The 64705-nt window shown below is 49.5% G+C and overlaps 1 protein-coding gene across 1 annotated transcript; it reads right to left on the bottom strand.

Moving 5' to 3' along the window:
- Positions 1-11811: 11811 nt before the first annotated feature.
- Positions 11812-34654, bottom strand: LOC123605077 (zinc finger protein 77-like). The gene is made up of 4 exons (XM_045491405.1): positions 34525-34654; positions 15899-16025; positions 14472-14652; positions 11812-14064 (listed from the first exon to the last, which is right to left on the bottom strand). Exons 1-4 carry the CDS (start codon positions 34525-34527, stop codon positions 12369-12371), a joined length of 2007 nt encoding a protein of 668 aa, XP_045347361.1. The 5' UTR covers positions 34528-34654; the 3' UTR covers positions 11812-12368.
- Between the last annotated feature and the right edge of the window lie 30051 nt (positions 34655-64705).

The following is a 64705-nucleotide window of genomic DNA, read 5'->3' on the forward strand; positions in this document are numbered from 1 at the left end:
TTGTTTGTATTTCTGCTGTGTTGGTTGTGATCTCTCCTCTTTTATTCGTGATTTTATTTCTTTGGGTCCTTTCTCTTTTCTTTTTAATCAATCTGACTAGGGGTTTATCAATTTTGTTAAGTCTTTCAAAGAACCAGCTCCTGGTTTCATTGATCTGTTCTACTGTTTTTTGTTTTGTTTGGTTTTGTTTTTATATGTATCATTGACTTCTGCTCTAATTTTTTATTATTTCCCTTTGTCTGCTGGTTTGGGGCTCTATTTGCTGTTCTTTTTCCAGCTCTTTTAGGTGTAAGGTTAGGTTGTGTATTTGAGACCTTTCTTCCTTGTTTAGGAAGGCCTGGGTTACTACAGACTTCCCTCTTACGACCGCCTTTGCTACATCCCAGAGGTTTTGGGCTGTTGTGTTTTCATTTTCATTGGCTTCCATGTACTTTTTAGTTTCTTCTTTAATTTCTTGATTAACCCATTCATTCTTCAGTATGATTTTTTTTTTTTTATCTCCAAGTATTCATGGTCTTTCCAAATTGTTTATCGTGGTTGATTTTGAGTTTCCTAGCACTGTGGTCTGAAAACATGCATGGTATGATCTCGATCTTTTTGTACTTGTTGAGGGCTGATTTGTGTCCCAGTATGGATCTATTCTGGAGAATGTTCCATGTGCACTTGAGAAGAATGTGAATTCTGCTGCTTTAGGATGAAATGTTCTGAATATATCCGTTAAGTCCATCTGATCCAGTGTGTCATTCAAAGCCGTTGGTTTTCTTCTTCGATACTCTGTCAATTGCTGTAACTGGGGTGTTGAAGTCCCCTACTATTATGGTATTATAATCAATGAGTTTCTTTGTGTTTGTGATTAATTGATTTATATATTTGGGTGCTTCACGTTGGGGGCATAAATATTTACAACTGTTAGATCATCTTGGTGGGTAGACCCCTTAATTATGATATGACACCTTTCTTCATCTTTTGTTACAGTCTTCATTTTAAAATCTAGTTTGTCTTATATAAGCATAGCTACCCCAGCTTTCTTTTGATGACCATTAGCATGATAGATGGTTCTCCATCCACTTACTTTTTATCTGCAGGTATCTTTAGGTCTAAAATGAGTCTCTTGTAAGCAGCATATAGATGAGTTTTGTTTTTTTGGAGGTCTGGTTTGGTGGTTATGAACTCCTTTAGTTTTTGTCTGGAAAACTCTTAATCTCTCCTTCTATTTTGAATCTCTCCTTCTTGCTGGATAAAGAATTCTTGGCTGCTTATTTTTCCAATTCAATATGTGGAATATATCTTATATATCTTGCCGCTCCTTTCTGGCCTGCCAAGTTTCTGTGGATAGGACTACTGTGAACCTGATCTGTCTTCCCTTATAAGTTAAGGACTTTTTCCCCCTTGCTGCTTTCATAATTCTTTCCTTGTCTGTGTATTTTGTGAGTTTGACTATGATATGCCTTGGTGATGGCCGGTTTTTGCTGAACCAAATGAGTTCTCTGTGCTTCTTGGATTTTAATATCTGTGTCCTTCCCCAGATTAGGAACTTTTTCTTACATAAACATTGCTCACATAAACCTTCTGCCCCTTTTTCTCTCTCTTCATCTTCTGGGACTCATATGATTCAGACATCATTCCTTTTTAATAAGTCACTGAGTTCTCTACGTCTTATATCATGATCTTTTGCCTTTGTTTCCCTCTTTTTTCTGCTTCATTATTTTCCATAACTTTATCTTCTAAATCATTGACCCTGCTCTGCTTTGCCCATCCTTACCACCATGGCATCTATTCAAGACTGCATCTCAGTTATAGCACTTTTAATTTCGTCCTGACTACATTTTCTTTCTTTTATCTCCACAGAAAGGGAGTCTATACTTTTTTCAACCCCAGCTAGTATTCTTATTAGCATGGTTCTAAATTCTAGTTCAGACTTTTTTTTTTTTTAATGTTTAAGCAGGCTCCTGAAGCAGGCTCCAGGCTCTGAGCTGTCAGCACAGAACCCGACATGGGGCTCGAACTCACAAACTGTGAGATCATGACCTGAGCTGAAGTCAGACGCTTAACTGAATGAGCCACCTGGGCACCCCGTTCAGACATCTTGATTATGTCTGTGTTGATTAAGCCCCAGGCTGTCATTTCTTCCTGTTTTTTCTTTTGGGGTGAATTTCTCCCTGTTTCTGATTTTGGAGGAAGAAAAATTAATGAAATAAAAAACTAAAATCAAAAAATTAAAAACAAAAGATCAAAGAAAGCTAGATCCTAGGTGTGTTTTGGTCTGCTTGTGGAAGGAAGCTTGGTAGAATAGAAGGGGGGAAAAAATAGAAGTAAAAAAAAATTTTTTTTAAATTAAAAATATATATACATAATAAAATAGAACAAAATGAAATGAGAACAAAAAAAAATTTAAAAAGTACAAAATATAAAAATAATACATTTTTCTTTCTGTATCCAAGAATGAGGCAGAAAGAAAGAAGGAAAAAACAATTTAAGCAAAAACAGAAGTAAAGAAAATGAACAAATGAAGGAACCAGCCCACAGAATGAAACCAGAATGAAGTTACATCTAGTTTTCCCTAGAACTTGAACTGTGAATCCTTCTGTAGTCCGTACACTAAGCAGGTGGAGGGGCTTGTGCTGGTCTTCTAGGGGATGAGCATGGAGGGCACAGCTGCCCGGGGCTTGGTGTCAGGACTCCATTCCCCAATTGGTGGCGCTGCTTAGCTCACTAGGGTGGATCAGTGTGGCACGCATGTGCGTGTGCGGGAGAGGCGGAAATGGCTTCACCCAGCTGCCTCCTCTCTGGCGCAGGAACTTCCTGCTCTCATGGACCGGCGATCAAGCACCCCTCCTTTGTCTCGGGCCGCTGTCCACTCCGCACCTCTACCTGTCCACGTCCAAGCTGTCCGCCTGCCAGGCGGCAACTCCCTCCAGAGTTTTATCTCGGATGGGGTTGTTTCAAAACCCCACGCTTCAGAGACCCTTGCAGCTTGGACCCGTGCAAACTCTCTGGAAGAGGGTCTCACTGAGCAAAGGTCGGTGCCCGGCAGGCCCCAGGAAACGTTCGTGCGATTGCGCGGCAGCAGAGGTTCAGACTACGGCAAACCACAACACACAGACGCCCCGTGTTTCACCGCACTCTGGCGTCTTTCTCCCAATACCACAAACGAGTCTGCCCTCCAGGGTCCACTGGGACCTTGCCCATGGGGAGGCTGTATGGCCTCTACCAAATGCACTCCAAGCTGGGGAACCGCTTCTCCCCGTGTCGCCCATGGACCCCTCAGACCCCACTGCCTGCTCCTGGGCATTCACCCCGCTTCCTCTCCAGAGCACCGTCAGGCACCGAATTCAGGAATTTCAGGCTCTACTTCACTGTTTATACAAGCCTGGTGGTATTGAAACCCACTCCTTTCTCCCCATCGGTGGTTTTGGGGAACGGGTTTCTTGTTGAGTCCCCTGCCAGTGTTTTTCACTCTTCCTCTCTCCTTCACCCCAGCTACTTTCAGAGGAGTACTTTTCTTGCATTGCCGATGCACCCCACTCTCCCCCTTTCTTTCTCTCTTTGTCCTCTCTCCACAAAAACCGCTGCCTACCTTCCGCAGCTTTTCTCTCCCCCAGTTCACCTCTCGGCACCACGTACTTGCCAAGTTTTGTGGCTCGGGTTCTGCAGATTGTTGTGTTAATCCTCTGGTCAACCTCCTAGGTGTCCAAAGTCTTTTGGTGCTGATCTAGCTGCATTTCAGGGACGAGACACGCTCGGGGTCTCCGGGCTGTTCTGCCATCTTAACCCCCCCTTCAAGATTCATTCATTTTACAGTACGTGTCCGTGCCTCACTCCTTTTTGGGGCGGAATCACCTGTGTCCTGTGTCTATGCCGCACCCGGTTCATCCATCCACACACCGGGGACACTTGGGACGTTTCCCTCTTTTGCGGGGAACCCACAGTTTTGCACCCGGCACTCGTGTGCACACATCTGAGTGTCTGTTCCCGTTTACGTAGACCTGGAACACTTGGGTCACACTGCCATTCCGTGTTTCACTTTTTGAGGAACCACCAAACTTTTTTCCACATCAGCTGCCCTGACACTCCCACCAGCCAAGCACAGGGTTCCACTTTTCTCCACATCCTGACTGCCGCTTGTTTTCTGGAATCTGGCTCCTAGCCGTTCTCGTGAATCGGAAGTGGTATTGTCTTGTGTTTTGTCTTGTGTTTCCCTTCAGTTAGTGACGTTGAGGATTTTTGCACATGTGTATTAGACATTCGTGTGTCATCCTAAATGAAATGTCTACGCAAGGTTTTGCTCACTTTCTAACTGGGTCGAGTTTTTGTTATTCAGATATAAGCATTCTTTGTGTATTCTGGACGATAAAAATCTCATCATACATTTGATTTACAAATATGATCTTCCATTTCACGGGAGGCATTTCAATCTCTTGATGTTGACCTTTGACGTACAAAAGATTGTGATTTTCCTGAAGCCTAATTTCCCACTCTTTCTTGTGTTCAACCCACAACCAAGCCAGGAAATTCTGATGGCTCTAACTTCAAATACTATCTGGGCTTCAACCTCCACATCATAGCCACTGCTACCAACCCAGTGTGACCCACCACCTTGGCCGACATCACCTTCCTAGTGCCTGTTGTCATGGTAACAGAGGGGTCCTGTGCTGGTGCCTGATCAGCTCATCTTGAGGGTCCACGCCACCCACCACCAAAGTCCATCTTCTTGGTCAGCCAGTGCATGTGACCCACCCTATCCTCTCACGTCTGCTGTTCCTCTCCCCCCTCACTCTGCTGGGGGCACAGTGGCCTCTGGTGTCCTTCGGACATCCAAGGCTCCCTCCCTCCTGCAGAATGCCTTCGTTATCTGGTGCAGCCATAACACAGAGACAGACATTTGTGGTGTCACAACTGAGGCTGATGGAAGCCTGAGATCAAGATGTCTTGCAAGGCTGGTTCCTTCTGGAGGCTCTGAAGAACAATCTGTCCCAGGCCTCCCTCCCAGCTTCTGGGGGTTGCCCACAACCCTTTGCATTCCTTGGCGGGTAGACACATCATGCCAATCCCTGCTGCTGTCTCACATGGTCAAGCCCTGTCTTCAGTGCAGGCCTCTGTGTCCCAATTTCCCAGTTTTATAAGGACACCCATCACTGGGTCAAGACCTACCCTGACCCAGTATGGCTTCATCTTCATTACATGTGCGAACACCTTATGTCTAGAGAAGGCTGTAGTCGGAAGTCCATTTGACATGAAACTTGGGGGGTACAAGTATGTACCCAGAGTATGTATATGCCTGCACTGCGTATATCTTATCATCAATTTCGGTATCAACTTGCAGTGTTATCTGAAATCCTTACTTTACTATTTTGGTTTCCTAGTCCTTCCAACCACATGCACAACATCTCTATGAAATATACATAAACATTCCAGATTATATACACATGTGTATTGCTGAGACACATTATATGAACTCCACATACATCTTCCTTCCATCCCTTCACTGTACTACAATACTACTATGCAAGGTCAATGAAATCTACATGTAGATAACTATGGTTCTGCTGAATTGTGTTATTTAATCGTGGGTAAGGCCAGCAGGCATATTTCCCAGAATCCCTGTCTTTATGATTCTAGGTGACAATTCACAATGGTCAAATTGCATGAGTACTGGAAGTAGAAATGAAGGGGTGCCTGGGTGGCTCAGTCGGTCAAGCATCCGACTTTGGTTCAGGTCATGATCTCAGTCTGTGAGTTCAAGCCCCACATCGGGTTCCCTGCTCTTAATGCAGAGCCTGCTTTGGGATCCTCTGTCCCCCTTTCTCTGCCCCTCCCCTACTCGCACTTTCCCTCAAAATAAACTTTAAAAAGGAACGCACAAATGAAGATGCCCTAGTCTAGAGTTGGGGTCACCATACTGACGGATCAATGCATAGGGGCTTGCGGCCCATCTTTCTGAGTACTAGCCTGTCCCTCAACCATGTACCCTAACCAAACACCAAACTTTTCTCTTCCATTTTCTTAGCAGTCCTGTGTTCCACTCATGATCTTCCCCATCATGGTATACAGATTCTAGGGTCAGAAATCCATAGCTTTGGGTTTTCCAGCCAGTCACACCTTGTCCCCCAGGCCCCTAATTTAGGTTGTCACGTTTGTTGATTTTCTTTGGTGCTTTGACTCCCCTCTTTTCTAGATCATACCGTATTTGTATAATAACATAGCATTTGTGGGTGCCAGCTGGCTTGGTCGGTGATCAGTCTTGATCTCCAGTTAATGAGTTTAAGCCCCACATTGGCTGAAGAGGTTACTTGAAAAAAAGGGGGGGGGGGATTTCATTTGTATAGCAAATATCCGTCATCTCAATAATTTTAGGAGATCAGGGATCTCGATGCCAGGACAACAGATATAACGGCACAGCTAAAAGGTACATGGAATTTTGACCCTCTGCTGCTTTGTTGAGTGTATATTCTATCCTTCCGTGTGAGAAATTAGCACCTTCCGCATATCTCAGGGTAAATGTACGAGTTCTCCATTTACACAGAGCTGAATCCAAGTCATTGGTAAATGCTGACTTACTCTATTTACGTGAGATTAAAACAGTGTGCATTTAATTTTTCTAATGTTTATTTACTTTTTGAGAGACAGAGACAGAGCATGAGTAGAGGAGGGGCAGAGAGAGAGGGAGACACAGAATCGGAAGCAGGCTCCAGGCTCTGAGCCATCAGCCCAGAGCCCGATGCGGGGCTGAAACTCACAGACCATGAGATCATGACCTGAGCCGAAGTTGGACGCTCAACCGACAGAGCCCCCCAGGTGCCCCCCCAATCTACATTTGTTTACTCAAACAGATGATTCTACTTGTTTCCCAGGAACTCCTAAGTTGTGTTTAACTATCACTTGTATACTAACAAATCTAACTCTCTTTACAAGAGACATTTTATCAAAATATCCCTTTGCACTTATGTAGTGTCAAGTCAGCCTTGCTATTTCTCATTTAGGACAATTCTTGGTTAATATTTTCATGCATTCTTAGTCATGGTACCAGCTGCACAGGATTTTAGGGATTTTTTTCTTTTGGGTCGATATTTTAAATTCTTATATACTTACGATCTTTGTCATTACCGTGATTGTAACACATTACTAAGACTAAGGCGATGACTTCATCAATGCCCTCCACTCAAAGACCACCAGGACCACACCTGTCGGCAGAGAGGATCACACTGCATCGGGACATTGGATGACCACAACTCATGAAGGTGGGCGGAGGTGTCGGTGTGAGGGACACACTGTGACATGTACCGCGTGAGGACGTGTTCTGACATGACGCATGCAGACGTGTGACAGATGATGGGGGCGTGTGGGAAGGGCTCCCTTATTCTGGACTGGATGCCGTCAGGAGGTACAGGTAAGTTTGTGATTGGAGATCTTCACACTTCTTGTCTAGAAAGCAGGCGGGATGCAGTGCAGCTCAAACTATGAATAAAGAGGCAGCGTGGGGCGCCTGGGTGGCTCAGTCGGTTAAGCGTCCTAGGTCATGATCTCCCAGTTTGTGAGTTCGAGCTCCGTGTCGGGAATCTGTGCTGACAGCTCAGAGCCTGGAGCCTGCTTCGGATTCTGTGTCTCCCTCCCTCTCTGCCCCTCCCCTGCTCACGCTCTGTCTCTCTCAAAAATAAAATAAACATTTTTTAAAAATTAAAAAAAAGAAAAGAGGCAGCAGGCACATCAGCTAGAAGCAGGGAATATGTGGGGAGCTGTACGGACTGGACTCAATTTTTTAGCCTCTTTACACACATGACCGTATCGTGGTCTTCATGTGCCTTGACGCATCACAGACAAGGGAGTGCGTCGTCCGAGGACAGGCGGGTGAGATGGCTTCTGCTCGGTGAATGTCACAGCCCAGTACCGAGCGCCGGGCCGGCTTCCGTGTCTGAGGCTGGGACTGCCATTGTCGCTGACTGTGTGAACACTTGACCTGCTGCTTACTCATATCCGGCGGTGTGTTAAACGTCCTCCTTAAGGGAACCCTGTCAGCGCATATAAATCTAGTTGCTGCTCAGCAAATTCTACAAGGTACATACTATTTTTATCTCCTTGTAGGAGGTAACTGCGGCCTGTAAGTGCAGGTGATTTTCCAAAAACCACAAGAAAGGATCCAACTCAGGATCAAGATTCGAATCCAGCCTTTCTTTCCCAGACTCTATAGTCAGCGTCAGGGGCTGATTACTGACCCTACTTCAGGTGCCACACACCTGGCTCAAAGCACATCATCACATTCCGTGCTGATCCAGGCACTGTAAGCACTTGCTCACATGGCCTCGGGCTCACGGCCGCCCACCCTCCTGCTCGTGCTCACTCCCATGGTGCTCCCCGGGGTCACCCCCTCATTACATGCACTGACCATCCCTCTCAGACCTGAGTGTAATAAACTGTTGTCCTGGGGCTTCCTGTGACCCTACGACACTGCCCAACCCCTAATGGCCACGGAACAGGTGCCCATTCACAGCCTCTAAACATGAACTCTGGGGTTGTCCCTGCAAAACTGCAGAGTCAGAATCAGAAAGGCACCAGAGAGAAAAGGAACACCACTTCACAAGGAAAACCTCACCTGGGTATTTGCAGACCATGTTTGAAATCAGGGATTTCACGGTTATGCTATGAACAAGGCAAGAGTCCCACGGGAAATGTCACATACAGACTACTTCCCACCGTCGGTGCTGAAATCGCAATGTTGTTGTGATCCACACCTTCCGTGTTGTTAGGTCAGTGTGTTGCCGGCCGGTGACAAGGTCGTATTGGGGGACTGAGGACAGCAGAGAGGAAAGCCCACTCCGACATTGGCTGGAATGACTACACATAAGGATTACTCTCTGAAGACACAGATATCTTTATTTTCCATTTACACTACCAACTTCCTGTACATTTCCTTTGCCATTTCCTTCCCCAAGTCCCCGTGGAACCGCTCCCCTTACACATCATCTCAGACGTGAAGCCCAACCAGCCCCACCCGAAACACAACCAGACTCCCACCACGCCAGATCGGTTGCTATCTCTGTGTCAACTGGGGCAGACCAACAAAAGCATGAGTGGACTATCCTTCCTCCACTAGGAATAATACAAGGAGACACCACTGGGTGAAGCATTACGAACCAATTACACATCCATCACAGTTAGAAGCGTCCTGTTCAGCACAATTCCCAGCAAGGAGTAAGGGAGGAAGGACACGTTTCCATTCTGGGGTCAGTTTTCCATTACACCTCTAAGGTATGTGGACAGCACACACTGGGAAGCAGCATTTCCAGAAACTGTTAGTTTCCTCAAGGCAGTTCTGCCTGGAGCTCCGTGTAATAACTGATTCCCAGCGCAACTAAGACTCACAACAGCAACAACGCTGTTTTTTCTAGTTGTTGACAGACAAGTAGGGAAGATGAATGTGTTTGGCTCCCCTCCCACACTCTTGAGCTAAAGACCATGACTCTGGGAGGAGGCGACTACATAAGCAAAATTTGGATTTTCACCCATTGGGAGTTAAGTCACTTAAAAAAATTTTTTTTAGGGGCGCCTGGGTGGCTCAGTCGGTTAAGCGTCCGACTTCAGCTCAGGTCACGATCTCGCGGTCCGTGAGTTCGAGCCCCGCATCGGGCTCTGGGCTGAGGGCTCAGAGCCTGGAGCCTGCTTCCGATTCTGTGTCTCCCTCTCTCTCTGCCCCTCCCCCGTTCATGCGCTGTCTCTCTCTGTCTCAAAAAATAAATAAACGTTAAAAAAAAATTAAAAAAAAATTTTTTTTAATGTTTATTTATTTTTTGAGACAGAGAGAAACAGAGAGAGAGACCGAGCAGAGGGGCAGAGAGAGAGGGAGACACAGATTCTGAAGCAGGTTCCAGGCTTTCAGCTGTCAACACAGAGCCTGGTGCAGGGCTCGAACCCAAAAACTGTGGGATCATGACCTGAGTCAAAGTCGGATGTTCAACTGACTGAGCCACCCAGGCACCCCATGAGTAAGTCATTTTACTGAGAAAATCATGACAGCTGTAGAGGAATTAAAGAAATACAAACCAGAAGGAAAATGTCATAATGTTTACATACTTAGTACTATCAACCAAGAATATACATTTCAAAAAACTAACACAAAAAGTTAATCTTCTAGAATGGGATATTTTAAAATAATTTCTCAGTTGTGAAACATAAAACATATAATCTTTTTTTAAAAATTTTTTTTAACGTTTATTTATTTTTGAGACAGAGAGAGACAGAGCATGAACAGGGGAGGGTCAGAGAGAGGGAGACACAGAATCTGAAACAGGCTCCAGGCTCTGAACCGTCAGCACAGAGCCCGACACGGGGCTCGAACTCACGGACTGCGAGATCATGACCTGAGCCGAAGTCGGCCGCTTAACCGACTGAGCCACCCAGGCGCCCCAAACATATAATCTTAAAGTGTGCAACAGATGTGGAATGCCGGGGTGGCTCAGTCGGTTAAGCATCCAAGTTCGGCTCAGGTCAAGATCTCGCAGTTTGTGAGTTCAAGCCCCATGTCAGGCTCTGTGCTGACAGCTCAGGGCCTGGAGCCTGCTTCAGATTCTGTGTCTCCCTCTCTCTCTGCCCCTTCTCCACTCACTCTTTCTCTCTCAAAAATGAATAAACATTAAAAAAAAATTATGCAACAGATTTGAAAACCTTGGTAATGAGACTTCTATGAAGCAATGTAGAAAACCATGTTTGACCAAAAAAAAAAAAAAAAAAACGCACATTGTTTTGAATCACATATTAAAAATGACAGAATTAAACAGTGGGAAATCACACATAACAACAGTCATTAAACATACTGGGTTTCTCTCTTAGCAGTCAGCTATAGGGGAAAACTCCCACAAACTGCCAAATACACTCACAGGTGCTAATTCCAATCATGGAAACATCCAGAAAGAAGAAATGCAAGGTCAGCACAGCCTCTCCACAATGCAACCAGGGACAGAGGTTTCCTGCATCTGTGGCTACAGCATTCGATCTGTCAGGGGGGAGGGAGGCAGGATACAGACCTACCCTGAGAGGGACAAGATGCTTACCACAGAAATCATGTAAAGAAAAAGTATAGAGATGAAGGGGTCACAGGATAAGAGAGCTTGCTAAGCACGACAGCCTGAAGAGACGGCCTCACGGACACAGAGAGTCACAGGGCAACACAAGGATCCGTGGGGACCGGGAAGCCAAGACGGTCTGTCACGGGACAGCTCGTGGAAGTCTCTGGAACGTGCTAACAAGAACTAATGTCAAACTTTTCTTACGTGGGGGCTGTTCCAGACGGCAGACCAGAAGCCAGGACAACACGCCGTGACGCGGGCCCACCTGGGTCCCCACGCGTCTGTCCCCTGGCGGCACGGAAGGATGGAGAATCACGCTTCCTCACTGCTGCTCTCCAAGCCCCACACAGCTTCTCTTCTCAGGGCCTTCCTCTCAGAGCCGCACAGAGGAGGACTCTGGGACATACGGCCTCCCGCCTCACAAGGCTCACAACGGAACCCAGCAGAACCAGCCGGACACTAGCTTTCCACTTCAAGCCACAAGGTTTCTCTTCTTTTTTAAGTGTATGTATTTATTTTGAGAGAGAGAGAGAGAGAGCTATCAGCGCAGAGCCTGACACGGGGCTCAATCCCACGAACCGCAAGCACATGACCTGAGCCGAAATCAAGAGTGGTGCGCTTAACCCACTGAGCCACCCAGGCACCCCCAACAGTTACTCTTCGTAACTCAACGGGTCATGACTGATAAACAACCGAGACCAAAGGCGATGAGCGAAGGTCAAACTACAAACACAATCAGAGGAGACTGTCCTCCTCCAGTATCCTTGCGCGTTTACTAACGTCCATGGGGAACACAGGTGGGCACACGGCAGCAACAGCACACGTGGAGACACAACTTTCGATAATAAAGACCGCAAGGAGGGGCAGGGCGGAGTCGGGGAATTCTAGTCTCTGCACCAGAGGACGAGATACACGTACGGACCACTGATCAGCCCTGGGTCCAGAAGACATCGTCGTGGAAATGAGACACATTTTATAGAACTGTACAGTCTTTTTATGTCTGAGATAGCAAAATATATTTCATACAGAAACTGGGGATGTTCAGGAATGTTTTATCTTGGGTGTTCATATCAGCAGCATGCAGTGGAAATAAATACAACAGAGATCCCTATTACAGACGAGGCACTTCTGAGGCACGAGAAAATTTATAACAAAAACTGCCGTCCAGCCCTGACGCTTTATGTACAAAATAAATGAGGTGCTATGCCTGAAGGTTCTCCAACATTCTTTACATTCGTACATCACGTTTCTTGCCCGTGTGTCCGACTGGACTTACAATGAGATATGAGGGAAAACAGCGTGATTGTGCATTCAGGGTTTCTCCCCAGTGTGCATCTTCACGTGCGCCCGCAGGTTTGTGGGGTACCTGAAGGCCTTCCCACAGTGCGGACATTCGTAGGGTCTCTCCCCCGTGTGCGTCCTCACGTGCGCCCGCAGGTTTGCGGGATACCTGAAGGCCTTCCCGCACTGCTGGCACTCGTAGGGTCTCTCCCCCGTGTGCGTCCTCACGTGGACCCGCAGGTTTGCGGGACACCTGTAGGCCTTCCCACACTGCTGGCACTCGTAAGGTCTCTCTCCCGTGTGCGTCCTCACATGAGCGCGCAGGTTCACGGGATACCAGAAGGCCTTCCCACACTCCTTACACTCGTAGGGTTTCACTCCGTTGTGCTTTCTCGCATGTACTTGCAGGGAGGAGTGACAACTGAAGGCTTTCCCACAGTGCGGACACTCATAAGGTCTCTCCTCCGTGTGGGTCTTGACGTGCGCCCGCAGGTTCGCGGGATACCAGAAGGCTTTGCCGCACTGCTGGCACTCGTAGGGCTTCTCTTCACGGTGCGTTCTCACGTGCTTCTGCAAGGACGAGGACCAACGGAAGGCCTTCCCGCACTGCGTACACTCGTAACGTTTCTCCAAACTGTGTGCTCTCACGTGACCTTGGAGGGAGGAGTGACGCGTGAAGGCTTTCCCACACTGCTGGCATTCAAAGGGTCTCTCCCCCGTGTGCGACCTCACGTGTTCCTGAAGCGACGTGGAGCTACTGTACGCTTTCCCACACTCCTTACACACATAGGGTTTCACCCCACTGTGCATCCTCACGTGCCTCTGGAAGTATCGGGGGTGTCTGAAAGCCTTCCCACACTCCTTACACTCATAGGGCCTCTCTTCGCTGTGCGTCCTCACGTGCTCCCGGAGGGATAAGGAACAACTATAGGCTTTCTCGCATAACGTACATTCATAGGGCTTCACCCCACTGTGCGTTCTCACGTGTCTTCGAAAGTATTTGGGACAACTGAAGGCTTTCCCACACTGCTGACACAGGTAAGGTCTCTCTCCAGTGTGCGTCATCAGGTGTCCCTGCAGGGATGCAGGGTACTTGAATGTCTTGCCACACTCCTTACATTCATAGCGTTTCTCTCCAGTGTGTGATCTCATGTGTTCTCGAAAATATGAGAGGCAACTGTAGGTTTTCCCACACTCCATACATTCATAGGGTCTCTCCCCCGTGTGAGTTCTCACATGACGTGTAAGGTAGGAGTGATACAAGAAGGTTTTCCCACACACGTCACACGCATGGACACTCTGTCCACAGGGACCTCGCACATGACCCTGAAAGGAAGACGTGCAAGTGAAAGCTTTTCCACATTTCTTGCACTCTAGAGATATTTTACTACTGAGACTCTTCGCGTATGTGTCAGATGCTCTCCCAGCGTCCTGACCTTCATAGGGTTTCTCTACAAGGTCTGCGTCCACATGAGTGCTGAGGCTCGAGACAGAGCTGCAGGCTGGGCCACACTCCTCACCAGGACTAGGTTTGAGTCCTGGGTGAGGTCTTCGCAGTTTCTCAAGGAAGGAACCATCTGCGAAGGCTTCTCTACACTTAGCGCATTCACAGGATTTGCCTCCAGTGGGATACCCCTCATGCACAGTAAGACTTGTAATCGGGTTCAGGGTTTCTCCACATGGATCTCCTTCAATACGTTCACAGACACTCTCCACCAAAGGACTTCTGTTCAAAATAGGAAGGCACACGGTTAGGGGATGACGCTTATAAGTGATCTCTTTATTAATGACCTATTGATGTTTGTTAATGATTATCGGATTACTAGTAGCCATTTTCAAGGAATGGGCATGTTGGTGGTACCGCCTATACTGCTGTAAAGTGGAAGAAATTACGTGCTCAGGAGAAGGGCCCAGAAATGCTGTCAGGATTTCTTACGTGTGGGTTCTCCCAATAAACGTTTTGAACTCAATTATGTTTCTGATGATCAATATCTACATCACATTTATGAAGATATTATATTGTATAATTCCAACTATACAATTACGGGGCTAGGTTTATACTTTTTCTTTAATTCCAAGTTAGTCGATCAATCTGGGAAGATCCCCCTTTCTCCTACGGGGAGAGGCACTCACCTCAAACGCCTCTCCTGGGATTGGGACTGATCATCAATGTTATGAAACACCGGGTTTTCTCGAAAAAGAGCCCAGGGATCATTTCTTGTAAATCTTACTATTTTCTCTTCACTGGATAGTTCATTCTCCAAAATATTCAGCTGAGTCCTTGATCCACAAGTTTTAACTTGAGTGCAACAATCTGCAAGAATTGGGAGCATAATTTAAATTCTTGGGAATGATCTGATGTGTAAAGGTAAGAAAACAGACCATATGCAGATTTCTATTTATATACTGATCCCAAATGTGAATGAAGTTCATCAGAATGAATGGACAGGTGACCAAAGGAAAATTCTCAGGACCCTAGTGATTTGGGGCTTTGGCAATAATGGGAAAAGTGTGTAAAATGGAAGCCCATTCACTTAGAAATACTTCAAAATAGATGGTGACTAACGTGGAAATAGGTATTATCAGAAAAGCAAAGTAGGGGGCGCCTGGGTGGCTCAGTCGGTTGAGTGTCCGACTCTTCATTTCGGCTGAGGTCATGATCTTGAGGTCCTGAGATTGAGCCCCGTATTGGACGCCTTGTTGAACCTGGAGCCTGCTGGGGATTCTCTCTCCCTCTGTCTCTCTGCCCCGCCCCCCCCCCACACTCATGTTCATGCTCTCTCTCTCAAAATAAATACATATTAAAAGGACAAAAAAGAAAAAAGAAAATTAAAGAAAAGAAGGAACTGGGCAAGATACACACATCCACACGCTACCTGTGTAAGAGGTTCACCACATGCATGAGGATGGATGAAAAGTCCAACAGGAAAGCCAGATAAATGACAACCATCCCCCTTCTCAAACAAAGACTGAGTCTTGTTTCTAATGGGTATCTCCAAATGCCATTCTTTTCTCCAGAACCTGGTCCAAACGAGGGTTGCTGGACTGTTCCGAAGGCACAGAGGCCCTCAGTGAAGCCCGCCTGCACTGTCCCAGCTGCCATTGGGAGGGTGGGTGGTGTGTGTGGCTGCTGGTCCTGCCCCTGGAGGACAGCTCGGCAGGAGGGAGGATGTGAAGAGCAACGAGCAATCTGGAAGACGGGCTGTTTAATTTGGTCTTCAAAGTCACCGAAGATGACGAAGTGTGAGTTTAACTGCAGGATGATTACCATGAGACAGGTGTATTAACCAGTGTATCTTCCACAGAGCAGCACTCTCTGCCCCAGAGCAACACTGGAGACCGTCCTCACAGATAAAATTAGAGAGTCTCAGACTTTGATTAAGAGCAACAAAACTTTGTGTTCCTGGAAAAGGTACGTGACTCCAGGTAGACTCCATGAAGGCTTGGACCGTGTCTGTCTCTTCTCCAACGTACTCCCATTCCTCGGCCCCAGCAAAATCGGACAATTGTAAGAAACATCTCTTCCCTAAAAGCTAGTGAAGGTATGGAGCCATCCTTACCCACTGCGGCCAGGTTCCTGCAGGTCTCCAGCATCACATCTCTGTAGAGCTTCCTCTGACCTCGATCCAACAAAGCCCACTCTTCCGGGGTGAAGTACACAGCCACATCCTCAAAGACCACAGAGGCCTGAAACATACCACACACTCTATTGCAGCAAAGCTCCATCATCACCCATGTGTGTGGGAGGATGAAGGGTGACAGGCGGGGAGCTGCACTCCATTCCTAGGACCCCTGAGTCACAACAGAGGGTGATGACAACAGCTGACATGGACTTACACACACCCAATTTACTGGGTTATTTCTACTGAGACACAGCTGAGCAGACCAGTACTGTAGAGACTGAAAAGTGAAATATTCACTCAGACAACACACAAATCAGAGGACACACGTTTGGCTTGCTCAAAGACGATTATGTGTCATCAGCTCCAAGAACTGGAACCAGAATGTCAGGATGCTGTGGACACTCAGATTCCAGGGCTGCTTGATGTGAGGAGCTCTCGCCTTGGAAGGAACAAGTCAAGAAGCCTGGTGGCGTCCCCTCTCTTCCGACAGAGGCAGACATGACCCTTTCCACGGATTAGGTGGACTGTGGGCATGGGCAAAGGCCAGGGCCCGGGTGCCTGGCACACCTAGTGTGCAAAACGAGTTCTGGATGCTGAAGAAACTTGGGCGTAAGCAGGGCCTCTGACCCAGTGCCCAGAATTCAAGGAAAAAGGGCACCAGAAGGAAGAGTCCCTGAAGGATTGATGGGGACAGATCCAGAGATAGCTTTAACAGAGAAAAAAAAACAAGGCTAATTCATAACTTTAGAGGAATAAGGGTTGACACCACGCTCGTGAAACACAGAGTAAAAAAATTATTTTGTAAAAAAAATCAGAGATTGCTTAAGCAAAAACTATGTTCTCAAAACTTAATGAGAGAAAAAAAAAAAAAAAAAAACCCAACCATATCACCTAGAAGAAAGGAAATTCTACTTCAACTGTAGTTGTAACCAGGGTTTGCATGTCACACACCTGTTAAGTCTTATATTTCAAACATTTCAAAAATGACAACCATAAAAAATAAGAGACAACAATATAAAGAAAAATATTATGATTAAATAACGGGTAAAGAAAGTGAGTGGACACTTCTCCAAAGATACACAAATGGAAAACAGGTCGATGAAAAGATGCTAGACATTCGTCACGCGGGACACGCACCTCGAACTACCAGCAGAGGCCCCTTCGCACCCACCACACTGGCTATAAAGACGCCCCAGGAAGCGCCGGCGAGGACGTGAGCAGGGCGCATTCTCCTTCATTTATCCTGCTGCGGATGTAAGCGGGGGCGGCCGCTTTGGAAGAGTCTGGTGGACCCCCAACATGAGCAACGTGGAGTTCCCACCCAACACGGCAGGTCCGCTCCTCGTAGCCACCTGCCCCAGACCCGGGAGGACGAGCGCCATCACACACACGCGTGCGCACGCGCTCTGCTCTCCGCCGCACGACTCCCGATCGCCCGCGATGAAAACCACCCAGAAGCCCGGCACCTCTTCCCGGCTGAGTAAAGGCGACACGACTGAAGTGGAGTCAGGAGTCCACAGGGGAAGCCCCCCAACCTGCCGCTCAGGGCCAAGGGCAGACACAACACGGAGAGACGCACCTGCACACCCATAATGCATCACTGTTCATGCAGGAGGAAGGAAGACTATTTCCTCGGGTGGCATCAGCCCAGCCAATGAGAGACAAGACAGTCACAACCCAGCCAATGTGAGACAACCACGGCTCAGCCAATGAGAGCGAGCCAGGGCTCAGCCAGTGAGAGAGTCACATCTCAGCCAATGAGAGACGACCACAGTCCAGCCAATGAGAAGCCACTACACATGGAAACCCCAGTTTGCTCAAAAGGACTTCGTGTTTGGGACAGCCCCTCCCAACGGCCCCCTCTCCTCTACAAAAGAGTGTTCCCCCTTTCTTTTCCAGATTTTCCTGTTCTTTTGCTAGGGCTTCACATGTCCCAAATCATAATTCTCTGCTATTCCCAGACAAGCCATTTTTGGGTTTATTTTTAAGGTCAACAGTGCATCACGATCAGCCTTGTTCATGACAATTAAAATCAACTCCAGTTCTCTTTAAAGAAAATTGTCCACCTGTAGATACAGAATCCACCCGGGTAGCATCTAAGTCTATGTTTATTAAAGGGCAGAGCCAGTTATCTTTCCCTTTTCACTAAGAGGACCGGGATAGGATGGTAAAATATGTCCACTGCAGATTTAGTTTGGCAAACGGCTCACACACATCCTAGATGAGTTACAAAAATACCACTAAAATTCTTTGTTTTGATTTACTGGTTTATTTTTATTATTAAAAAAAATTTTTTTTAACGTGTACTTATTTTTAAGAGAGTGAGCATGAGCAGGAGAGGGGCAGAGAGAGAGAGGGAGACCCAAAATCCGAAGCAGGCTCCAGGCTCTAAGCTGTCAGCACAGAGCCTGGTGCAGGGCTTGAACCCACGAACCATGAGATCATGACCTAAGCCAAAGTCAGACGCTTAACCGACTGAGCCACCCAGGCGCCCCATTATTTATTTTTTGAAGTAGAGTCCATGCCCAAGTGGGGTTTGAACTCATGACTCTGAGATCAAGAACAGCACGCTCTACCAACGAAGCCACCCAGGTGCCCCAAAACCACTAAAATTCTTGGTTTTCCATTCTGGCAATGCAGGTTCCTAAATAAAACCAGAAACTAACTAGGTTCTCCTATTCTTGCAGAGGGTCAGGACACTGGAAAAAGGACCACTTGCTACCAGTTGAAGTGCTCCCATACCTGCATCCCTCCAGCCGGCCTTTCCAACGTCCTCCTTCCTCATCCCCAGTGACGGGGCTCTAGGGAACCACAGGGACTCTTCCCAGTCCTCCCTCATAAGCAGCTCAGAGAAACCATTCTCCACATCGGGAATGAATCTCTGTCCTTGTTGACCGGAGAGCTACACTCTCGGTGCCCAACGCCTTGCTGTAAAGTAGCCTCTGCCTGGAAGGCCTAAAACAGTTCCAATGGGGGGGCGGGGGGGGAGGCGGCCTCTCTAGTGAACGTTAACAGGTTCCTGTCTCTGAACCCACTCCCCTTTGTCTAGACCCTTTGAGAGATAGTTCCTACACCCCTATTCGACAGAGGAAATAATTCCAGAATCTGAAAACAGTAATCGAAATAGCCAACCAAAGGAAATACGTGGCCACTCCACATCTTTTATCTATCTCTGACGCACTGTAATGGACCTGGGATCACTGATCATTTGTCTCTGTTGGATTCCTTACCCTCCTGGGCAAAATCCTTAAGCGATATCGGCAGAATCCACAGTGTATCTCCCATCAAGATGAAAATAGATCTCTCAAAGGACCTCCTTGCAATTAATCAATACCTATAAATAAAGAAACTCTTGGGGCGCCTGGGTGGCTCCGCTGGTTAAGCGCCCGACTCAATTTCAGCTGAGGTCATGATCTCACAGTTCGCGAGTTCGCCCTCCACGTTGGGCTTCACCCTGACAGCGCGGAGCCTGCTTGGGATTCTCTCTCTCCTTCTCTCTCTACCCCTCCCCACCCCCCTCCCCTGTGCGCACATGTTCCCTCTCTCTCTTTCAAGATAAATAAACATTAAAAAAATTTTTTTATTAAAAGAAAAAAGCTCTTTAAGGCATCAGGCCCATAATAGAACATTACAAGCCTCAGAGGCCCATCATCTTCTACACTAACCCCTGTAATGGCCTGTTTTTACTGGTGTGAAAACCCAACGGCTGAAGATGGAGGTTTGTCTGGAACCTCTGAGCAACATATGCCATTGTTAACCCTTGGTACCCTGTGCTTCCTAACCTCCATAAATTACCAACCCAGTTCCTACTGTATGCAAATTCCAGGAGGAATACATGACTCCCAGTTTTTATCAATGGAATAAAAAATTTGGAGGTGCCTGGGTGGCTCAGTTAAGCATCCGACTTCGGCTCAGGTCATGATCTCACCGTTCGTTGGGTTCAAGCCCCGCATTGGGGTCTGTGCTGACAGCTCAGAGCCCGGAGCCGGCTTCGGATTCTGTGTCTCTCTCTCTGTCTCTGTACCTCCCCCACTTGTACTCTGTCTCTCAAAAATGAATTAATGTTAAAAAAAAATTTTTTTTTTAATTTTTCCCTGAGTCTGAAAACTGCCAATATTCGATTAGCTACTTTCAGATCTAGGGTCCTGGTTCAGAACCATCATACAATTTGGAATTCCCACGTCACTTCTGCCTTCCCAGTTGTTACGTGCCAAAACGTTATAAAAGTGACGTACCCATGAGGAGATCATCTCCAACGCTTACTATCTTCATAAATAGGGACTGGAGATGACAAGTGCCTGACATTGCTCCCCTCTAATCTTTCTTGTTACTCAAATGTCACCTTAACGAGTTTCCAACTGCTATGTGGTTTCCCTATGACGTGAGACATGACGATCAGGAAAGATCCTTCGTGGCACCAAGGAACAAAACCACTAAATATGGAAAACTGACTCTTAATGATGCATTTAAGAAAGGGTCTCTATCAAAAGGGGAAATTGTGAGAATACAGGGAAACCTTGTGAAGAATGGAGTCAGGAGGCCAGCAGGTGGAGTTCTGACACCCTACCACTCATGGTCAACTGCAGACCCAACAACAAGAGGAGGACCCTGCGGTTACAAGTGGGTATCACTTTACTAGGGCAACAGGAGGAAGATTATTTCCCGGTGTGGTGACAGCCCAGCCAATGAGAGAGTCACAGCCCAGCCAATGAGAAGCCACAATACTTCCGCGTCCAGCTTGCTCCAATGGACTTTTTGTTTACAACGTCCCCCTGCCAATTTCCCGGTTTCCTCTATAAAAGAGCCTCCCCTCTCCTCTGTTCTCTGGCTTGCCTTTGGTCTCGTTGTAGCCTCCTTTCCCGAGTTGCAATTCTCACCTATTCCAGGATGAACCCATTTTGCTGGTAACATTAATGACGGTTTTACTTTGAAGGTTAACAACCCATTTCAAAATGACCACTGTGTATTCAAACAATGGGATATTATTCAGAAATGCGCACAACGAAGTACTGATCCAGGTACTGATTCACAAAATCAATGAACCTCGAGAACATTAACAAACTTCACAACGACGACACAGAGCAGGATATCATTTATATGGAAATGTACAGACTCAGCAAATCAATAGAGAGAAAGATTAAGAAATTGTCTAGAACCCAGAGTAGGGATACACTAGAATGGGGATGACCACCCACTGATGCAAATTATCTTTATGGAATGATTAAAATGTTTTAAAATGAGAAAGTGAGACTGGTTGAACAGTTCTGTAACTGCAATAAATGCCACCGAATTTCTACTTTAAGCAGATAATCTTCATGGTACGGAACCTACACCTCCATGAAAGCTGTTTTTAAAAAGTCATAGAAGGGGCGCCTGGGTGGCGCAGTCGGTTAAGCGTCCGACTTCAGCCAGGTCACGATCTCGCGGTCCGTGAGTTCGAGCCCCGCGTCGGGCTCTGGGCTGATGGCTCAGAGCCTGGAGCCTGTTTCCGATTCTGTGTCTCCCTCTCTCTCTGCCCCTCCCCCGTTCATACTCTGTCTCTCTCTGTCCCAAAAATAAATAAATGTTGAAAAAAAAAATTTAAAAAAAAATAAAAATAAAAATAAAAAGTCATAGAAGCTGGGGCGCCTGGGTGGCGCAGTCGGTTAAGCGTCCGACTTCAGCCAGGTCACGATCTCGCGCTCCGTGAGTTCGAGCCCCGAGTCAGGCTCTGGGCTGATGGCTCAGAGCCTGGAGCCTGTTTCCGATTCTGTGTCTCCCTCTCTCTCTGCCCCTCCCCCGTTCATGCTCTGTCTCTCTCTGTCCCAAAATAAATAAACGTTGAAAAAAAAAAAAATTAAAAAAAAAAAAAGTCATAGAAGCTAAAAATATATCCTTCTTCATCTTTTGGCATTTGTAATCAAAAACAATAGAAATCAGGCAAATTAAAGGAAGTATGAAAAAGAAACAAAATTACAGTTTCGGAGATTAAGCAGATTGAGGAGATACTACAGGTGTTTTAGAACAGAAGAAAAGGAATGAATGTGTACCAACTGGTAACATATCTGAGATGATGCAACGGAACAGAGCATCTGAGGATGTCCTTGGTCATTAAAGAAATGAATTCCGTAGATTCAACTACCCCCCACACTCTAAATGCAAACCTCAAACACTGCGTGAGCCAAGCACCAAGTATTTTAACATTTGTGATTCCCAACTGTAGAAAGGAATCACAGGGCATTACCAACACAGGAAAAGAATAATTTAAATAGTATTAAAACGCAACACGCATACAGGACTAATCCTTTTTTCTTAATTCTTTTTTAGTGTTTATTTTTTTATTTTTAAGAGAGAGTGCGAGCGGGGTAGGAGCAGAGAGAGAGGGAGACACAAAATCCGAAGCAGGTTCCAGGCTCCGAGCTGGCAGCACAGAGCCCGACGCGGGGCTCGAACTCGTGAGCCGCAAGATCATGACCTGAGCTGAAGTCAGAGGCTTAGCCAACTGAGCCTCCCAGGCGCCCAAGACTGAAGTCTTTTTAGAAGGAAACCTTATACGTAAATGTAGAAATAACATTTGACGGCAAAACCAAGGCTATTTTATTCCAGAAATGCAACACGGATTAAACACTGATTCTTCAAGAAGTACAACTTATGCTACTAATGGAAAAAAAGACAAACAAACCACAGGCTTCCAATCCATACAGGCTGAGGACACGCCTGCCTCATGTCACCACACATGAGTGACGACTGGCTTACAAACCAGATGGAAACATGCACCGTCAGAAAACCATGCTGTCCACACTAAATCTAGAGCCGACTCCCTATTTGGTGGTGAAATGGGAGATCGGGAACAAGTTGCTGAGGATGCATAAGTACATGCCTGTGAGGGCTCAGCCAGCGCTGCAACCGAAAACAAGGAATTGGTGGGGGCGGCCGGGGGGCTCGGTCGGTTAAGTGTCCGACTCCTGATTTCAGCTCAGGTCATGATCTCGCTGTTCATGGGTTGGATCCCCACATTCAGGCTTTCTGCCGTCAGTGCGGAGCCTGCTTCGGATCCTCTGTCTCCCTCTCTCTCTGCCCCTCATGCTCTCTCTCTCAAAAATCAAACATTAAAAAAAAAAAAAAATCTGCCAAATGCATTTGAGGAGAAGGGCTGGTTCCCATTTAAAACCTGTCCCCGCTGCATGTACCAGGATGGGAACGAAAGGTGCCTTCACAGGTTACTTTGCATGGTTGGAGACAAAGAGTTTAATAAATCCCTCTTTATCTCCTCCTCTGCACTTTTAGCTGTTAGGTAAGTGAGGTTTTCTAAATTGATAAACATGAAACCACATTTCAAATTTTATTTCTTGTCTGAGTCTTTTCAAGCATCCAAATGTGCTTCTCACCCTGAGCTACCGGTAATGATAGACGTAGAAATCTCTCTACTGCTCAAGTGCAGTACACGCTTGATGTTTTATAATCATTTAGAGAGCAAACTAACAATGTAGTTTCACCTAAGGAGAATATTGTAACCGAAAAACATTTTTTCCTTTACTCCTAACTCAAATGAGTGTGTAGCTCGCGCCCGAAAAGAATAGAAAGATTATCACAGAAACGGATTTTGAGTTTGCAGGAGGCAAACTCATAAAAATGAATCTCAGGGTACAATGAGTCACTAGAAGCGAGCAGTTGAAAATTAAGTGTTAAAAATACTTTCTAACATTAGCCTTTATAACTGCTATTAAACTCATTTTCCTTAAGTCCTAAAATATGTCTCATGAAGGGTATAAAGTAACTTAATGGAAAACCTACAAAACGTCATTCAGTGACACCACAACACAGTGAAATAAATGAAGAGATGCTGTGTGTCTTCCAAAATGAGACCATAATATCAACTCTCCCAAAACATCAAGAGATTTAAAAAAAAAAATCCCATTAAATCTGCAATCAGGTTTGTCTGTGGCTTTGTTATGGGATTTATTTCTGTTCTCTTTGAACGTAAGATTTTGTTTTAAGTCATCTCTCTGTCCAACGTCCACTCCAACTTACAACCCCAAGATCAAGAGTCACATGCTCTACTGACTGAGCCAGTCAGGCGCCCCAAAGGACACTATTTCTCATATTGAAACGTAACACAAATTTCTCAGAATAGGGGAGATATGTTACAGAACTGGTGGCATTTTGCCCAATAGAAATCAGGTTTTAAAGTACGTGAATATGAAAACATGAGAAAACTCTGTTTAGAATCGAGTGGGGAAACCAGCAGGGGAAGCTCTCAAGCCCTAAACCTCACCATCAAGAACAGGACTTTGCAAGTCTACATGAGGTGTATTACTGTCCCAGGAGTAGGAAGGGTTTTCCTGCCCTGGCAACAGCCCAGCCAATGAGAGACAATCACAGTCCAGCCAATGAGAAGCCACTACACCTGGATTCCCGTAGTTTGCTCCAATCGTTGTTTAGTTTCCCACAGCCCCTCCCAATGTCCCCTCTCCTCTAGAAAAGAGCGTTCCTCCCTTTGTTCTTCCGTTTCTTCTCCAGACTTGCCTGTGGTTTTGCTGGGGCTGGCGTGTCCCAAATTATAATTCTCTGCTATTCCCAAGTAATCCCATTTTCGCTGAAAAATAACTGGCAGTTTTAATTTTTTTATTTTTATTTATTTATTTATTTTTTTTTTTTTTTTGAGAGAGAGAGAGAGAGAGTATACGCAGGGGAGGGGGGAGAGGGAGACACAGAATCCAAAGCAGGTTCCAGGTTCTGGGCTGTCAGCACAGAGCCCAACAGGGTGCCAAATCCTTGAACCACGAGATCACGATCTGAGTTCAACAGACTGAGCCACCAAGGCACCCCTGACGGTTTCATTGTTAAGGTTAACGTTAGTGATCCCAGAGAAGACCCCAACCAATCCAGGCTGGCGAGCAAACAGGTGCAGGTCCCACAGAGCCCAATGAGCTCTCTGTTTTCTCCCCAACCCTGAAGCGGAGGTTAAGTTTTGTGCTGGGATCAGAGCCCCACTCCCTGGGTCTGCGCTCTCCTGTATCTGTGCTCTCGGGGGATTATTCGGAACCTGTTTTAGGGGCTTGTCCTTCCTCAGAGAACTCATTTTTGTTCCGACTACTTTCCAGAACTGGACTGTTCCTCTTGGAACCATGCCTGTTGGAAATGCGCTGGCCCTTCATCTGATTTCTTCTGGAACAAGGCTACTCCTGTAGAGACCAGTGTCTATAAACTTTTTTTCTGGTTTAGAGAAAACTACCAAGAAATGGATTCCAGTTATCAAAGCGCATGGAGGGGGGACCCAACTGGGACCCTGGCCAATCTTAGGTTTAAAAACCATGGTGCGTCCTTGTGCATTTCTAACAAAATGAGCAACTGAACAAATATAATTTAGAACTACAAGGGCCTTTATGGGGAACTTTCGATCTCCCCAAACTTGTTTCATTGAATATTGTTAGGGAAAAAAATTAAAAATTAAGAAGGTAGGAAAGAAGAAAAGAAAGGAAAAGAAAAGGAAGGAAAAGGAGAGGAAAGGAAAGAAAAGGAAGGAAAAGAAAAGAGAAAAGGAAAAGAAAAAAATTAGGAAGTCATGAATCCAGCAAACTGAATTTGATACAGATTTTATTCAGTACCTCGAGACTTGCAAATATTTTCAGGATCTAAGTGTACCTCTTTGCAAAAGACTACTTAAATTGAACCAAGGCAAACAACTGAAATATGACAAATGGCTTCCGAAGGGTCTTTCTCTCCTGCCCCGGCTTCACTCTACACCCAGGACCTGCCTCCAACCACTTCCCTCGACATGCTCTGATCTTCCCTTTTCTTCTGAACCTGCCCTTGATCCCTCCTTACCTCAACCTGTTAACCCAGCCTCTTTAAGGTAAAGCATCTCAAGATGTGAAACCCCATGTTTCTCATGTTCCCTGGACTAAGGCAGAAGTTTCCAGAAGTGCCCGGGAACGCCCATAAGCTCGCTGAAGAACATAACACAGCTATTCAACTTACCAACATGGTTTCCCAGATTTAGATCAATTAGTCCACATGCGTGTTGCCGGGGCCCAGGCCACACATGGGATGAAACTAACCCGAGAGAGAAAGGCGCCCATTTCTGGAAAGATGCTTATGACACTGGCTGGAAATCCCCACCAAGCAATTAAGGTACCTTTTTTTTTTTTTTTTTAAGTTTTTTTTTTTTTTATTAGCAAGTAATCTCTACACTCAATGTGGGGGCTTGAACCTACAGCTCTGAGATCAAGAATCACACACTCCAACAAGTGAACCAGCCAGGTGCCCCAACAGTAGCTTTTCCGAAGACTGGACGAACACAAAATTCAGGTTTGCACTCAAAAGCCTGATGAATCTGTATGTGGCTATTACAATGGACTCCAACTGGTCTTTCTTTTTTTAATTAATTAATTTTATTTTTAAATTTACACCCAAGTTAGTTACCATATAGTGCTATAATGATTTCCAGAGCAGATTCCAGTGATCCATCCCCTACGTATATCACCCAGTGCTCATCCCAACAAGTGTCCTCCCTAACGCCCCTCGTCCATTGAGCCCATCCCGCCCACCCACAACTGCCCCAGCAACCCTCAGTTTGTTCTCTGTATTTAAGAGCCTCTTATGTTTTGTCCCCTTCCTTGTTTTTATATTACCTTTGCTTCCTTTCCCTTATGTTCATCTGTTTTGTATCTTTCATTCCTCATAGGAGTGAAGTCATATGATATTTGTCTTTCTCTGATTAATTTCGCTTAGCATAATACCCTCCAGTTCCATCCAGGTAGTTGCAAATGGCATGATTTCATTCTTTTTGATTGCCGACTAATACTCCATCGTGCATATGTACCACATCTTTATCCATCTGTCCATCGATGGACATTTGGGCTCTTTCCATACTTTGCCTCTTGTCGATAGTGCTATCAACATGGGGGTGCATGTGCCCCTTTGAAACAGCACACCTGTATCCCCTGGATAACTACCTAGTAGTGCAATTGTTGGATCATAGGGCAGTGCTATTTTTAACTTTGAGGAACCTCCATACTGTTTCCCAGAGTGGCCGCACCAGTTTGCATTCCCACCGGCAGTGCAAAGGGTTCCTCTTCCTCCGCATCTTCGCCAACATCTGTTGTTGCCCGAGTTGTTTATTTTAGACTTCTGGTCTTTCTTCACATGTGGAATCCACCAGGCAGCACTTAATGGGCTGGACTGGAATCTTTCTTTTTAGTTAAAAGGACCAGGATGGGCTGGGAAACCTCCTTCCCTGCATATTTAGTTATTTTGACAAACTAGGCCACTGACACCCCACATGAAAGAAAGAGAGCTAAAATTCTTCATTTTCACCTCGGGCAACTGAAGCCTTCTTCTATAAGGGGCGCCTGGGTGGCTCAGTTGGTGGAGCATCCAGCTTCAGCTCAAGTCATGATTTCATGGTTTGTGGGTTTGAGCCCCGCGTCGGGTTCCGGGCTGACAGCTCAGAGCCTGGAGCCTGTTTCAGATTCTGTGTCTCCCTCTCTCTGCCCCTCCCCCACTCATACTCTGTGTCTCTAAAAATAAACAAACATTTTAAAAAAACCCACGAAATACCTCCTAGTTTGCACTATTATTGCCAACATCCAGGACATGTGAGGGAAGGTTATCAGCAGCCGGAATGCTCCAGGTGGGAGCCCTCCTCCCGGCCCCTCCCAAGCCCTCCTCATGCCCAACGGCTGGGCTCTAAGGACCACAGGGGCTCTGCCCCAAATCCCCTCTTGATCAGCTTGGAGAAACCACTCTCCAGATGGGGAGGGACTCTCTCTGTGCCGCCTGACACGGGACCTACACTGTGAAGCAGGTCCCGCCGCTGAGAGCTCACGGGGCTCCAACAGTGGGGTCTCTAACGAACCTGCACAGGTTCCTGCCTCTGAACCCGCCCCCTTGTGTCTAGTCCCGTGTGACAGACACACCATTTTCACGTTAGTTCCTCCACCTCTAGTCATTCACTGCACGGATCCTCAGAAGGGATCGCGCTGGAATTTCATTCTCCCACAAAGGGAAAGTAATTCTAGAACTGGATGAAGGTACTCAAAATACCTAGCCAGGGGATGAAATGCCCCTTGAACATTTTTTTTTTTTTTTTTTTTTTTTTTTTTTTTGGACAGGGGAGGAGCAGAGAGAGGGAGACACAGAATCCGAAGCAGGCCCCAAGCTCTGAGCTGTCAGCACAGAGCCCAACGCGGGGCTCGAACTCACAAAAGGCGAGATCATAACCTGAGCTGATGTTAGATGCTCAACCACTCAACCGACTGAGCCACCCGCGCGCCCCTGAACATCTTTTATTTAACCCTTGGCACGCCATCATTCCCAATCTCCAACACTACTGACATCCATTCCCACGGAAAGCAGCTTTTTGATATAACTACCCTATGCAGTGCATTTTCATATTCCAGTAGGGATGACCAATGTGTCCACTTTGATTTGAAAGGAACAGAAACACACCAGGGCACTCACGCCCAGGGCGGCACAGGCTTTCTTGCCTTTCTTGAATCTCAAAAGCTGGTCTGGATGATGGGAAATTGCTGACGGCTCTGCTCTCTGATGATGTGTAGATGGTTTCGGTCTCTGCTCCCCTTCTCAGACCTCTTCCCGGGAAGCCCGAACCCACCTGTTACACCTTTTGGCCTTGGAAGGGACAAAATGTCTCTAAAGAAATATTGCAGGTTGCTCAAACTCAGGATCGATACATAGGGCGCCTGATCCTGGCCCCACGTGAAACCCCTTGTGACTGCTGAGCACGGACACGGCACCTTCCGACTCCCCGTGCAAACAGGAAGTGCCTCTCACTGACGCACAGGTTCCACGCTTTACTGACGACTCTTATTTACAATTTGAAAATGGCAAATATCGTGCTGGGGATGCGACTGCAAGTCCCTTGAGGTCACTGAGCAGCACTTTACCTTTGGGCTACTTCGGCTCAACATGCTGAACAACTGGCCCTTCCTCTGGCCTTGTACCTTCGCCAAGGGTAAAACCAGAAATGTTTATAAGGCCAGTCGCCATGCCTGGAAGGGAGCTCATGACCTTGGACTATTATAGAGACAAGATGTCCTTGCCCACACGGGAACCAATTAAAAATGGCTCCTCTGTCCCAATTTGATGAGATGCCCTACTTGAACTGACTTCTCTGGCATTACGAAGGGTCCTGGCTCCAGGTTTGACTCCCTGGAGGCCAACAGAAGCCATTTTTGCTGATATTTTTTTCCCAACAAAAACAAACTCGAAAACAAAAAATGAAAAGCAACTCAAGACAACCAAGAGGCAAACCTCTGTCTTGGACCAAAGGGATGTTCTTCCCAAATAATACTTTAGAGAATTGCTAAGAGATACCCAACAACCGGCCCCATGAAGGATAAGCAACATTGGAAATCTAATAACTATGACTTCAATAAAAAGGGACGAGTCTGGTTTGGCCCAAATAACAATCTGGCCCTACCAGAGATGCTCCAACAGCCAAAACTCACCACTACACACGCATGAAACCCCTGGCCCGAAACAACACAATATGTTCAATCCCAAGATTCATAAATCCACAGAAAGCGCCTACTCCCTGGTCCCACCTGTCCAAGTACAACCCAGGGAAGTCTGTTAACACGCGCGGATTTCACACAGCTCCCTCTCTCACGGACATGAATACGGTTTAGGCATGGCTTACGTGTTATCTCACTGGACAGAAGCCTTCTCTTGTAGATACCCCACTGCTTATCCTGTGGCTGCAGTGCGGTGAGAACTTGCTATCCCTACCTGGGGAACACACCTCTAACTTCACAGGGATCCAGGAACCCAGTTTACCAGGCACGTGCTTCAACAGGTCTGTTCTGTTCAGCCCGTTTTACACCTTCGCTGTGAGTACCGTGCCCCCTACGCAGGCTCAGTTGAACACACTAATGGCACTGGTGACACTCAATGGACACACTGTGTAGAGACCCCCTGACACACACACACACACACACACACACACACACACACACACACAACCACCATGTCCGAAAGCACTGAGGTTGGTCCTTTGAAATCTCACATCCACCCTCCAGAGCCTTCAGCCTCCCACCCTGATATATCACAGCACATCCAGTGCAGCGGCCCCTGCCCCTTTGACCCTCACGTAGAGGTCCATGTTGGAAAAGAGAGATCACCTGACAGTTTTATTTTTAAATTTTTTTTCAACGTTTATTTATTTTTGAGACAGAGAGAGACAGAGCATGAACAGGGGAGGGGTAGAGAGAGAGGGAGACACAGAATCTGAAACAGGCTGCAGGCTCTGAGCGGTCAGCACAGAGCCCGACACGGGGCTCGAACTCACGGGCCGTGAGATCATGACCTGAGCCGAAGTCGGACGCTTAACTGACCAAGCCACCCAGGCGCCCCAGTTTTATGTTTAAAGTCAACAGAATTAGGGGCACCTGGCTGGCTCAGTCAGTTGACCGTCTAACTTCAGCTCAGGCCATGATCTCCCAGTTTGTGGGTTTGAGCTCCGCATCGGGCCCTGAGCTGACAGTGCAGAGCCTGCTTCAGATTCTGTCTCCCTCTCTCTCTGCCCCTCCCCTGCGCATGCACTCTCTCTAAAAAATAACAGCAAAAAAAATTTTTCAATTTATCAGTTATTAGAACACTTGGCATTAACAGGAAGAAAAACACCCTGATGGGCAAAGGGAATGTACAGATACGTGCCCCTGATTTAGGCTGGTGGATATACACCCAGCAGATGCCCTACGACAGCAGCAGAGACAGGGACACTGGGACACACGGGGCCAGGGAAGACTGGCTTTCTAAAGGGTAAAGAGAATCATCAGCGTCATGGACAGTAACTGAGTCCTGTGGATTTAACTGTCGTGGAAACAAGTGGAACACACAGAAAGTTCCAGCACGTATGATTATGACCTGAGCAACGGAGGAGTTTTCTCACAGAACAAAAGATGGTCATCTACACAGGAAAAGACCGGGAAGTTCAACTCTACTAACAACGTGAAGGATCCATCCACGCAGACAACACAGCGAAAGGATACACCCTGACCTGGAGAAAACACAGCAGGCAGAAATGAAACAGACACATGTCCCCAGGACGCGAAGGAAACAGATCATCAGGAAGCAGACACGTGAGATACAGGAGACAACACGCTGGAAATGCTTCCACGGAAGAGGGAACCCACACGTGAGAAATGCTCAGCCCTGGAGCAATCAGATAAACCAACGTGTGACGTCCAGGAGACCCCGTGTCACACACTCGAGCTGGACGCCATGAAGTCGCAAGTGACGGGCCCCAAAACCGACATGTGGTTCACACTCCGCACCCCGTTTCCTGCTAACGTGTAACTTACGAGCTACAATATGCAATGTCCCCCCAGCGCAAAGGACTTACGAGACAAGACCACACTGCCGGCAGCAGCAAAGCCCACAAAAGGAAAACAGGAACCGGAGACCCCACGCCCCACCATCCCGGGACGGAGGGCTTCACCGGACACACTGAGCCGCAAGCACCCGCCCAAGAGACACAGACGAGCCCTGGGCAGCCACACATCACCGGTGGCACTGCTGACATTCCCCTCTCGCACCGCAACAGAGATCAGGTCGAGTGACGCCTGCTGGGGGGTGACGACACGGAAAGCTGCCAGCACAAAGAGGTATGGCCAAGGGACAAAAGTCCTAAGTGTCACCCACACTGGATTCCCAGGGCAGCGAGAGCCTCTCCAGGAACAACGGGCCGAGCACCAGAGCAGGAGCCGCTCAGATTGGTCACCCACGGCGCCCACACCACACATGACACCCCAGTGCAGAGGGTGACACCCAGTCCTCCCATGAGCGCCAAGCTCTCCCTGCTGACACCGGTCCTCTGGGATGGAAGGAGGGGACCAGAGACCCCTGGGGACTGGACTCTGAGCTCCACACGCCCTGCACCTCCACCTCTGGGGCCACAATTCTCACCAGAGGGGAAACCCTCCCAGTTTAGGATCTGAACCCTACACGCTCTGTGTTCATGACCCTTCCAACGGCACTTGACCCCGAGGAGCCTTCCCCCAGTCTGACCTGCACAGGCTTCCTGTTTCCACAGATCCCACTTAACCCCACAACCCCTTGGACGATGCCAACACCGGTCCTCGGGAGACACCCCAGGGCGGCCCCAGCCCCTTCCCCACTGGTCCCCACTGATCCCGGGGGCTGGAGGCCACCTGCAGGCGAGGGAGACCCCACCGCACCTTCCCTCGCCTCCCACCAGGCCCAGCTTTGGGGGTGGCCGGTCCCCAGCCCAGAGGAGGCCCCAGCTTCCAGCAACCCAAGTCATCCAAATGACACGGGGACCCCAAGCTGCTGTGTGGACAACCAGGTGCAGCATCACGGCTTCCACCCTGAGGTCAAGGCCACAGTGGGAGGGGCGGCTCCAGGGCCCCTGTGTGGTTTCCCATGAATGGAAGCTGTTTATCCCTTTCAGAGAACAGGGACCTGGCACCGTTAGAATTGAACCCATCTCAGTTCACAGAATTTGTGTGCGTCTCTGACACCGGCAATTCCCAGGGGACAGATCAGGAAGACACTTTTCCAGCTCTGGACCCTGCGTGGAACCGTCACCAGCATTTGGATGAATCCTCTGATGCATGACTCCACCCACCTGGCATGAAGGCGTGGAGCCCCCTGCAGACCCCCCCCATCCCTGATGGAGAAGGACAGTTCTGTCCTGAGACACTTTTCCCCAGGGGACACTCTCTGGATAAAGCCCCCAGTAACCCGGGTCAGCAGGGACAGGAACGACCTGACACACTTACCACCCTCTGCCCTGAAGGGGAAGAAAGGAGGCAGAAAGAACTCGGGCATTTTACACCTGCCCAACTCGAGGCTGGCAGAGGACAGAGCCATCCGTGCTGAGCTGGACAGGGTGACAGGTCCTGCTCACAGGTGACAGGTGACATGGAGACGCCTACCTGAGCCCTGTGCTCCCAGGAAAACCTCAGTGGAAGGGAAAGGCACTCCCTCCCCCACCCTGTTGGGGTCTGGAAAACAGCAGGCTGCACGAGGGCCCCTCCCCCGTCAGATCAGGAGAAGGCTCACAGGAAGTCCCCCTGGCTCACCCACGACAGGGCCACGCGCAGACCCCCCACACCCACCCTTTGTGCCTCATCTGTGATCAGCTCAGCTGCTTGTCCCCGTGACCAAGGGGCACAAAATGCTGGCTGGTCCCGCTTTGCTTTGGCTTCTCTCCTTCCTCCAGACCCCTGAACGTGGGCTTGCTCTCAGCCTGAGCCACACACAGCCCCTCCTGGGGACAGGGGGACAGGCTGGCCTCAGGGAACCTCCACGTCAGCACCACACCTGCTCACGCCTGGTCTCTTTCCTCCTCTCCTTTTACACGACTCTTGAGACACTCGCAGGTCTTATACTCAGTGTCCTCCCTGTCGACGTAGCCCCTGTCCATAATGCAACAGCCCCCCCAGCTCCCCCCCCCCGGCCCAGCCCTTGCCCCTAATGCAACAGCCCCCCAACCCCCTGCCCGGCCCCTGCCTCTAGTGCAACAGTCCCCTCCCTCCCAGCCTTTGCAATCATTCTTCTCAATACCTGTCTCTCCTCCTCAATTCGCATTCTTCATTTGACACTGGTCTGACCAACTGTCGGCCACCGCCCCTTTCCTACCCAAAGTTTATCCAGGCCACTGTCCTCCCCATCGGCACCTGGTCAGATCAAGCACTGAGTTGCCCACCTGAGCAAAGAAACCTCCGAGCACAGGGAGCCCGTTCCTGTCCAAACACCTTTCGGTCACTGCTCCTCATACAGAAAGCCTGTTTCTGAGTATTGGAGGTGCTGGGGGTGGGGGGTGGGGGGTGGGGGGTGGGGGGAGTCTCCGAACCCAGTGTCCTCTGCAGCGGCCTTCAGAATGTTAAAAACAAGACAACAGAGCCAAAATGGAGTCCCTCATACTAAGCTCCTTGTCACCAGACCAAGAGTTAACTTAATTGCAGTTTCGGCCTCTCCCAGAAATGGAATCTTAAACCAGTCAATCAGGAACGACCTGGTCAGCACTAGTGAGGTCGCCGGGCTGCTAGACCCCTGCCCTCCCGGAAGGAAAGGTGACCTCCCACCATCCATCCACTTTTTGTCTAATAGAACTTCCTGTCCCCACTCCTCCTGCCTGTGAGCCTTTCATTTTGTGCAGCTCCTCCGAGCTCCCTTGTATCCGCGAGATGGCATGCTGCCCGATTCATGAATCATTGAATAAAGCCAATTACTCAGCTGAATTTTGTTTTGTAGCAAGAACAAAGTCTCCTTAACCAAGTATGGATTTGATTTTATCTGTCAGGTGGGGGGCGGGGGTCTTCCACCTCAGCCACCCCCACTTGCCCCCGAGCCCTTGATCGCCGGCGCTGGGGTCCTCCCACCCTCGCTTCGGACCCCCGCCCAAGGACGACCCGGGTGGGGACCGGGAAGAGGAGGAAAGGGCAGGACGCTGCAGCCCCACTCCTGGCCGAGGGCACAGGCTCGGATTAGGACCCCCAGGGGCGGTGCCACCTGGGCCGGGGCCCCCCTCCAGCCGGTTCCGGCCGGTTCGAACCAGCCCCTCGGGGCTCCGCCCAAACCCGCGCACTCACCATCTCGCAGCCCGCTCCGGACTGTCCCGGCGTCCAGGCAAGCGTCTGTACGACACCGACCGCGAGACCGAGCTAGACGCCGCGCGAGGCAGGTGCGCTCCGACGCAGGGCAGCAGGGCAGCGAGGGACTCGCCTCTGGAGCGCGCCCGCCCCCCGTCCTGATTGGACGGCGCTACGGGACCATGCGTCCTGATTGGTTCGTCTTCCGGACCCCGCCCCCTCAGAGACCGGGCCTGCGGTTGCCCACCCACAGTGCCTCCGCGCCTCCGCACCGCCCCTGCCCCCCCTGATTGGACAATCCTCCCAGACCCTGCCCCCTGCGTCCTGAGTGACAGGTCATTCGGACACACGTGTCTGGCCAGCGTGGGCTTAGAGCTGAGACCGCTCCCTGCGGTTGGACCTCCGGCGCCTGCAGCTCGGCCACCCATCCTGCCTGCGTCTTCCTCCTGGACCGTGAGATCCTGACTCAGTTTCCCTGCGGAGCGCCCCTTGTCGGGAGCCTGGACAGGAGGGGACAGACGGGAGGGGCTGGTGAGCCCTAGGGTCAAGGGTTGGCGCGGGGGCGAGGTCAAGAGCGGATCTGTGACTTTTGTTTAAGAACAAAGATCCTCCTGGCGCCTGGGTGGCTCCGTGGATTCAACCTCCGACTTGGGCTCAGGTCATGATCTGGCTGTTCGTGAGTTCGAGTACCTTGTCGGGCTCAGTGTTGACAGTTCGGAGCCTGGAGCCTGCTTCAGATTCTGTGTCTGCCACTCTCTATCCCTACCCTGCTCAAGCTCTGTCTCTCTCTGTCAAAAATAAACAAACACTTAAAATATATATATTGAAAAAGAACAAAGGTCCTCAACAGTAAGGGCAGAGCCAGGGTCCGTGGGTTTTGACCTGTGACCTTTCACGCTAGGAGGCCCCGCCTCCTCTCCCGTCCCCCACCTCTGGGACTTGAGGTCGGTCAATCTCACCCCTCAGCACAGCCACAGGGGTGGGATGTTGGAATTCTCAGACCTGCATTTTACTCTTTTCAGCCAAAAAGCCCACAAGACTGTAAAGCAACCAAAAGCGTTTATTGGGGGTCTTAGGGCTTACAATCCGGAGAGCCAGAGTCAAAATACAAAGTGTGCTCCAAAATGCTAACAAGGAGAGCAGGCTTATAAAGGCAAAAAATACAAGGTTACATAAGTTGTTTTGAAAGAATTATGATTGGTGCTGGCAGAGTTTAAACTGACTGTCTAATACACGATTGGCTACTTGGCTAACAGGCATTACATGATCTCTATTTCGGTCCCCAGTAGGAGGAAGTGTTCCAGGAGGAGGTGGAATTGCAATTGACAAAAGTCAAAAGTTCACGGTGTTCTGAAAATTGAAACAGGGGACGTGCGTAGTCCCTGCTTCCTGAATGTCCTTCCGACTGTATTTTGAGTGACTCTTTTAGGGCTACCTTCTTCATTGAGTCGTCTTTCACACTCTGCAAGGAAATGTTTTTCAGATCTCTAGCGAATTTTGTACAATTAAAGGCTACGATATCCTGAAGGCAATTGAATTCCTATTTTAACTGATTTAAAAGTAATAAAAGCTGAAAAAAATGAAATGAAATAAAAGCATTAAAAGCTGAAATAAATTTATGTTGGACCTGAAACACTAAATACATCAGCAGCATTTAATATGACTGCTCATTTCAAAAATAACCCCCCCCCCCCCAGCGTTGGGTAGAGAAGTGTAAACTCCAGCATCATTGACCCTGTTACTTACAAACATAATTATAAAAATTAATTTTCGGGGCGCCTGGGTGGCGCAGTCGGTTAAGCGTCCGACTGCAGCCAGGTCACGATCTCGCGGTCCGTGAGTTCGAGCCCCGCGTCGGGCTCTGGGCTGATGGCTCAGAGCCTGGAGCCTGTTTCCGATTCTGTGTCTCCCTCTCTCTCTGCCCCTCCCCCATTCATGCTCTGTCTCTCTCTGTCCCAAAAAAAATAAATAAACGTTGAAAAAAAAAAATTAAAAAAAAAAAAATTAATTTTCTCTGTTTTGCAAAAAGGTATTATTCACTTTCATAAAAATGAGTGTTCAGGGTGTTAAGAAATAAAATTCATCTCAGCACATCTGAATATGTAATTTGGCTTTATTTCACGATTCATGAATCAGACTGCATCTCATCTGACAAAGGAGCTCTGAGGAACCACACAAAATAGAAGCCTTTCTTAAGAAGAAGGGGATGGGGAAAAGAAGTTTCTAGCAAAGGCTGGATTGTTTCAGGCAAGGTCACCTTCCTTTGGTGGAAAGTGTGTGTATCAGGCAGGTTATCTCACTGGTGCTGACCAGCAATTCCAGACTGACCGGTGAAGTTCACGTTCCTCAAGAGAGGCCAAAACTGCAATTAGATCAAGTATTAAATCTCCCGGTGCTGATGTGGGACTTAGCACCAGTGACTCCATTTGAGATCTGCTGTTTCTTTTTTAAGAAGAGGAACATAGGGGCGCCTGGGTGGCTCAGTCGGTTAAGCGTCCGACTTCGGCTCAGGTCACGATCTCGCGGTCCGTGAGTTCGAGCCCCGCGTCGGGCTCTGTGCTGACGGCTCAGAACCTGGAGCCTGTTTCCGATTCTGTGTCTCCCTCTCTCTCTGCCCCTCCCCCGTTCATGCTCTGTCTCTCTCTGTCCCAAAAATAAATAAACGTTGATAAAAAAAAAAAAATTTAAGCGTCCAACTCTTGATCTCAGCTCAGGTCTTGATCTCAGGGTCACGAGTTCAGACCCCGTGTTGGTCTCCGCCCTGGACACTGGGTTTATTTCCAAACTTTTGCTACTCAAGTACTGCTCTCTGTTGGGAAAATATAACTGAAAACCAAACCTCCTGCCAACCCAGGAAACCTGTCACAAAGACTGAAGAGAAAGAGACCAGGAGAACAGTTTTATTTCTGAGTCAGCACTAAGCCAGAATGTGACCTGCATCTCGGGCAATCCTCTTGAGAACCTGGAAAGACAAAGAAATCTCTCCCCCTTACACAGCCAAGCACAGTCAAGCCATTCCATACACGTTCTCAGGATAAGTGATGACCCGTCCTCCCGTGGCCAATCCCAACAGCCTTTGTCATACAATCATGCATCCTCCACCCACCTGGTGACTCGGCGACCGTCCGTATTAGTTACTTGGCTTTGTGCAAAGGAAAAACAAGCTTCTCTTTATGACGGTCCGGTCGGTAGTTTTGCAAGTGAGAGAAGCCCCCATGGAGAGATCGCTCTCTCTTTTGCTGATGGCATTTCAAAGTGAGCTCCCAGGAAAGAGTCCCGGTGGTAAAGCCAGCCGGCGAACGCCTTCCTTAGCTTTTACAGAGGTTTACGTACATTTCAAAGGCGAAGGGGTTTATAAACACAAGTTCTCTAAAGAAAATGCTCTAAGAAAAAAAGGAGGGAGCCATGTGTTTCCTCATTTTCAACAGGGAGAATGAAAGCTCTTACTCTCAGTTCCATTTGCCTGTAAACCAACTAAATTTCAAAGCACCCGGTATGAAAGGCTTGAGAACCTCTTCCAAACTAAGAGTGAAATTGGGGGCGCCTGGGTGGCGCAGTCGGTTAAGCGTCCGACTTCAGCCAGGTCGCGATCTCGCGGTCCGGGAGTTCGAGCCCCGCGTCGGGCTCTGGGCTGATGGCTCAGAGCCTGGAGCCTGTTTCCGATTCTGTGTCTCCCTCTCTCTCTGCCCCTCCCCCGTTCATGCTCTGTCTCTCTCTGTCCCAAAAATAAATAAACGTTGAAAAAAAAAAAAAAACTAAGAGTGAAATCAAAGCTGGGGGATGGTCAGGGGCGCCTGGGTGACTCAGTCTGTTAAGCGTCTGACTCTGGCTCAGGTCATGATCTCACGGTTCATGAGTTCCATCTGTCTCTGTGCTGACAGCTCGGAGCCTGGAGCTGCTTAGATTCTGTGTCTCCCTCTCTCTCTGCCCCTCCCCTGCTGACACTGCCTCTCTCTCTCTCTCTCTGTCTCCCAAAAATAAATATTTTAAAAAAATGGGAGATGGTCACATCATGTGGTAAAATAAATATTTGAAAACTGTGTATTATTTCATGCTTTAAAAATTATTTAGATTGCTATTGCGAAGTACACTGGACTGAGGAAAAAAACGCACTAAATGTTTTAATGTTAAGTTTAATCATTTTAACTAGGGTTGCCTGAGTAGTTCAGTCGGTTGAGCATCTTGACTCTTGATTTCCACCCAGGTCATGATCCCAGAGTCGTGGGATTAAGCCCCACTCAGGCTCTGCGCCGAGTGTGGAGAGCCTGCTTAGGATTCTCTGTCTCTCTCTGTCTCATTCTCTCTCTCTCTCTCTGTCCCTCTTCCCCACTCATGCTCTCTCTAAAATTAAATTAAAAACAATTTTAAGGGGGCGCCTGGGTGGCGCAGTCGGTGAAGCGTCCGACTTCAGCCAGGTCACGATCTCGCGGTCCGTGAGTTCGAGCCCCGCGTCGGGCTCTGGGCTGATGGCTCGGAGCCTGGAGCCTGCTTCCGATTCTGTGTCTCCCCCTCTCTCTGCCCCTCCCCCGTTCGTGCTCTGTCTCTCTCTGTCTCAAAAATAAATAAAACGTTAAAAAAATTTAAAAAAAAAAACAATTTTAAGCAAAAAAGTATGTGAAGTTGAAGGAACAAATAATAAATGTGCTATAGCCTGGGCACCCACGTTCATGAACAAACTGGGCAGCTACTCATATCTTGGGGTGCCCACCACCTGACTCATCACCCTTCAGCCACTGGATATAATCACTACCCTGAATCACGCCGCTGCTCTTCATCAATTCACCATCTATTATTTACGACTAAGCAGGGTTTGGTTTAATTCTGTCTCTTCTGGGGGCGCCTGGCTGGCTCAGTCATTAGAGCTGGCCACTCGTGATCTCAGGGTCGTGGGTTCAGGCCTGACGTTGGGCATAGAGCTTATTTTAAAAAAAAAAAAAAGAAAATCAGTCCTGGCTGTTTTGGAATGTAGGTTTTATTATTGTTCAGGTCTGATGAGGCCAGCAGGTTAGGAGACGAAGGACACTGAAAAGGCTGTTTGCGGCACAATTGACATAGGACATTGTATTACCTAAGATTTAATAGCCGTGAACCCCGAGAAACCATCACCACGCCGTCTGCTCACATCCGCCGCCACACAACGTTGTAATGGAAAGGTAATCTGTTACTCACAGCCCCAGGAGAGAGGGCATGCCACTCTGTGCCACACAGGGCCACTCGGAGAAGAAACACCAAACACCATGAGGAGAGGGATAAAGGGGGAAATGTAGCCAAATGTTTATTGTGGTTCCATTGGGCGGAAATAGGCGAGGCAGGGATGCAGGCTATGGACAGGCTAGCTTGAGTGCAGCTACTCTGGGGTGTAGAGGCTACCCCTTCCTGCTTGGTACCCGGCCCTGGGGTGATTAGGGCAGGAGGACAGTGGCCTGAGAGTGAAAGCCCCATAGAGGAGGGGACGGGGAGGTGGACTCTGAATTGGCTGATTTGCATATAAAAGGTGTGCTGTGGGCAAGCTGTTTCCTGTCTCTAGCTATTGGCAGCCTCTGTGGGGCCGTCCCTCCAGGGTCAGTGAGGCCCCAGATGTGACAGCATCAGAATACAAAAAAGGGGCGCCGGTCACGATCTCATGGGTCATGAGTTGGAGCCCTGCATCAGGCTCTGCACTATCAGTGAGGAGCCTGCTCGGGATTCTCTCGCGCGCTCTTTTTCTGTCCCTTCCCCCTTCAAAGTAAACAAAGTTTTAGAAAATATAGAAAGCAAAAAGGCACCAATGATTGGTGAGGATGTGGAGAAACTGGGGGTTCTTGTGCACGGCTGGTGGGAACAAAAACAGTGCAGCCGCTTTGGAAATGTTTGGTGGTGCCTCAAAAAGTTAAACATAGGGGCGCCTGGGTGGCTCAGTCGGTTAAGCGTCCGACTTCGGCTCAGGTCACGATCTCACTGTCCATGGGTTCAAGCCCCGCGTTGGGCTCTGTGCTGACAGCTCAGAGCCTGGAGCCTGTTTCAGATTCTGTGTCTCCCTCTCTCTCTGCCCCTCCCCCGTTCATGCTCTGTCTCTCTCTGTCTCAAAAATAAAATAAAATGTTAAAAAAAAAAAAAAAAAAAGTTAAACATAAAATAACCATGTGACCCAGGAATTCCGCTCATTGGTATATACCCACAGGATCTGGACACCGGTGTTCAAACAGATGCTTGCACGTCTGTGTTAATTGCAGTGTAATCCACAAGCTGAAGATCAATGGAGGGACAAACGCAGGGTCTCCCTCCACGCAGGCGCACGTCCACAGACGAACGTGTCCACCGCGCACGCGCGTGTCCACCAGGTGTATCCACCACGCACACGCACGTCCGCGGAGGATCGTGTCCACCGCACACGCGCACGCGCACGTCCCTCAGCCGGAGCAGGAGCGAGGCGCCCACACCCGCCTCCCCGCCAACGGGCCCCGAACACACGACGCTCAGAGAGGGAACCAGACACGAGAGGCCACACGGGGTGTGAGTCCACGTGTGTGAAACGTCCAGAACAGGCCCATCCACGGACAGGAAGGGGTTTCGTGGGGGCCGGAAAGGGGGCAAAGGTGATGGCTGATGGGAACAGGGCTTCCTTTTGGTGTGCTGGAATGTTCTGGAATTGATTGTGACGATGGTTGTACGCACACCGTGTGAATGTGCTAGAAGCTACACGTTGAGTGGGTGGAATACATGATATGTGATTTGTAGCTTAATAAAGCAGTTATTGGGGAGCCTGGGTGGCTCAGTCGGTTAAGCGTCCGACTTCAGCCGGGTCACGATCTCGCGGTCCGTGAGTTCGAGCCCCGCGTCGGGCTCTGTGCTGACCGCTCGGAGCCTGGAGCCTGTTTCCGATTCTGTGTCTCCCTCTCTCTCTGACCCTCCCCCGTTCATGCTCTGTCTCTCTCTGTCTCAAAAATAAATAAACGTTAAAAAAAAAAATAAAAAAAAATAAATAAAGCAGTTATTTAAGGAACAAAATGAGTCGGTGGCTCTCTCAGTGCAATGTGGAAGTTTGTATCCTAGGATGGTGTGGTGTCGGGCCCCAGATTAGGGCTCAATATTATGTTCTGCCTTCATGCGGTAAAATCGGGCCTTAAATGGCCTGAGCACAAGTCCCCCAGCCCCCAACTCTGCTCCCACCGATAAACGCCCCCAAACCCCCCTCCGGGGGGCCGGCCATGGCTGTCACTAACCCCCCCCCAACCCCCGCAGCCTCGGAATCAGTCCAACAAGACAATCACGTCCTCCCCCAGGACCAGGACCACCACCGCCCGGCATCCCTGCAAAGCCTGCCTCCCGCAGCCCCTGTGCCTCACCCTGTCCCTGAGTGTGCCCCCTGAGTGGCCCTGCGGGGCCTGTGGTGTCCTCCCCCAGGCTGTGAGCCATCTGACTCATAAACCTCCTGGGGTCACATCTGCTCAGTGCTGCATGTCACGTGTTGGTTGTCCCCGTAACCTCGAGGTGGGGGTCCCTCACTCACCAACGGGCCAAAGGGAGATGATTAAAACAGATAGCGTCTCGGGGTGTCTAGGTGGCTCAGTCAGTTGAACATCTGACTCTGTTTCAACTCAGGTCACGGGCTCCGGGTGTGTGGGCTCGAGCCCCAGGTCTGGCTTTGCACTGACAGGGTGCTGCAGCCTGTTTGGAATTGTCTCTGCCCCTCCCCTCCCTGAAATGAATCAACATTAAAAAAAGAAAAGAAAAAGCAGATGGTGTCTCACATGGCAAGGTAGGTGATGTCTGTTTATTCCCTTGGACCAGCTGACTCTGTCCACAAGAATGGATGAGACGATTCTTGGTCACCACTGTGCCCTCAGCACAGAGTGCACTCAATGCACGAGAGGGAGAGAAAGTGGAAAACATTGTGGGGCGCCTGGTGGCTCAGTCAGTTAAGTGTCTGACTCCAGCTCAGGTCATGATCTTGCGGTTTACAAGTTCCAGCCCCGTGTCAGGCTCTGTGCTGACAGCTCGGAGCCTGGAGCCTGCTTCGGATTCTGTGTCTCCCTCTCTCTCTTTGTCCCTCCCCTGCCTGTGCATTCTCTCTCTCAAAAATAAATAAACAGGGGCGCCTGGGTGGCGCAGTCGGTGAAGCGTCCGACTTCAGCCAGGTCACGATCTCGCGGTCCGTGAGTTCGAGCCCCGCGTCGGGCTCTGGGCTGATGGCTCAGAGCCTGGAGCCTGTTTCCGATTCTGTGTCTCCCTCTCTCTCTGCCCCTCCCCCGTTCATGCTCTGTCTCTCTCTGTCCCAAAAATAAAACGTTGAAAAAAAAAAAGAAAAAAAAAACAAACAAAAAAAACCCCATGAATCTTGTCTTCCCTGGACTAAGGCCAAATTCTAAGCCATAAAGCTTTTCCTAAAGTGACTCAAGATCACCAGAGGTTTGGTGAAGGATTTAACAACAGTTCTTCAAACTTACCAACCTGGTTTCTCAGACTGATATCAACTAGTCCACAAGCGTGTTGGTGAGGGCCAGGCTGCACACAGGATGAGGCAGGCCCACCAGACACTCCCCGAAATGGATTTAACTATTCGAACTCCTAAACTGGGCAAACGTTAGAACACTTGCTGGAAATCTCCAAGAAATGAAAGTAGCTTCTCCTAAGCCTGGTGATGGGAACAAAGCCCAGGCTTGCCCAGAACCTGCTCAAGATTATTACGAGCAACTCCAAATTGTCATCAAAGGGAATTCTGGCCTTTCCGTAGACACCGAGGCCAGCCGGGTAGCGTTCAAATCTATGTTTATTAAGGAGCTCAACTGGTATCTTTTTCTTTAGTTAAAAGGACCTCAGTGGGAAACTGTGTCCACTGCAGATTTAGTTAATCTGCAAACCAGCTTGCTTGCGCCATAGATGAGTCATCTAAGAATGCTAATTTCTTAATTTTCAACTCCAAAACTCTAAACAAAATGAGTTATCTCCTAGTTTCTGCTGTTATCCTAGCATCTCCTATTCTGCTATTGCAAAGAGCCGAAGTCATTAAAAAAAAAAAAAAAAAAGTCACAAATGTAAGCACTCAGCAAACCTGCGTCCTTCCAGCTGGCCTTTCCAGAGTCCTTCCAATTCCCAAGTCCTCTCTGGTAAGCAGCTCAGAGAAACCACTCTCCCCCCTGGGAACGGATCTCTCTCTGTCCTTGTGGGCCCTGGAACTACACTCATGGTGCCCAGCCCCCTGCTGTAATGCAGCCCCCGCCTGGAAGGACTGAAATAGTTCCAATAGCAGGGGGCCTCTAAAATACCGCAACAGGTTCCTGTCTGTCAGCCTATTCCTTTTGTCTATGTGCTTTGAGAGATACTCTCTTCTCTTTCCTTCCTCCTCCTCTAGTCACGTATTAGGCTGAGATTTCTTAGAACAGGATCATGACAGATTTCTTTCCTCCAAAAGGGGGACATAATTCTAAAATTTGACAGTAGTGGGGCGCCTGGGTGGCTCAGTCAGTTGAGCGTCCGAGCTCAGCTCAGGACATGATCTCACGGTCCGTGAGTTCGAGCCCCGTGTCGGGCTCTGTGCTGACAGCTCGGAGCCTGGAGCCTGTTTCCGATTCTGTGTCTGCTTCTGTCTCTGACCCTCCCCCGTTCATGCTCTGTCTCTCTCTGTCTCAAAAATAAATAAACATTAAAAAAAAAATTAAAATTTGACACTAGTAACCAGATTAACCAGGGGCATGAAATGATCCTTGAACATCTTTTATCTACTTCATCTCTGACACACTAGAGTGGCATCTGGGGACACTGATCATTTGTGTCGACTGGATCACCTGCCATCCTCTTTCTGAGCAAAATCCTCAATTGATACTGGCAGAAGCCACAGTGTACCTGCCATGAAGATTCATATAAATCCCTCAGAGCGCTGCCAGGAATTAATTCCCTTTAAATAAAGAAGCCCTTAAAGGCATCACGCCCATAAAAGATTACAAGCCTGAGGATTATGATCCCATCATACCTGGACCCGTCCGTATAATACCCCTCTTTTACCTGTGAGAAAACCCAGTGCCCAGACGACGGAGGACTGTCCAGGACACGGTGATCACTGGCACCTGCTGTTCCCAATGAAAAGAACAATCCAAATGACAGCCCTACCTTAGTTTAGAAGTCTGTTTTGCTTGCTGTTTCCACGAAAGGCCATTTATCTCTCAACACCTCAAGTGGAACAGTTACAGGGACACGACCTCTTAGTTGTTTCCCTGAATCATTTGTGGTTTTGAAGAAAAGTGTTCGCCTGGGTCCGAGGTGCCAGGAAGGGGGCCAAGAGGGCCTTAGAAACCCATGCCTTATACATCCTCAGACAGACAGTGCACCTAGAAACCAATGAACCATTCTGTACTTTAACCGACTAGGTTCAGTCATGCCTCCTGGGGGCCAAGTGGACCCAGGGGTCAGAGGGACCTGTATTGTGGATCTTTGACAAGAAATACAATTGCTGAGAAGTCTGTTTTGCTTGCTGTTGCTATGAGCATTGTGAGACCTTTCCTGGATGTAACCCGCCGTGTAGTAGAATGGGTTATAAATCTCCCTAAATGAATGTAGTCTGATATGTAATGAAATGAGTAACTATAGTAATTGTACACAAACTAACTGGCGTCCTTCGCTTCTGTAATCTTGCTTGCTTGTCTATAAAAACCCTATACCAACTCTGATCGAGGCCTCTTAGCGTCACCGGCAACGAGTGCGCAGAGGTCCAGGTTCGAACCGGCAATAAACGCCCCTTGCCGCTTGGCTTTGACTCACGACTCTGGTGGTCTTTTGTGGGAGGTTTAAGAACTTCGGGCATTACACCAACTCCCACACGCTGACATCCCTTCCCACTGAGAGCAAATTTTCAAGGAAATGAAACTGCACGGTGCATTTTTCGTATTGCAGTTTGTGAGGATGAACGCAGTTAACTCTGCTTGCATTTGAAAGGAACAGAAACACGCCAGGGCCACTCACGCCCAGGGCGGCACAGGCTTTCTTGCTTTTCTTGAATCTCAAAAGCTGGTCTGGATGATGGGAAATTGCTGACGGCTCTGCTCTCTGATGATGTGTAGATGGCTTCGGTCTCTGCTCCCCTTCTCAGACCTCTTCCCGGGAAGCCCGAACCCACCTGTTACACCTTTTGGCCTTGGAAGGGACAAAATGTCTCTAAAGAAATATTGCAGGTTGCTCAAACTCAGGATCGATACGTAGGGCGCCTGATCCGGGCATGAGCGTGACACGTGGACCCACGCGAAACCCCTCGTGACTGCTGAGCACGGACACAGCACCTTCCGACTCCCCGTGCGAACGGACAGGAAGTGCCTCTCACTGAGTTTCCATGGTTTACCGATGGTTCCTATTTACGCATTGAAAATGGTAGGGGCACCTGGGTGGCTCCGTTGGTTAAGCATCTGAGTTCAGCTCAGGTCAGGATCTCCCAGTTCATGAGTTCGAGCCCCGCCGTGGGTGAGCTCGAGCCCTGCTTCTCCCTCTCTCCCTCTTTCTCTGCCCCTCACTCACTCACTTGCAAGCAAGCGATAGACAGATAGATCGATAGATAGATAAAATGGCTCCCCTGTCCCAAATTTATTAAATGCCGTATTTGAACTGACTGCTCCGGCATCATGAAGGGTCCTGGTTCCAGATTTGACTCCCCGGAAGCCAACAGAAACCACTTCACTGACATTTCTAAAACACACACACACAAAATGAAACGCAGCTCAAGGAAACCAAGAGGCAAACTTCCGTCATAGTTCAAAGGGATATTCTCCCAAATAATAACATGGAGAAATTGACCAGCGGTGCCCCCCAAATGGGCCCCAGAAATGCGAAAACATTATTGGAAATCTAATCACTGTGACTTCAATGAAGAGGGAGAACTTGGGGCACCTGGCGGGGGGCAGGGGGCTCAGTTGGTTAAGCGTCTGACTCTTCAGGTCACTGATCTCACGGTTCGTGAGTTCGAGCCCCACGTCGGGCTCTGCACTGACAGTATGGAGTCTGCTTGGGATTCTCTCTCCCCCTCTCTCTGCTCCTCCCCTGCTCATGCTCTGTCTCTCAAAATAAATAAATAAACTTAAAAATTAAAAAAAAGGTGGGAGAAGAACTCTGGTTTGGACCAAAAACCAATCTGGCCCTACCAGACATGCAACAATACCCACTACTCACCATTGAACATGCAATAAACCACTGGCCCAAAACAACACGATATGTTCAATCACAAATACTAGTGGGGAAATATTAATAAAGCCACAGAAAGTGCCTGCTCCCTGGTCCCCACCCCCCGCCCCCCCCCACCGTCCAGGTCCAACCCAGGGAAGCCTGTTAGCACGAACGGATTTCACACAGCTCCCTCCCTCATGGACACGAATCCTCTCAGAGCCTGCACGCCCCACAGGAAGGCCAGCAACATCCCCATTTTGCAGATTAGGAACCAGCTCAGAGAGATCTGGCTGCTGGCCGGGCCAGGGTGGCAAATGAACTCATGAATGGGGTTCCAGAACCGCCTCCCCAGAAAACTCCCTCCCCATCTCAGACACCAGCCGGCTGGTGCCCGGGCCTTCGTCCGGCCGGCCTCTGTCTTGACCACGCGGCATGCCCCATCATGTGATGAGATGGTGCCCACCAGCCGGCATCACCGGGACCGGGGGCTCACCAAGGTTCCAATCAGCAGCTGCCACCTGGCGAGGTCACAGCCGGCTCACTGCTGGGCCGATCGGCCCATGGCCCCTCTGGGAAGCGTGGTTTCTGGAGTCCTGTCTGAACCACTAACACCGATCAGCGGCCATCAGCCGGACACCAGCCTCAGCTCCTTCCCCATCCCAGGGAAGTAGGTTTAATGTGAAAGCCACTCCACCCTGGAAACAGGGCACAGCCTTGGTAATGATTAGACACCACGGCGCAGCAGCGGTGACGAGGCCACGGGCGCGGGAGGGCTCGGTACATTTTCATAATAAGCCGATGCAATTAGTCGGTTTCCACCACCAAAACAAAATACCAGGGGCAGAGCAGCTGAAACAACAGACACGTCCCGTCACGGCTCTGGGGGCCGGGAATCTGAGATCAAGGTGCGAGCAGGCCTGGTTTTCCGGAGGCTTCCCCCGGGGCTTGCAGTCACCCCTCTTGCCGTCTCTTCACGTGGTCCCCGTATGTGCATGCGTGCCCGAGAGCCACGGCGCACCCTGATCTCTTTTTCTTACGAGGACACTGGCCAGACTGGATTACAGCCCACACCAACAGCCTCGCCTTAACCTGAATCACCTCCTCAAAGACCCTTCCTCCAAATAAGGCCGCTTTCTGAGGTCCCGGGGGTCACAGTTCGGCCAGTAAGTCCTGCAAAGGGGGAAACTGATTTTGACTCAAGATGGGGGGCGGGGGTGTTGCTGGTAGGAGCGGCTGTGCCTCCTGGGGCCTCAGGTGCTGCTGGGTGGGAAATTGGCAGGTAGATTTTCCCCATCTGAGAAATGGGTACCGTCTCGGTCCTTTCTGGCAGCTGTAAGAGAATAAACAACAGACTCCGGGCTTGTACACAACAGGCCTATCCCATGGTTCTGGGTGCTGGAAGCCCAAGATCAAGGCCCTGGTGGATTCGGTGTCTGGTGAGGGCCCAGTTCCTCGGTGCCCATCACATTGTGGCAGGAGGTGGGAGGGAGCCTTCCGGGGTCTCTCCTCAAGTGGTAATCCCACTCCTGGGGGCGCCAGCTCCTGACGCCATCACACGGGGGGTTAAGTTTCAACATAAGGGTGTGGGGGAGACACAGACATTCAGACCCCAGCAGATACTAAGTGTGGATTTAAAAGAATCAAAGCGATAGAGTTCTTTTTTTTTTTTTTTTTTTTTTTTTTTTTTTTGATTTGAGGAGAAAAGAGAAGGCAATGGGGAAAAACGATGGAGTTTAAAGTTGTACCAATACTGCACTAAAGGACCAGAGAGTAGAATAAATCTCATCCCAGGGCGCCTGGCGGGGGGCTCAGTCGGTTAAGCGTCCAACTTTGGCTCAGGTCATGATTCCACGGTTCGCGGGTTCGAGTCCTGCATGGGGCTCTGTGCTGACAGCTCGGAGCCTGGAGCCTGCTTCCGATTCTGTGTCTCCCCCTCTCTCTGCCCCTCCCCTGCATGTGTGCTCTCTCTCTCTCTCTCTCTCAAAAGTAAATATACGTACATACGTAAATAGGGAAGTGAGTTTCTCTGAGTTCTGTGTAAATTAACGGAACGTAAGGAAGAGGCCGTGGCCCCAGCTGGTGTCTGAGGATTGCTTGGGCTTATGGGTGGGGGCCAGTCCCCCGCACACACGTGGGCACCGGGCCCAGGAACCCTCAATGAATGTGGAAATGTGGCCAGATGGGAGAACAAAGGGAAGAAGGGGGAGAACTCCAGCAAGACCAGGAGGCCCCCAGCCGCCCTCCCACAGCCGCCCCTGCCCTGCAGCCTCTGTTCCCCGAGACCTTCTCCTATCTCAGGTCTCGGGCCTGTTTGCAGTGAGGACGGTGGCTGCTGCCCAGTCCCCCCACGAGCAGGAGGCTTTGTCCCCCTCCTTCCCCAAAGGCTCACCCTCCCCGTTTCTGCTGCTCTCCTCGGGGTGCCCCCCACCCACCCAGCGGCCATCACCTACTTCCTCCCTGGTCTTTGTCACATGCCCTCCCCTGCCTCCCCCCGTCCCCCCCACCCGCTCTGACTCCCACCCTCAAACCTGCAACATCCAGGGTCCCAAAGTCCGGGACAGGGAGGACCCAGTGTTCTGTCCTCCAGGCCCTCCAGGCACGTCCTCACTGCCCGACCTTGTCCCCAACTCCCAGGGGCCCTGCGCCACCCTGGCATCACCCGCAGGGGTTTCTGCTGCACTGTGTGAAATGTGTCCCCCCAAAAAGATCTGTTTGACTCCTAACCCTCCGGTACCTGAGCCTGTGACCTTACTTGGAAACAGGGTCTCTGCACACTTGACCACTTAGGATGAGATCATACTGGAAAGTAAGCGGCTGGGGTCCTCACAGACGGGAAAACTAGAAGGGGACGCACGGAGAGAAAGGCCAAGGCCTGAGGCAGCTGCAGCCGGCAGCAGGGGGAAGGGAGGACCCCTAGAGCCTGCAGAGGGAGCACGGCCCTGCCACACCCTGAACTCAGACCCAGATCCGGGACGGGCTCTGTCCCTCTGGTTCGGCACCGTGCGAGCCGGTGGCCCTTGCCCTCGGCCTTCACCCACGCTCACCCCAGGTGGGTCTCAAACCCAAACCCTCGGCTGCCTCCGTTTCCCCTCCAGCTGTGCCGACCCCTCCTCCTGGCACACACAGACCACGAGCGGCCCTGACCACTTCGGAGCGCCCCCTGGTGCGAGCCCACCCACCCAGCGGCTCCCCCCGGGTCCCGCCGCCCCCTCGATCCACGCGAGGGAGCGCTGACTTCGCTCACGTTAAAGAAGCCTTCGGGTCTGGGTGGCCGACACCGCTCGGAGGGGAACCAGGCGGCCCGAAGACTGGAGAACGCGCCTGCGAAACCTGTACGCTCATAAAGAACGTGTCCTGGGGCGCCTGGGTGGCGCAGTCGGTTAGGCGTCCGACTTCAGCCAGGTCACGATCTCACGGTCCGTGAGTTCGAGCCCCACGTCAGGTTCTGGGCTGATGGCTCAGAGCCTGGAGCCTGTTTCCGATTCTGCGTCTCCCTCTCTCTCTGCCCCTCCCCCGTTCATGCTCTGTCTCTCTCTGTCCCAAAAATAAATAAATGTTGAAAAAAAAATTTTTTTTTTTTTAAATAAAAAAAAAAGAACGTGTCCTGAAAATGCACAAGGAATCTTTAAAGCTCAACAATAAAATAAGAGCCCGGTTACAAATGGGCCACGGATCCGAAGAGACTCCTCGCCAAAGGTGCAGAGATGGCAAGGAAGCACGCGGACAGATGCCCCCTTTCGCGAGCTAAAGCCGCACACGCCTGTTGGAACGCCCCCACCCGGGGACCCAGCAGCAGGAGCGCGCACTCACCCCTGGCGCTGTCGCTAACAGGCCACAGCCACACTCGCTCAAGTCCCGGGGCGGCTTCTCACAAAACCGACCATAGGCTCAGGGAGCTTCCAGAACACAAGGACCTGCGCGTGGATGCGTGCGGCAGCTTTATCCCTAATTGCCCAAACCGGGAACAATCAAGATGTCTTTCCCGAGGGAAATGGATTCGCGGAGCGTGGGGCGATCAGACAAGGGGACGTTATCCGGCACTAAAGGGCAAGAAACTATCGCGCCGGGAGAGACACGGAGGAGTCTTTTTTTTTTTTTTTTTTTTTAATTTTTAAAAAGGTTTATTTTTGAGAAAGAGACACAGACAGAGCGTGAGCAGGGGAGGGGCAGAGAGAGAGGGAGACACAGAGTCCCAAGCAGGCCCCAGGTTCTGAGCTGTCGGCCCAGAGCCAGAGGCAGGGCTCCAACCGGGGAAGGTGAGATCATGACCTGAGCCAAAGTCGAATGCTTAACGGACTGAGCCCCCCAGGCGGCCCTTGTTTTATTTTTTTTAATGTTTATTTATTTTGAGAGAGAGAAGCCCAAGCAGGCTGCACGCTACCAGTGCAGAGCCTGATGCAGGGTTCGATCCCACCATCCCGGGATCATGACCTGAGCCGCCATCAAGAATCGAATGCTAGGGGCGCCTGGGTGGCGCAGTCGGTTGAGCGTCTGACTTCAGCCAGGTCACGATCTCGCGGTCTGTGAGTTCGAGCCCCGTGTCGGGCTCTGGGCTGACGGCTCGGAGCCTGGAGCCTGTTTCCGATTCTGTGTCTCCCTCTCTCTCTGCCCCTCCCCCGTTCATGCTCTATCTCTCTCTGTCCCAAAAATAAATAAACGTTGAAAAAAAAATTAAGAAAAAAAAAAAAAAAGAATCGAATGCTGAACTGCCTGAGCCACCCAGCCCCCACCCCCGGGTAGATTTTATTTTTTTAGAAGTGGTTTTAGATTTATAGAAAATTTAAGCAGAAAGTAGTTTTCCCATATGCCCTACCCGGCCTTTCTTCTATTTATTAACATCTTGCATTCTTGGAACGTTTGTTATAGGGGATGAGCCAATATTGGTAGATTATTAATTAGAGTCCACAGTTGGCATTAGGGTTGATATTAGTGCTGTATGTACTCCATGGGTCTGGACAGATGTATAATCACATGTATCCGTCCTTGTGTCAGAGTAGTTTCACTGCCCCCCCCATCCCTGTCTCCCCGTGTTCGTGCATCCCCTCCTTCCCACGAACCCCCACAACCACCCATCTGTGTACTGTCCACAGCTTTGCCTTTTCCAGAATGTCGTAGAGTTGGAATTATGTAGGACTTACCTTTTGGGCTGGCTTCTTTCACTGAGGGAGATGCATTTAAGATCCCTCCATGTCTGGGGGCACCTGGGTCTTTCTGTCTCTCAAAAACAAATAAACTTAAAAAAAAATTTTTTTTTTTTAATCTAAAAAAAATACCACGAGGGGCGCCTGGGTGGCGCAGTCGGTTGAGCGTCCGACTTCAGCCAGGTCACGATCTCGCGGTCCGTGAGTTCGAGCCCCGCGTCGGGCTCTGGGCTGATGGCTCAGAGCCTGGAGCCTGTTTCGGATTCTGTGTCTCCCTCTCTCTCTGCCCCGCCCCCGTTCATGCTCTGTCTCTCTCTGTCCCAAAAAATAAATAAACGTTGAAAAAAAAAAAAAAAGAACTGTTTAAAAAATACCATGAGATATCACTTCACAGCCACTAGGATGGTTAGAACCAAAAAGACAGGCAGGAACAGTATCGGCAATGATGTGGAGAATTCAGAATCTTCATTCACTGTTCGTGGGAGTGTGAAACAGTATAGCTGCTGTGGAAAAGTCTGGTAGTTACTCAAATGATTAAACATAGAGTTTCCATATGACCTAGCAATTCTACTCCTAGGTATTGTTAAAACACACACACACACACACACACACAATTTATCTGAGTAAATTTTTTTAACGTTTACTTTTATTTATTTTGAGACAGAGAGTAAGCAGGGGAGGGGCAGGAGAGGGAGACAGAATCCCAAGCAGATGCCACGCTGTCGGCACAGAGCCCGATGTGGAGCTCGAACTCACAAACCATAAGAGCATGACCCAAGCCAAAATCAAGAATCAGACAACTAACCGACTGAGCCACCCAGGTGCCCGTCTGAGTACACTTTAAAGATCCTACTGGCTTGGGGCGCCTCGGTGGCTCAGTCGGTTAAGCAGCGACTTCGGCTCAGGTCATGATCTCGCACTTCGTGAGTTCGAGCCCCGCGTCCGGCTCTGTGCTGACAGCTCGGAGCCTGGCGCCTGCTTCAGATTCTGTGCCTCCCTCTCTCTCTGCCCTTTCCCCCTCTCAAAAATAAACGAACATTAAAAAATAAAAAAGGCCACAAATCGTATGATTCTCTTCATACAAAATACCCAAAGAGAGACATGTATAGACAGAAAATACATCAGCGGTTGCTTAGGGCTGGGGTGGGAGATTAGGGAGACAGGGCAGTGGTAAAACGAAGGGTATGGACTTTTATTCCGTTTGGAGGTGATGAAAATATTCTAAAATTGTGGCAACGGTTGTGCAGCTCGGTGGGTACTAAAGGCCATTGCCTTTTACACTTTCTCTTTCAGTAACGTGATGCCAAAAAAAAAAAAAAAGCACACTAAACTCTTTAAATAAAAATACAAGTTTTGGGAACGGCCACATGTAGCTACCACATGGGACAGCACACACTGAAAGGAAAACCAGCACGGAAATCACAGCTCGTTAGGGAACATGGAATTGCAAGAATTAATTCTGAGAAATGATGGGGGGGGGAACCTACATAAAAGTGACCGAAGAATCAAATCTTCTTGACAAAAGGGAGGTCTGTGAAACCTGGCCAGAGAGTCTTGCCACGGAAGGCAGCTTCTAAAAAGACAGAAGCCAGGGCGCCGTGGGGGCTCAGCTAGTTGGGCATCGGACTTCGGCTCAGGTCATCATCTCACAGTTCGTGGGTTCAAGCCCTGCGTCGGGCTCTGTGCTGACAGCCTGGAGCTTGCTGCCGATTCTGTGTCTCCCTGTCTCTCTGCTCCTCTGTTCATGCTCTCTCTCTCGCTCTCGAAAATAAACATTAAAAAAAAAACTTTTTAAAATAAATAAACATTAAAAAAAAAAAAAAAAAAAAAGACAGAAGCCTGGTGAATAATTTGAACAGCCATACAGGTGATAGCTGACTCAACCCTTCCAGGTGACCATGAACTTGAGAGTGATGGTGCTTTCAAGTATTGGCCAAACGGTAAAAACGGCTCTTCTCAGGCCCTGCAGGCCGCTCCAAGGACAATCGGGCAGTTTTTATCACAATTTAAAAGGTACACACTAATTGTCTCCTGGGGCTTAAAGAACACACGTTTGTACGGGCAGAGACGGGACAATCCATACAAGCGATTGGAGGTTTCGGGGGCTTTCAAGGGGCTCAACCAAGTGGTTAGGGGATTGGTGTGGAAGGAGACCCACTTTTCAGCGTATAATTTTGGGGGGCCATACTTTGCCCAATTTTCTCAAGGAGAATACGCTCACACAGCTGCACAAGTCATAGAGGTGTCCCACAGGAACTGAAATTTGCAAACACGGAGCTCCCCGAAAGTGGAGTCGCCACACTGGGCAGTTCCTCTCCTGGACGGCTCCCGCAGCTGCCCGCAGGATTCAGGAGCAAGGAAGGGCGGTGTGTATAAAAGTAAAAAAAAAAAAAAAAAAAAAACAGACTAAAACGCCACCAACAAAACAGTTCAATAAGTCCTGTATACACCAGGCAGGTCTAAGGAACTAATTTCAGTTTCGCATACAGCTGGTGCTCGACCAAGTGCGATTTTTGCCCTCCAGGGCGACACTGGCGATGCCTGGAGGCAATGTGGGTGTCAAAAGCAGGTCTATTACTGGCATCTGGTGGGTGGGGGCCAGGGAGGTCCCGAGTTTGAGAAACCTTGATGTATAATCCACACTAAATCTGAAAACTCGCGTTGAAGTTCTAGACGCAAGGCTGACAATGAATGTGCGCAGGATTCCATTATGGCAGCTTTTAAAATCACACACAAGGGGCGCCTGGGTGGCGCAGTCGGTTAAGCGTCCGACTTCAGCCAGGTCACGATCTCGCGGTCCGGGAGTTCGAGCCCCGCGTCGGGCTCTGGGCTGATGGCTCAGAGCCTGGAGCCTGTTTCCGATTCTGTGTCTCCCTCTCTCTCTGCCCCTCCCCCATTCATGCTCTGTCTCTCTCTGTCCCCAAAATAAATAAACGTTGAAAAAAAAATTTTTTTTTAAATAAAAAAATAAAAAAATAAAATCACACACAAAATATTTCCGTGTATTGTCTAAGGGCACAGACACACACGTTGAAAAACAAAACAAAACCCCATATAAACATGGACGACAAGGTTACATGTCAAATTAGAAACGGCTCCCTCTGGGGAGAGAGGATAGCTGTACTGTTTTTATTTTTTGTGTACTGTTTTTCTGTACAAATATTTGCAGCAAATACGGGTACCTGTTAAAATTACATATTACCTTTGTGCTTTTGTTTAAATTATTTCGTGAAAAAGCAAACATACAAATGGTCTAACTGCTTCGTTGAGATTAAGGGAATAACCTGGATCTGGATAAACCATCTCTCCATGAAAATTCATCAGTCACAAAATAACGTTAACATTAACAACGATACATGCCTGGTAAATGTCTACTCTATGCCAGGCACTCTTCTCCCATAAGCAGAGCATTTCAAGGCGGCACTATTAAGCACGTGGGGCGAGCAGCATCACTGGCCTCCACCCACCCAATGCCAGTAACAACCCCCTGTAACCCATTTGTGACGACCACAGTATCTCCCTACATTGTCAAGTGTCTCCTGGGGATAAACTAGTTCTTAAGGGTGGAAATCACTAGTCTCATTTGACCCTTTATTCAATCCTGGAGTGTTTTTGCCAAAGTCCACGGTCATAACCACTTGCCATTCTGCCACCTGCACGTCAGTGGTCTAAGCCTTTAACATTGAGAATGAGGACCAAGATGATGAGCGCACGTTAACAATCCACACTTTACATAGCACTCATTACTTCCCCAAAATGCAGGTCCGGTTATGTACTCTCATTTTACAGATGTGGAAACTGAGGCTCTGAAAGGCTCCGCAAATTGTGTAATATCCCCAGAGAATTGATTAAGGCTATGGGGCCAGGATTGCAGCCCAAGGCCGGCGCCCTGCTGGGCAGAAAGTCTCGGTGCACTGGACGTGAGAGATACTAAAAATCAGCTGAGGAAGTAGGTACTTGCCCTGACATTCATCAGGCCGGGAGGACAGGGGCAGTAAAGCCAGCAGCAAAACTAACAGGAAGCATTTCCTCCCTGCAGCGTCGAGTGTCAAAACAAACCCCTTTTGAGCCATTCCCATTTTCTAACTCGCTGCAAGCTCTGTCCATTCGGTGAAGAAGAAAACATTCCTGTCTTGCCTGGAACATCTGACACTCGAGAATCAGGCTCCATTTCCAGCACCGGTGCGGAGGCTCGGATAAGGGGCTTCCGGACACAACCACCTCCCGCTTCTCCCATCTTTGCGGTTCCCAAGGAAACAGGACCGGGATCCACCTCGCGTTCCAGACGCGGCGCTGACCCCTTGCACGCGGCCCTGCTTTGTTCTCACCCCGTGGGAACCAGGCTGCATTTATGTTGCAACCACACCCACCCACCTTGCGTGGGTTCGGCCCGGACCCCAAGGTCCAAAGGGTCGGAAGACCCCCCCCAGTCCAGACCTCGGAAGCCCAGCCCCGTCCCTGCGGCCTCCGCCCGTGCTGGGCCCCGCCCCCTGGCCCCGCCCCGGCCCCGCCCCCCGCCTCTGCCCCGGCCGGGAGCACACCCAGTGTCCTGCAGTGGACACACAAACAACCACGCCCAGAAAAGACTAGCATCCCGGGACAGGTACCGCTGCCCCCGCCCACGGCCGAATCATCGCTTCCGCTTCCGGGGCTGCCTGGAGCGGAAAAGGAGGCAAGCCTGGGGCTCGGGATTGGTGGAGTCTCGACGGTGGGAGGGGCTAGCCGCGTCCTCCAATCGGTGAGCAGAGAGGCACTAGTCTCCCCGCCCTTTGGAACGCGATTGGGCCCAGTCTCCGGATCCGCCCTGGGGCGGATCTGAAGTCACATGGTAGTGTGGGCGTAGTTGAGACTGGATCCGCCCTGGGGCGTGGCTAGGGGCAGGAAGAGGCCCGGGGTGCGGCTGGGGGCGTGGCTGCCGAGCTCTCTCCGTGCGCCCCGTTACGTTAGCAACAAATGCTTATTTCCACAACACTTTCCACCTGCCAAACACTCCTGTGAAAAGATAGTCCCATATTGGAATGATTCTCCCTGGAATGTCTCTTATTTCTTCCAGAAATGGGGTCCTATTTTGGGCATTTCTCGACATGTGGTTTTTTTTTTTTTCCTTCCTGATGGGTGTAGTATCCTGTCTTGGCCACTCGATGGCGACCTAGTTCACATTTTCACGTTTGTGACTATTCTGTTTGTTGCACTGGGTGGGCTCAGGAAAAATGCGTGTGGATTCCTTCCGTACATACTCACGGGGCAACTTTTATATCCCGGACTCTGTTCTCTGCACTGGGGTATATGGCAGTAAATGGACACAAAAATTCTTGCCCTCATCCTTCTTAGATTGCAGCTGGGAGGGGCAAAAAAATTAACCATGTTAATAAATGATATATATATAATAAATATAATATAGCCCAGTGTAGATGGGGAGTGATGGCGAGCACCCGTCCTTTCTGCTGCGTCCTCCAGGCCCTGCACAGCTGTTTGAGACCCATCACTCCCAGGGAAGCCCCTACCCTGCCCCCCACGCTCCCCAAACTCCCCACTCCCCCTTCTGGAAACCAGCCCCAGACTTTCCACGTTCTAGGCAGGGCGCTTCTGGGGGGTGGGGAGCTGGCCCAGGGTGCCTGAGAAAGGGCTGGGGCAGGCCTGGGGACTCTGTGAACAGCTGCTGGCTGTGAGCTGCTATCTCAGGGACCCGGAGAAGCCCAGATGTGCTGGGACAGCTGGCTACAATTTCGTTAAACGAACGGGCTCAATTTAAGGCAAACTGAAAATTCTTACAGGTTTTCCTTTTCTTTTTTAATGTTTTCTTTATTTTTGAACGAGCACAAGCGGGGGAGAGGCAGAGAGAGGGGAGACAGGGGATCTAAATTAGGCTCTGTGCTGACAGTAGTGAGCCTGATGTGGAGCTGGAACTCGCCAACTGCGAGATCATGACTTGAGACCAAGTCGGCTGCTCAACCGATTGAGCCACCCAGGCGCCCCTCAGGCATTCCTTTTAAGGACATGCCTGTCTATTCAGAATCAATAAGTTCATCATAACATAGTGTACGCAAATCAGTTGTGAGTCAGTGGTAGACCTGAGTGCAGGAGCTGCAACTCTCAACATCTGGAAGAACACAGGAGAACAATCTTCATGACCTTGGGTCAGGCAAAGATTTCTTAGGATGCAAAATGTGAGAAACACAAAGAAAGGTTAAGTGAGTTGTGAAAAGTTTAAATACTTGCTCTTTGAGAGACTTTTTAAAATTTGTTAACGTTTAGTCATTTTTGAGAGAGAGAGAGACAGAGCATGAGCGGGGCAGGGTCAGCGAGAGAGGGAGACACAGAATCCGAAGCAGGCTCCGGGCTCTGAGCTGTGAGCACAGAGCCGGATGCGGGGCTTGACCTTGTGGACCACGAGATCATGACCTGAGCCGAAGTCAGGTGCTTAACTGACTAAGCCACCCAAGCGCCCCTGAAAGCCACTTTAAAGCAAACTAGGAGGCAAGTGACAAGAGAAAATATTTGCAAAACATACTGACAGAGTGGTTATTTCTAGAATATATACGGAATTCTTCCAGTGGAGTGGAGTGTGACCACAAGAGTGCCTCTTTTGCCCTCAAAACCTCCTCATTCACTGAAGTATTTTGGGGAGCAAAGGGGCACAGACCGCAATTCACTCTCAGAGTTAAGAGGGGAAATATACATAATTTGTATATGTGTATACACACACATACATACATGTACACACGTGTACACAATACACACATACATGTGCACACACATGCACACACGTACACACACATATACACGAAATCTTGGTACTAATCTTGCAACTTTTCCGTAAGTTTGAAATGATATCAAAATGGAAATTTACCCAAAAGTAGTTTCCTATTCTGGACTATCCTGTATATAGAAAGCCAGCTAATGATCAGGGAGTAAAGAGTGAGCGATTTTAATTGTTTGCAACCATTTCCTTTCGTTCTTTTGCCTACAGCTCTGGTTTCATTGCTGCATTTGCCGAGAATATAACTGGTCATATTACTCCTTCCAGAATTGTAGAATAGCTTATGTGCAGTTGAAAACAGTGGGTCCTAAACAACGCCATTTCCCTGAGTCATCCAGACGGCGTCCTTTTTGTTTTTCATTCCCAATTTTATCCTCACATCTTTTCCGTAAAACTGATTGGACATTGGACGACAGCACAGGAGTTCCTTCATGGAGCGATACGAGATCCTTCCATTTTCTTTCCATGGCCTCTAGTGTTACTGGCATTCCCATTGTGATGCTATTTTCTTATGTTCCTATCAGTAGGTCTCTTTTTTTTTTTTTTAATTTTTTTTTCAACGTTTTTTATTTATTGTTGGGACAGAGAGAGACAGAGCATGAACGGGGGAGGGGCAGAGAGAGAGGGAGACACAGAATCGGAAACAGGCTCCAGGCTCTGAGCCATCAGCCCAGAGCCCGACGCGGGGCTCGAACTCCCGGACCGCGAGATCGTGACCTGGCTGAAGTCGGACGCTTAACCGACTGCGCCACCCAGGCGCCCCAGGAAGTTTTTTTTTTTTTTTTAATGTTTATTTATTTTTGAGACAGAGACAGAGCATGAACGAGGGGTGGGGGTCAGAGAGAGAGGGAGACACAGAATCTGAAGCAGGCTCCAGGCTCTGAGCTGTCAGCACAGAGCCCAACGCGGGGCTCGAACTCACCGACCGTGAGATCATGACCAGAACCGAAGTCAGACGCTCAACCAACTGAGCCACCCAGGCGCCCCTAGCAGGAAGCTTTTTAAAAAGAGGCTCAGTCTTCTAGGAACCCCTAATTTCCACTCCCTCTCCTACTGTGCTTGGGCTCAGAAATCTGCATGTTTGCAAGGATGATCCCAGTGCTGGGGCAGGAGAGGGGCAGGAGCCTGGGCCATCTAGTTATACCTGAAAGCCAGGAGGCACTCAAAACAAAGATGGGGCATGTCACCAAAGTACGGAAGCCAGCTTGAAGTCTGGCCAAATCTCAGACCATGGGACCATCGAAATAATTACGGAGAATAATGAACAGATAAGCCATTTTAAAAGTGGGGCCCTGAAATAAACAGATTCACAGGGGAAAGGGAAGGCTCTGGCTTCTGGTAGAATACTAACAGCCCACTGGCAAATGCGGGAAGTGCTCGGGGTACAAGGTGATGGATCCTGGCAGAGCCTGCTCCAGGCAAGAAGCATCCATCGTAAGGGCTTCTGGAATGGTTTCCAATGATCCTCGCCTCCTAGTTTCCAAACTAATATACGGCTGTCCAATGGCGAAAAGCGGTGTGAAACAAAAGAAAACAAGGTAAAAGGACTGGGAAGCGCCTTGGGCAGAGGTAGGGTGCGGTTTCATGTAGGTGGGGGTCAGGGAAGGCCTCTCCGAAGAGGTGACCTGGAACTAAGACCCGGAAGTACTAGAGGGAATGCGTCACAACACAGTCACGGAGAAGACTGTTCCAGGTGGGCAGACAGCCGGTGCAAAAGTCCTGTGGTCGTCTGTGAGGAATGGCAGGAAGGTCTGTGGGGCTGAGTAAAGGGACTGTGGTCCGGGATTAATCAGAAGGGATTGTAATCCGGTAAAGGCCCTGCAGCACTTTCGGAAGCCACCTGAAGACTTTGGCTTTGCATGTGCGGGAGGGCCGGGGGGGGGGGGGGGGGGGGGGGGGGGAAGGGTTTGAGCAGGGGAGGGACAGAAGTCCACTCAATGTTTGAACCATTTTCAGCTGCTTGTTAAGAATATATTGTAAGGAGAGGGAAAACAGGATGAAAAAGGCAACTAAATACTAATGTGAACAACTTAAGTGTACGCGAAAGAGCGAACGCGGAAACACAATGCGTCCATCGCGCACGCGCACACCCACAGACGACCGTGTCCAGCGCGCACGCGCACGCCCCTCAGGTGCATCCACCGCGCAGGCGCACGTCCACAGACGACCGTGTCCAGCGCGCACGCGCACGCCCCTCAGGTGCATCCACCGCGCACGCGCACACCCACAGACGACCGTGTCCAGCGTGCACGCGCACGCCCCTCAGGTGCATCCACCGCGCAGGCGCACGTCCACAGATGAACGTGTCCACCGCGCACGCGCACGTCCACAGACGACCGTGTCCACCGCGCACGCGCACGTTCCTCGACTGGAGCAGGAGCGAGGCACCCACGCCCGCCGCCCCCGCGGACAAACCCCAAACACTCGACGCGCAGGGTGGGAACCAGACGCGAGAGGCCACGCGGGCTATGAGGCCACGCGAGTGGAACGTCCACAACAGCCCCATCCACGGACGGGAAGGGGGCTCGTGGGGGCCGGGGGCCGGGGGGGGGGGGGGGAGGAGGTGGGGGTGACCGCTGATGGAGTCTAGACTGGGTTTCTTTTTGGGGTGACAGAATGTTCCACCATTCGTTGTGCTAATGATTGCACAACCCTGTGAACATACTTCAAACAAACAAACACGGAATTCTACACTTGAAATAGGTCAGTTGCGTGGTATGGGAATTACAGCTCAAAAAAGTCGTTACCAAGTAAACGATGAGCCAGAAAACGAAGAAGGAGCAGGTTGATAACAGGGTCATCTAGAGGGCAGTGACGGCCAAGGAAAATAAGGGGTGAGCTGCGTATGCAGTTGAAATTTTTCTGGCCACGTTTTTTAAAAAGGAAGAAAAAAGAAGTAAAATTACCTCTAGCAGTGTATTTACCCCAATTTGCCTGAAGTCGTATCCTTTCAAATGTAATCGGTATGAAAAACATTCAAGGGCATCCCACCTTTTTTCGGGTACAGACTCTTCAAATTCCCACACCCTCAGTTCGGCCACGTGGTTGTCACTGCAAATCCTTGACCCCCACTGAGGTGTCATAAGATTTGCCGTGAGAAAATTAGATTTGCACATCCAGATCGTCCCCAGTTGTCCCAAACAGAAACACTTTCTCTTATCGTCCTGGTTGGACCAGCACCGTCCACTTTCGGTCCCTTACATCCTGCCAGACACACCGGGAGGCTTAGTCACCCCTAATCAAGCATCGTTTTTAAAATCTAAACTTTAATTAATTTAATTTAAAGAAAATTAGGCATCCATTTCCTCGGTTCCATGAGCACATGTTTCCTTCTTTTTTTTTTTTTTTTTTTTTAAACGTTTATGTATTTATTTATTTTGAAAGAGAGAGAGACAGGGAGCAGGGGAGGGGCAGAGACACAGAAGGGAGAGAATCCCAAGCAGGCTCTGCGCTGTCAGCGCAGAGCCCCACGCAGGGCTTGAACTCACGAACCACCGTGAGGTCATGACCTGAACGGAGGAAATCAGTCAGTCGGGTTGCTTCACCGGCTGAACCCCCCAGTTGCCCCCATCCACTAGCCCATTTCTGTCGCCACGTGTACCAAAGAGGTCAGAAGACAGCAGCACTTACCATCACAGTAACAGCGGGGCCCCTAGTCGATCTAACTGAACTTGACGGTGGGGAAGGGAAGCGGATGGGGAGACAGGGCTGGGTGCGATGGGCTAAGCCCTGCGTCGTCACATGGAGCCACCACGTCCAGCACTGCAAAAGCCATGGAGAGTTTCGGTTCCCAGCAGGGCTCCGCGCCAGCTGTAACGAGGTCCCCTGGGAGCTTACTCAAAATATAGACCCTTGGGGCGCCTGGGTGGCTCAGTCGGTTAAGCGTCCGACTTCAGCTCAGGTCACGATCTCACGGTCCGTGAGTTCGAGCCCTGCGTGGGGCTCTGGGCTGATGATGGTCCAGAGCCTGGAGCCTGTTTCCGATTCTGTGTCTCCCTCTCTCTCTGCCCCCTCCCCCGTTCATGCTCTGTCTCTCTCTGTCTCAAAAATAAATAAACGTTAAAAAATAAAAATTAAAAAAAATATATAGACCCTTGGACCCCCACCCACAGATCTCCTGCATTGGAAACTGAAGCTGGGGTGCAGTGATCTGTGTTTCCACGACCCCTCCCCCGCGGATGCTCGTGCCCAGCAGCTTGAGAACCGCCGACTTAAAGATATGTAGGCAAACACCTGAGGAAAAGGGTAAAGGTAACATGTGGCTGATGCCTAGGAATCCCACTGAGGACCCAGCAGGTGATGATAATTCTTCATTGGAAACCTTTGAGGTTTGTTTTGTGTTTAGAAGCAATGCACCAGTGTAGTTCTTTGGTGGGACACTTTTATTTTATTTTATTTTATTTTATTTTACTTTATTTTAGAGGTTATTTTATTTATTTTGAGAGAGAGAGAGAGTGAGCACTCATGGGAAGGGCAGAGAGAGGGGGAGAGAGAGAATCTCAAGCAGGCTCCACGCTGTCAGCGCAGAGCTCGAACCCAAGAACCGTGAGATCATGACCTGAGCCAAAACCAAGAGTCAGACGCTTCAACCAACCGAGCCACTCGGGCGCCCCCAGTGGGGCATTTTTTAAAAGCATCCATAGGCAGTAAATAATAGAAAGATGGATAAACAGAGACAAACTGAAGGCACAGGTCCTCACCCACAAGGACCCACAGTGCGTGGGCATCCCAGACCCACCTGACTCTGAGTCTGGCGTCCAATCTCAGAGGATGGGGGCAGAAATGGAGCTCACGATCAGGCGCGCAGCCAGATGAGGGCAAGCTGGGCCTGGCCGCCGGGAGACCCTTCTGAGAAGGAAGAAGTCCCTGGTCCGGGAATCCCCTAATTGAAAAGTTTCCCCACTGTGAGAATGGGGAGCCTCTGGGGCCTCACCCACAGCTGGTGGGAATGCAGAATGGTGCAGCCACTTTGGGAAGAAAGCCTCTGGAAGCTTCCAGAAAAGTTAAAGAGACACGTTATCATATACCTACCGATTCAACTCAGAGGATCCACCCGAGAGAGATGAAATCAAATCCCAACACAGACATACACGGATGTTCGTAGTAGCCGGATTCGTGATCACCCAAACTGGAAACCACCATCCAGAGCGCGTGCGTAAACACACTGGGGTCCGTCCACGCAGCGGAATGCTCGTGGGCAACGACAAGGCACACGAAGTGCTGATCCACGCAGAAACGTAGATGAACCTCAAAAACTTACCTCCAGTGAAGGGAGCCAGATACAAAAGACACACATTTATAAGCCCATTTATATGATACCCCTGGAGGACAGAAAGCTAGGGAATGGGGGGGGGGGGGGTCAAAGTGGACCAGAGGGACCCTTCTGAGGTGACGGAAACGTGCTAAGGTTTGGTTGTGGTGATGGTTGTGCGCCGGGGCGAATTTACTAAATTTACTAAATTTACTTGCGCCGCTTCAAGCTGGCGGCCTCACGGTGCAGAAACGCTGCGGCAACAGCGCTGTAATAAAATGTCTCGCCAGCAGAGGGAGCCAGAGACCACAAGTTCAACTATGAATGGGCCTCGGGATAGGGCCTAGTAGGATCCGCCTTCCCCTGTTCCCACCTCCTAAAGGCAAGGAACTGGCCCCTCCGGAAGGCGAATGCAGCCTCTCCCTGCCTTGGGGGGGGGGGGGGGGGTCTCTCCGGGACAAGGCTGCTGCCTTCACTGGGAGGACGTCACCGGTATTCACAACTGGCCACGTGCGGATCTGCTGGGAAGCCCTCAGCAGCCCAGCGCTCAATTAACCAGCCTGGGTTACACTTCGTCTGAAATCTCCCAAGAGCTGGCTGCGTGCGCGAGTCTCTGCACTACGTCACAGGAAGCGGTGATATGGGGGCCTCATTCAGGTCACATCTCCTCCCCAAGTCCTCTGACAGCCTTAGCACGAGCCCCAATGGGGGAGCATGCCCAGGGCAGGGGAGGTGAAGTCACCTTGGACCCCACAACTGAGACACCGACATCCGAGGGAGGAGAACACAAAAAAGGCATGTGCACGGGATGCAGGTGTTACCCACTGAGTCACCCTTAGGGCCGCCCATGAGCAGGACAAAGAAGAATGAACAACAAAGCACTGGGTGGGGAGTAGGATTAGGGAC

Source organism: Leopardus geoffroyi, chromosome A2, assembly GCF_018350155.1.
Source record: "Leopardus geoffroyi isolate Oge1 chromosome A2, O.geoffroyi_Oge1_pat1.0, whole genome shotgun sequence".
NCBI classification, from domain to species: domain Eukaryota; kingdom Metazoa; phylum Chordata; class Mammalia; order Carnivora; family Felidae; genus Leopardus; species Leopardus geoffroyi.

Excerpts from the sequence above, each read along its gene's own strand:
- LOC123605077 (XM_045491405.1), bottom strand. Across the intron at positions 14,653-15,898 it reads CAGGAACCTGGCCGCAGTGG|ATTGTTGCACTCAAGTTAAA; the intron begins GTAAGGATGGCT and ends CAATTCTTGCAG. Across the intron at positions 14,065-14,471 it reads TCCCAGGAGAGGCGTTTGAG|AAGTCCTTTGGTGGAGAGTG; the intron begins GTGAGTGCCTCT and ends TATTTTGAACAG.